The 72,089-nt window shown below is 46.7% G+C and overlaps 1 protein-coding gene across 1 annotated transcript; it reads right to left on the reverse strand.

Moving 5' to 3' along the window:
- Nucleotides 1-6,956: 6,956 nt before the first annotated feature.
- Nucleotides 6,957-49,739, reverse strand: PRAG1 (PEAK1 related, kinase-activating pseudokinase 1; the record flags this gene model as incomplete). Its single annotated transcript, XM_082680302.1, has 5 exons — nt 6,957-8,222; nt 14,970-15,709; nt 26,368-26,525; nt 45,557-47,388; nt 49,410-49,739. 5 exons carry the CDS (start codon nt 49,737-49,739, stop codon nt 7,056-7,058), a joined length of 4,227 nt encoding a protein of 1,408 aa, XP_082536428.1. The 3' UTR covers nt 6,957-7,055.
- Nucleotides 49,740-72,089: the final 22,350 nt, after the last annotated feature.

Genomic DNA, 72,089 nt, shown 5'->3' on the forward strand with positions numbered 1-72,089 from the left:
AAATGTTCTACGGAGGTAAAATGATATTTCAAACACCAGGACTTGAAGTCTTTTGGAACAGAGAAATCAGGTAAACAAGGAGACTATTATTATGTCATTCATAGTTTTCCAATATTTTCATTAGACACCAAACTGGAAACTTCTGTTTATACAACCCGGGGAGTTCACGAATGAAACGTTGCCCAGATGAAGCCATTCCTTTCTCGGTGCTCAGACCACAGGGGTGTGTGAGTGAAAGCTGGACAAAGAACCTGGATTACATGGCCGGTTTCTGTTCACTAAACATCGGGGTGTCCACTTACAGACAGACACACTGACAGCAAACAGAGTCCTGCAGTAGCATTCCCAGGGCTTGTGACATGCTCTTAACAGAATCATTCCAGGGATATTAAGTGTCTCTCTCCGACAGCCTTTCTTTCCCTTCATGGTAACGTTAGAGGTACCACAGAGGAGAAGTTCCAGACCTTCCAGGGTTTGTGCCCTGGAAGGCGATAATCCTGACTCTTCAGCAAACTGCTCCCAGAGAGGAGCTCCCAGAGAAAGCTCCTTTGTAGGAGCACTTGTGAGCTGGGCATTGCTCAGCAACGGTTATCCTACCCAAAGGACATCAATCCCCATGTCACAGTGCCCTTGGTTTTCTTCATTCCAATGCTTTCTCCGATGGGCTGCTGTCTTCCCAGAGTTGAAACAAAGGGGGCTGCCCAACGATCAGGCAGGGCCCGGCAGCTGGCTCGGGGCTGTCAGCAGGCTGAGGGCTGCAGTCAAATGTGTGATTCATAGCTGGGAGGAGGCTGCCAGCTCCAGCTGCAGGGGTAGAGTCGGCACTGGCCGAGAAGGCCCTGTCTGCTCTGTGCCCTTGTGTGCCTTCTGCGCCGGAAGCATGGCCTGCACACTCACCCCCCACTTCTCTCCCCCAGTCCCTGTTTCCATGTGGAGCTGTTCCACTGGACAGAACAGCCAGCGAGCCCCTTCATTCTGTCCATAGTCAATCAGGTACTCGAAACAGCACATGACTCATGCTGAACTCGGCCAAGACCAACAGCATCAGGCTCCTTTTGTTGAAGAGTTAACTCTAAGTTCCATAAACAATTTCCATCAGTGGAGTTCTTGCTGCTTACACGGCACTGTCTACAGTCAGGGAAAAGCCACAGAAAAGCCAAGCCGCAGAGTAGCACAGTCTTTTCCCTCCTTGAACGCTCTTTCTGGAAGATCATTGTGGAAATGTTTTCCTCTGCGACCTGGCCATGGTCAGCAGGTTGAGTTGGTGGTGCGGGCTCAATGCAGAGCTTATCAGAGAAGTGCTGGGTTTCAAGTGCAAGAACCAGCAGTGCCACTCCAGAGAGGAGTGAAGGTCAAGGATAAAATTCATCATTAAACTCAGGGGTCTGCTGTCAATGCTGACTGAGGTTTGCGGCAAACCTCAGGATTTCTATCTGGGAGGAAAAACAGTCCATACCTCTCCATGGCAATGAAATGTGTTGTCCTAAGAACTGAGGAGCTATAGCACTAAGGGATCTTTAAAACTCTGGTGGATGAATACTCTTCAAGCTGTGCAAATAATGTTTTTAATACCTGGGTTGAAGGCGATGAAACCTTGTCAATTCTCTGAATCAAGTGAGAGGTCAAGTTGCCTCCTCGCTTTAAGAAAGCTTCTGTTGACACACTGCTAAGAGAGAAAAGCAAAGTGCTCTTGTATCTCCAGTCTACTAACTTTTGTGTGAGACAAAAGAAATATATTTGCCGCTGCCCATTTGGTTCATGGCACACAGGAAGGAAAAAGAAGAAATCAGTGAGGATGGGTGGGAGCAGGGTGGAAACGATGGAGGGATGGCGACAGGAGATGGGGGGGTGATACCTCTCTGAGTATATATTTTTTGAATAGTTTGGGCTTTTATTGCCATGTTATGTTTTATATTCTCAAAATAAATAAAGCCAGTAAGACTGAGGGGTAGGGGAGAGGCGATCTCTGTCATTCCTTTAGGAAAACCGAAAATTGTTTCCATCATCATGGTGATGGGAATGGTCAGTCAAAAAAGGACATAAATAAAGGGCACAATTTTTAAAAATAAATTTATTTATTTATACTTATTTATTATTTTTGGCTGTGTTGGGTCTTCATTGCTGTGTGCAGGCTTTCTCTAGTTACGGCGAGCAGGGGCTACTCTTCATTGCGGTGAGCTGGCTTCTCTTGTTGTGGAGCACAGGCTCTAGAGCACGTGGGCTTCAGTAGATGTAGCACGTGGGCTCAGTAGTTGTGGCTCGCAGGCTCTAGAGCGCAGGCTCAGTAGTTGTGGTACACGGACTTAGTTGCTGCGCGGCATGCGGGATCTTCCCAGAGCAGGGATGGAACCCGTGTCCCCTGCATTGGCAGGTGGATTCTTAACCACTGCGCCACCAGGGAAGTCCCAAGTCTTTCTAACTTCTAAAGGAAACTGCTATAAACTTGGAAATTGAAATCTACACAATCTAGAGTTCTATAGTTTCCACATGGCTGGAGCTCTTTGAGAACAGAATAGTGTCCATATGATCCCAGTGAGGGTCTTGACAAGAGTGATGCTGTGGACTGAATGTTTGTGTACCCCCCTCTCCCCTCAAAATTCATACATTGAAACTCAATTCCCAATGTGATGGTAGTAGGTGGTGGGGCCTTTGGGTGGTGATAAGATCATGAGGTTGGGGCCTTCATGAATGGCATTAGTGGTCTTACAAAAGAGACCCCAGAGAACTCCCTTGCCCTTTCTGCCACGTGATGATACAGTGAAAATATGGCCATCTATGGACTAGGGAGTGTGGTATTACCAGAACTGAATCTGCTGGACTAGGGAGTGTGGGAGTGTGGTATTAGGACTAGGAAGTGTGGTATGGACTAGGGAGTGTGGTATTACCAGAACTGAACCTGCTGGCACCTTGATCTTGGACTTACCAGCTTCTAGAACTATGAGAAATAAATTTCTGTTGTCATAAGCCACCCTTTATGGCATTTTGTTACAGCAGCCCTACTGGACTAAGACAAAAGAATACCTTTTTGGGACTTGTGGGAAGTCCTCAGGGCTGGCTCCAGGCAAGTGATAAAACAGGTGGTTTGTCTCTGAATCTTGTCTTCTCATTTCCTGCCTTCTCTTCCACCCTTAGATGAAGAGTTCAGTTGCCATGCTCAGTTCCCTCAACCTGTCTCCATGCCTGATTAGCTCTGACAGGGCATCAAGTCAGGAGCCTGAAGAATGACCTTTAGGTCTTAAGACCATACATAAATGTTCTGGTAGTCTAGCCACATCCGGTGTTCAGGACAGTGTTTTTGTAGGAAATAGCTGTAATCACTTCTGGTAAAAGATCTGGAAAGATCTGAATCCAGCATTCAGAATATGTGCTAAGTGTACATGTTCAAGTCCGACTGGGATAGCCCAATACCAAGTTGGCTTGCTGGCATGCAGAAAAACCCCAAGTAAACTTGACTTTGCTTCCGCCACTCCAGAAAGTTGGGATGGATGTAGTCAAGTCCCAGGAGGAAACATGCAGATCAGAGAAGACTGAATACCCAGGATCCAGTAAGGTTCCAAACTGACCATGGAAGTTCTGGCCCATCCCCGGTTCCCCCTCAATCAATGGTATTGTGTTCGGGTTAACTTGGACTCCTGTCCTTAAGGCGACCTCCTTTCCAGGGCACAGGTCCTCCAAAGACATCTCTTGCCTGGAGTAGGTTTCCTTGACTGTCATTAACCACATACTTAGCATTGGAAAAGAGACGGAAAGAGTAATTTGTCGACTTTTGTCCCATAGAACTTACCCTAGATGTTTTATTCTTGTCTTTTATTTTTAGCAATGACAGCAGTTGGTTTAAGTTTTGGTTTCTAATAAATCAATTCCATTTACCTCACCCTCTATTAAATATGCCAAGCAGATTTTACGTTATAAATCTACTATTTTAATGAGATTTAATGAGCTTATCCTTAGATCTTCAAAGATTTATAGACATTCATCAGAGTGGGAAAGGGCTGCTTCCTCTATTGGCTGTATATTTAAAGAACACATTTCAGAGAAGTCATTAAAGTGACGTGTGTCTTCCCTCTTCAGAATCTTCATAACTGTTCTGTGTACATGTGTGCATCACAAAAGAGCTTTTTCCAGCCCCAAGCCTTTGAAAACCAGGACGTGTGACACAGTGATAACTACAGCTCCCCAGAGCCCTGTCTTTTTAGATCTGAGCCATGTGTTTTGATAAATAAATCATCTCTGAAGTGCTTATCTTGCTTCTGGCAAGGATATAATAATTTAGATGCCTGCTTCGTAACGCCTACAGGAAAGAGAACGATTCCACATCTTGGCATGAGAAAGGGAAAGGCCCGTTAACAACCCAAATTACAATGTGGAAAGGATATGGGGGCGACTTGACTCAGAGTTGGAGGGAAAAAAACCTGGAGATTTAAATACCAGTAGTTGGGTCTAAAGCCAAGAAAAAAAGGAGATGAACTCACAGATAACAGAACTATGAAATAGCCAGATGTTACAGGACTGTCATCATATAAAGGTCCCTGCTTATTTCTGAACCTCAGTCCGTGGAAGAAACTTTTGTTACTGGACTTAATCCATTCGGTGCTTGAAACTTCTGTGAGGTAAAGCCATGCATCCCAGGTGTATTTTGGGGTAACAAAAAAACAGTTACATCGAGTCCCTGAATTTTGTGTGAATGAAGCTGTTTGCCAAAGCTAATATTTGTAGCCACGTGACTTACCGTTCACGGAAGAGGTGGACCAATGGGAATGAGTGGGTGGCCAGTGCCCTGCAGAACCACCTTGATGAAACGAGGCCTGAACACTCCACACTTGGATTTCACCAACTGTGGATAGAAGAAATTGCCCCATCTAGAAAAATGTTATTTTGTTTACGTGCTATTGGGAACATTATTCGATGCCTTCAAACAAGGAAATCCTTGGCAAAGTCCCTTCAAAACCAAGCACCGGGATAAGGTTTGTTCCTCCCGATGAACAGTTTCCTAAAATTATACGAATTCTGCAACCGGTTGTTTTCCACTTTTCTAGGTTGGTGGACAGCTCAGAAGTAAGTTTTATCGCTATCATTCCTCTCAATTAGAATGTATTGCTATAGTTCCTTTCCTTTCCACCTTAATTTTGGGTTCATTTTGGTTCCTAAAATCTTTTCTACCATCTGTTTTTTTTTTCCTGAAGTGGGTGGCATATAAAAAAGGTGCAATTAATTCAGAGGTTTAAAATGTGCCTCTTGAGACGTTTATTTCCAAATAGCGCCTTATTCCCCGGCAGAATATTTGTTTCCTCCCTCTCCATTGTTTATTTATTTGAAGTAAGAAAGAACAAGAAAGCAAAAGACAGCAAATCAAAGGCAGAGGGTTTGCCTGGAAAATTCCCAGGAAGAAGCAACGGACAAAATAATACCCCCTGAAACAGACAGGTCCTACGGAGAATTATGATTTCCATGTTCAAAACTCTTTCTCTTGTACAAACATAGTTGGAAGCTGGTTTTAGCCACTTCTTCCCTCAATGCTCAAGTGAGAGTTGAAATGACAAATGTGCCCCGAAGCCCCAGGTTTCACGTCAGGTGCTTGCAAGTGTAGGTGTGTTTACCTGGAGTCCCAGGATGGAAGGCTTGTAAAAGGAGTGAAATTAATACGCAGAAGGTGACCTGGGAGATTTCCCCATCCTGGTTGCTAGCCACATTCCTAGATTTCTAGGACATTCATTAAGATCTTTGCATTTGTTTTAAAATTGTCCATAGTTATTAACAAGGTTTGAGAAATTAGTTCACAAGTTGGAAGATTACTCTTTAGGTAGAAATACAAGGGCCTTGGGCTGTTTCTCTTCAAATGAGTATTTAGTGACTTCTTGTGAGTCTAGTTTTGAGGAGGAAAGATCTGCTGCTTCCTAATTTTCTTTGAGTATTTTTAAAGTATTTTGAATGAGTTTTTGAAAATGGAAACCCAAAAGAGCTTAGAACAGCAGGGGGACTAGCGATCTGAAAGTGGGAACACTGGAGTTCGATTCTTGCCCTGTCCTTATCTAGGACAGCAGTACCAGTGGGCTGTTTTCCACCTAGCCCTCTATCCATCCTTCTCAACCCTGCCCAGGGAGGCCAATCCTGCAGACTGTATCACCCAGGTCCCCTTGCTGTCTGGCATCTCACTGGTCTTGGCCTAGGGATGACAGGTGGGAAACAGGTTGAGTGAATCCTCCCCATTCCTGCCCTTGCTTTTGCCTCATCGTCCTTTGCTTTTCTCTAACCCTGCCTACAACTCTCTAAGTGGTCCCCTGTTAAGGTCTTGTCATTTGAACCATCTGGGGTGGCTTCTGCTTTGAGCCAGGCTTCTGATACAAATGACAACCAGCTTTAGCAAACTGGAAATGGATTTCAAGCAGTGGGATTAAATTCTGAAATTCTGGGATCACACCAGCTGTGTCTGAATTCTTCCTAAGAGACTTGTTAGGTGGGGAGAGAAGCGGGGAAGATTAACTGGTCTCCGCATGCCTGGGGCCCTTGCGGCCTTTTGCTCTATCTTACGAGAAGTGTAAGACAGAGGACAGTTCAGGTGGTCTTGAAGCCACTGCTCCAGGGGCTTAAAAACAATTTTACCCGCCAAAGGTATTAACGCACTTGGGCACTTGAGGATAAAAGAGCTTTCTTTACTCATGAGTCAACCGAAAATTTTAATTAAAAATGGAGGGTTTTTTGGTTTTTTTTTAAATAGCCACTTGACAAGAGGGTAAAGAGAGCCCATAATGGGGTAGTGAGACCAGAGTCCAGGCTTCACGCTGCTGGCCACACTGTCCTCAGGACCTTGCAATAAGCTAGAAATGTACACAATTGTAGGCGAAAACTTCGAGGCTAGGGGAGGAGAGGAGGCCAGACCAGGGTGGGCAGTGACATCCTCAGTCTTTTGTATTTATATCTTACACACACACACACACACACACATATATATATAACATCCAAGTACAACAGTCATTTGTACCATTTCCCAGGAGACACAGATGTTTCCAAGGCAAGGCAGGGCGGGGCTGGGGGCAGCACGCGGGACGGGGGCTGCCTCACAGAAGCTGCAGGAGCTTCAGCGATTGTAAGAGAGCTCCGGGCTCCGCCGACGCCAAATACTGGCAGCAGAGCCAGTCCTCCAGCTCCACCCCGCGCCGGCGGTCCACCGCCTTCTCGGCGAACTTCATCATCATCAGGGCCCGCTTCATGTCGATCCAGTTGCTGAGCGTGGCGCAGAGCGCCTCCTCCGAGGTGCCCGGCTGCTCCACCAGCTCCCGCCGGGGTCCCCACAGAAGGCACTGCAGCACGCGCTTGGCCTCGCCGATGCGGATGCGCTTGATGGGGTCGGCCTGCAGCAGCAGGTGCGCAAGCCGCTGCAGGCCCGGCGAGTAGAGGGACAGCGCGGGCAGTGGGGGCAGGTCCTCCTGCCGGTAGTCCTGCTCCCGCAGCTGCGCCCGCACCTCAAACGGGTTGGGCTGGTGGAGCAGCTCGTAAATGAGGATGCCCGTTTGGAACTCGTCGAACTTGCGGTACTGGGAGGCAGACACAATCTCTGGGGCCAGGCGGGCCTGGCTCTTTTTCTGCTGCAGGTTGGTGGAACCGCCCGGCTTCTGCTTGGCCTTCAGGAAGTTGCTGATGATGAGTCGGGGCAAGTGCTTCTCGCCGGGCCCTCCCTGACAGGCGGGGCCAGCCGGAGGGGTGGGCGTGACGCCGGCCGGCAGGGCGGCAGAGGGGCAAGAGGAAGGGGTAGCTGCAGGGGCAGGGGGTATGGTGGTGGGAGGGGCCCAGGAGGTGGCGGAGGAGGGGTCCGGGGAGGCCTGCGGGGCGCAGTGCACCAGCAGCAGGTTCTCCAGGCATAGGTCCCGGTGGATGATGCCGTGCTCCTTCAGGTGCTCCAGCCCGTTGCAGAGCTGCAGAAGCAGGAAGCACACGCGCCGCTCGTAAACCTCGGGCTCAGACTGGTGGCTGGTGGCTGAGTCTTGCACAAAGTCCGAGGCGGTCTGGTGGGGTACCTCTCGGGTGATGACCACCACGCAGTCCTGCTCCTGGGCGGGGGGATGTGAAGGCAGGGCAGACAGGGGGTCCTTGGGCGCATCGGGAGAGGTGAGCATGCTGGAGGGCACCGAGGCGACAAAGTGGCCGCAGTCCTGCTGGATGTTGAAGTGCACGGGCACGGAAGGGCTGCAGTATGAGGCTGCTTTGGGCTCAGGGGTTTTGCAGATCTGTGGGGGAAAGGGGCAGTGAGGTCAAAGGGCCAGAGCCAGCATTCGGTTCAGCAGCTGGGGTTGGGACATTTAGCTATCCACATGCAAAACGGTGAACTTACACCCATATCTCACACCGTACACACAATTTAACTCCAAATGGATCCCAGAGACCTAGGTCATAATGGAGAGACTTAGATGTGAGAGCCAAAACGTACGCACTTTTGAAGAAAACACAGGACAGAATCTTTGAGACCTTAGGCTGAGCCAAGGAGTTCTCAGATACTACACCAAAAGCATGGTCCATGAGAGAAAAAATGGCACCAAAAGCATGGTCCACGAGAGAAAAAAATGGACAAGCTTGACCTTACCGAAACTCAAAACTTGTATGCTTCGAAGGATACTAAGAAAATGCAAAGACAAGTAATAGAGTGGGAGGAAATATCTGCAAAACACATATCCAGTAAAATGATTTCTATCCAGAATTTACCAAAAATTCTTGCAATGCAGTAATAAGATAAATTACCCAATCAAAAAGTGGGCAAAAGATCAACAGGCATTTCACCAAAGAAATATATAATTGGCCATAAACACATGAAAAGATGTTCAACATCATGAATCATAAGGGAAATGCAAGTCAAAACCACAATGAGAGACCAGGTGAGGCCCACCAGAACGGCTATAATAAAATGATAACAGCAAGTGTCTATGAGGATGTGGAGAAATGGGAACTCTCATTTATAGCTGGTGGAATGTAAAATGGTACCACCACTCTGGAATACGGTTTCGCAATTTCTTAACAAGTTAAACCTAAAATTATCACACAACCCAGCAAGAGTGAGTTCCCTTGGTAGGAAGACGTCCCCATGCCCACAGTGTAGGCTGGACAAATTCTCAGGAAGCCAGATAAGAGCTTACACAGGCAGTCAGCCTCACTCCCCAGCCCTTGCACCTGAATTGGCAGCTACCTTATAACAGATGTGTTCGACCCCTGGGATGTTCCCTTCTTGGGGAATCTCGGGGGCAGATGCAGGCCCTAAATCTCTAGAACTTGGTCAAATTCTCTTAGGCTGCCCTAGTTTCTAGATCCAGGTACATATGCCATGCCTACCGGTTGGCACAACCTGTGGGGCTGATTTCAGTGGAGCCGCTAAGTGGAAGCCATGAGCTTTTCCTCCAAGGGTGAGTCAGAGCAGTTGAAAGAAAACAGAAAGCTCTCCAGAGAATAGGGAACCCAGAGGGCCCGAAGGCACCCTCTGAACCAGAGGTGGGAATAAACAGACGGATGATCTCAAGCTCCTTTGGGGAATTCCCAGTATCTTTCCCACCTCTTCTACATCTTCTTGTACTAACGACAGCGACTGCCAACTAAGGATCCTGAGCAACAGGAACCCTCATCTGGTGGCCACACAACTGAAGAGTCTTGAGCCAGACACAGTGGCCCCCTGTCAGGCCTCAATTTCCCTCTAATTACACTGAAAGGGTCGGTATATGGTCTGTGGGTGCCCCTCTCAAAAGGAGATGATGCAACCCCAGCCGTACTTTGTAGAAAGGTAAGGATCAGTGCGTAATCCTGAGAAGAAAGGCATTTCGCCTCCATCTATAAAATATCATCCTGCAAACAATCCAAAAATAACCCTTTGGGGTGCTGCACGGCTGCACTCAGATGAGTACAGCAGTGTTTATGGAGCACCACAATGCTTACAGGTGACGTTTTTAGAAGTTCTGTTGCAAGTACCTTTTCAAAGAGATTTATTTATATTGCAGTTCTACAAAGCTCAGCATAAAACCTGGCATAAAAGAGCTCCGCTTCTGAGAAAACTTTTTAAAAGATAATTGGAGGGCTTGGGGGAGAGAACACATTAATTTATTGATCCCTCTATTAGAGAAGTAGAATAGAAATAAAAGGAAAGTACATTTTATCCCAGACAGTGCTTCCTATTACTAACAAAAGTGATTTCAGAATGCATGCCTAAAAGGCACTGCTGCAGGCTCTTTCTTATCCAAGCACACCCAGCTATATTCAGTTTTTATTTTTGGCTGTGTTGGGTCCCCATTGCTGCACATGGGCTCTCTCTAGTCGAGGCAAGCAGGGGCTACTCTTCGTTGCGGTGCGCGGGCCTCTCTTGTTGCACAGCACAGGCTCCAGAGCGCAGGCTCAGTAGTTGTGGCGCACGGGCTTAGTTGCTCCGCGGCATGTGGGACCTTCCCGGGCCAGGGGTCGAACCCGTGTCCACTGCACTGGCAGGCGGATTCTTAACCACTGCGCCACCGGGGAAGCCCTGTATTCAATTTTTAAATGGCAATCTTCTGGAACACTATTACACTAAAGGAAATTTGGGAGGGGTCCTCAAAAAACAGTCTTGCATATAAATACCAACCCCTGTGTATGGACCCGTCTGCTGTGCCATCCATGGATACTGACGTCATCCCCTCCAGTGAGGGCTTCTCAACTACAACATATACCTACCGAACTCTTGCACCATGCCTACAAGCATTTTGTCATGTAATGTCTCGTTAAATCTCATTGAACAACTCAATGAGGTAGATGCTACTACAGAGGAGGAAACTGAGACTTCAAGAGGTTAAATTATTTGCCCTAGATTATACAGCTAAGAAGTGTTCTGGAGGTGAAAAGTATGGGCTTTGGAGTGAAAAGGACCTTAGTTTAAATATAAACTCTGTAGACATTGGCAACTTTCCCTTGATTCTTGTTATTTGTAGTAGTTATGTTCTATTAAGTAGCCACAAACACTGAATGCATGAATGCTGAACCACTGCTCCTGGGGAAATACAATGTGAAGTTCTTGCAAGCCTCTGGTCACAAGATGTTCACCAACTTCTCAATATGTAACCTTGTTGTATACTGTGTGTGTTTCTGTTTAAAGACGCCTTATTCATAGATACTGCTGATGCACTAACACTGACTCACAGCCAACAGCAGTGTAACTCATGCCTGAACTAAGCCGATCTAACACCCTCTCAAAGGTGCATCACAGCCTTCCTGACCTTAGGAACACGAGACAGGACTTCAGCGCTCAGCGTGGCCATTTTAAAGCGAAATCGCCAACGAAAAGCACAGAAGTGTGACGATGAGGCACTCAATAGACACAAAAAGCACACCTGTGTACAGTATGAGAGCTGAAACAAGAAGGCGGAGGGTCCCTTTGTACCACCTCAGCTGAAGACGTGCAAGTCAGATGACCCGGATTTCCGCCTCTGCCCACTGTGTGCCAGTTCAGGAATGAACCCCAAAGCCCTCCAAGTATTGACGTGGGGTTACAAGTAAGTTTCAGCATCGAATTCACAAACGCAGAATCCACGAATACTGAAGATCAATGGTATTTATCTCCAAGTATGTTTCTCCTCTGTATCTCAGGGGCAGTGTCCCTCTTCACAGGGCCACTGGGAGCATTAAAGGACACAGCACAGGTGTGGCTTTCATCACAATGCCCAGGCGAGCACCCACCGGGAGAGGTTGCTATGGTGACTGCCCTTGCGGGTCCGGCTGTAGCCATGTGGTGGTGCTGGGCAATTCCAGAGCTGGCTGGCTGTACAAACCCAGAGGGTTCAGCTGCCGGGGCCTGGGCTGTGTTTCCAAGGATCCCCTTTCTCCAGGGTATCAAAGGCCTGGGCCCGGCAAACACTCTCCTTGGGAGCTCCAGGCACTTCGCACAGAGGTGTAAATGAAAGAGGAGAGTAAATGACAAGTGGCCTGGATGCATTTCAGAATCAGTGAGCTGGTCCCTCTGGCAAGACCTGCAGCTTCCTCACTGCCTCGAACAAAAGACAGAGCGCGTGTTATCCAGAGGGGCAGCCCTGGGCCACCGCCAAGATCATTCTACAGTGTCAAATTAGAGGTGAGGGGAGAGGAGGGGGCGGAGGGAGGGGACGGCTTCTTTTCCACCCCATCTCCCCTCACCGCCCCCCAAGTTCATTTTCAGGGAGTCTGTGCTTGGGTTCTGGCTCAAGACCTTCACACAGACCTTTGGTTCAGCTCAAATTTCAAACGTTTCACTGAGCCAAGTCTCACTTTAAACTTTGGTGCCACGGCCTGATTCGTGGTTGAAAATCTGGGCTAAGTCACGTCTGTTAAATAAAAAAGGCCCAGCCCGCTTAGCGCAGGTCCCTAATTACCGGAGTTCTGGCTGACTGAGGCATGAAACGGCTTCGAAAGCACACACAGCTAAGGCTTTTTTTCCCTCCTCATACTCGTGGAGCTGGGCTGCATGAGCTGGCTTCACCTCCTCGTGGCTACAGGGCGTCAAGCCCACAAACGGAGGGACCAGCGTCAGCCCGAGCAGGTGGGAGGCTGCAACTGAAGCTCCCGCTTCCCAGGCACGGATGAAATGAGCTCAGCCACAGCCAGGCGGTGCGGGAAGGAGCCCCCTCCCCACTCCTGGGGATTCAGCCGATTTAGATGACTGTATTCCATCTAGGATCAGCACTAATGAAGTGGAACAGCAGTGTGGAAGGATGCTCCGTGCCCCGCCCCCTCCCCTCCCCCTCCCCTCCCCCCCCAGACCAGGCCCATTTGCAAATTGATATTGTTGTTTCCCAGACTCTGAATACTGGAAGCTCTTCTCCAGATTTTCTTTTCACGCATTACGGAGATAGTCCCTGAGCTGCCAAGGCTCCAGCAAAATCAAAGAGGAGACCCCGGGGACTCTCTTCCTTAAGAGGACCAAGGTCTATCGCTGGCTTCCTTATGGTTTAGATTTCGAATGCAATGAACGATGCTGCCTTTTAACATCCTCTGGAAATGCTGAATTTTCTGCACTGTTCTTCGGAGAACTGGCTAATTCTACATTGTTACAGGAGGTCCTAGAATCCAAGTTGCACGTCACCATCATGGATATAAAAAACAAACCCCTTTGCCCGGAGGTTCTGATCCAGCGGCAGATCTTGCGCCACGTGGCCCCCTGGGCCATATCACTTTCCACCCCATGGGCAAGAGGGATTAAGTCTGTCCCACCAGGCTCTTTCCTCCTCAAAATGGAGAAGTCAGCTGTCTCTTGACAGTGAAGGAGCCGCCCAGGTCCAGCCCAAGTAGGAGGGGGAGAGTAACACATGCACTTGAACACAGGAAATGTTCAGGGTGGAAGCAGAGACATTATTCACAAATCCCTTTCTCAGGTCCACTAGGTTGGCAGAAGCAAAGAACTTCCTAAAGGCACCTCCATCCCCTTGACTTTCAAGGAGCTCAAACTTACATCCCTTTCAGTGCATGGATACAGGCCCCTGGCTCTGGGCCACCAGCGATGACCAGGCTGACCATGTCCAGCTCTCTGGAGGGTCTACTCACTCTTCCTTTACTGGATACAGCACCCTGCTAATAGGAAGGGAAACGCTGGGGTTGTTTCTTTTTCTTTTAATTGTGGTTGGGGGGGTGACCAGGAAGGGTAGCTCAACAAGAGAGTACTGCCGAGTTCAGATATAAAGAGGCAATGAAGTTCAAAAATCTATCTAGTCTTTTGGGGCCTTGATTTCTGACAATGAACTGGATCCTCCTAATAGCTACCTTCCTGCCTAGTTTTTTTGCAAGAAGGCAGCGAGTAATTATACAGAGCCCCTTGAACAAATAAATCAGGGGTTCCCAATCTATATTTTATGGTGGTGTCACCAATTTTTTAAAAGAAAAATCTCACAGTAAAATTCACTGCAATTTTCCTTGGCTAATAATCATAGTATTAAAAAAAATCTTACTGGTAAGAAGGAAGCCACCCCGTCAAGATCGTTTCATGTTAGTTCACCGTTTGCATTTTTTCTAATTAGAAATAAAAGAATGTCTTGGGGCAGGTGATGGCAGAAAAGAGTTCAGGGTTCCCTTCTCACTCCTCACAAAAGCCTGCATTTATAGAAGGACCACAGACCACCAGGTACTCAAGGGACACCAAAAGAAGATGAGAAAAGGGGCCACCAGGGGGCCCAGATGGATACAGACAGCTCCACCAGCTTACTCAGAGCTGTGCCCCAAAAGAGCAGTGGGGCGTGCTAGCAACAGCCCTGATCCAGGGCCAACGATTAAACAGCTGTGTTACTTTGGGCTCGTCACTTAGCTTCCCTGAACTTCATTTTTCTTAACTGAAAGGGTGGTAGCATAGGCTTCGAGACAAGACAAAGAAGACTTCAAATCCATCTTAGCCACCTGCCAGCTGTGGGCAGATTACGTAATCATTGTGAGCCTCAGATTTCCCACCTGTAACACCTACCTCCCCTGTGAGGATTTGAGGTCGTGTAGTTAACACACCCATCCAAGAGTCTAGTTGTATACCGACTGCTCTATCAATAATATTACTGTTGTGGTTCAAGATGATGTTTGGGTCTAACTCTCCTTCCGGCTCTATTTTAAGAACTATATCTGAATTGCCTACCTCCCGTATTAGATTATAAGCTCCACAGGAACCATACGTTCACCTCTATATACTCAGATCTTTACAAAATACCTGGCTCATAGGAGGCATTCAATAGAAACCTGCTGAATAAATGAATGAATTCTCCATCACATTAAAAGGCAACTGTCTTAATCCAACTCGATCACGTAGGTTAGTTCCTGAAAGCACAGAATGAACCTTGTATTCATTGTACAAATCACACTGCACCACGTCCTGGGCCAGGCAGAGAGTGAGATCACCGAGCATTTTTTGGAATCTACCCTCCTTCGGGAGCTGGCTGAGGGGAAATGACTTCCCCAGCCATAGCGCTGCCCCCCCAGCCAGGACCGGCTGGCGGCACTGTGGAATGGGAGGAGGGGTTGGTACCTACTTTCACAGCGTAGGTGCTGCCGGGGTCCTCGGAGCAGGTGGCACAGTAATAAATGGCATCCCCCGAGTCGCAGCAGGGCTTGTTACAGGCCAGCTTGAACAGGGACCAGTTATTCTCGCTGAAGTGCAGCCCCTTTTTCTGGCCGCCCATGAAGAGGTCCTCACACCTGGCCACGAGGCGGACCAAGGACTGGGCGTAGAGCCCTCCCAGCTTGGTGTAGGTGCCCTCCTTGCTGCTGATGCTGCTCAGGAGGCTGTGCAGCTGCAGCTGGGCACTGCCCGCCGAGGCCTGGCTGGACACGCTCAGCTGGGAGGCCGCGGCCGAGGAGACCCCTTTGCCCTGCAGGCTCTGGCTGCCCGCCAGCCCTGGCGCTGGGCCCCAGGGGCCATTGTCTTTGAATGTTTTCTCCAGAGGCTCGGAAGCAGAGAAGGTGTGCTGGAGGCGGCTGCCGGGGCCTGAGGAGTAGCTGAAGTGGGACTCGTCATGGACACAGACGTTGGTTTCCGAGTGGCTGAGGTTCAGCTTGGGACCTGCTGTTCTTGGCTTGGGGGAGCCTTGGGTCCAGAAGAAGCCATCCGGAGAAGAGGCCGCCCGGCTCACTAGCTTCTTCTGGGGGAGAGGTGGGGGCTGCAGGGGGCCACTGGGGGACACATCCTCAGTGGAGCCCGAAGGGAAGGGGACAGGGCTGAAGAGCTCCTTCCCGCTGCTGGTGGGCGAGTGAGTCAGCTCAGATGATGGACCTGAAAAAGAGAAACAGAAACCATCAGACCGGGGGCCCAGGGTTCAGTTCCAGGATCCCGTGGGCCTTTTTTTTTCTTTCCATCAAAGCAATCTATTTTATTTTGTTTTTATCTATTTCTTGAAGAGACAACATATGCACAATGAACACAACTCAAAATGCAAAAAAGGTGTACAATGCCAATGAAGTCTTCCTCCTACCCTGTTCCTTAGCACCCAGTCCCTCTCTTCAGAGGAAACATGGCTGGCAATTTCCCACACATCCTTCTGGAGATCTGCCAAACAACCCAAACACACACACACACACACACACACACATTTACACAAAGGAGAGCAAACGGTGCCCACTGATTGCAGTATTCCTTTTCTTCACTTGCCACTATGGCTTGGAGATATTCCACATCAGATGATGTTCAGGTCTATCTAATTCTTTTTAAAAGCTATCCCATACTGTATCATCATATGCAAGTACCAAAATTTATTTAACTGGTCCCCCGTGGATGGACACTTAGGTTGCTTCTAATATTTTGCAAACAATGTTGCAACAGCACCAACAAACTTGAACATGTATGGCTTGGCTGGATTTTTTCAAAATGTCAGTTTATAGAGGGTACAATTTAGCTACAGTATAATTCCTCCTTTTTAGGGTATAATTCTCTGAGTTTTGACAAATGCCCTGATGGCCTGGGGGACAGTGCAGGCCCACAGACATTTCAGAAGACAGAGAATGTGATTTCATAAGAAGAAACAGATTTCAAGGGAAAGCGAGTGGTTCCCAGGCCCCACAGTTCCCAGAGGTGCACGTGGATATTGATGTGATTTGGGGAAAGTTCCATCACTGCCTCAGGCCTCCGCAGAGCATGGGGACCTTCAGAAATGTCACAGACAGTGAGATAAGAGCGAAGACTGGACTTACTCTTTATATCAATGTATGAAATGGAGAGTTCACAATGAAACAAGAGCTCAGGTAAAAAATACATAAGAAAAGGTACTGACATCAGAGACAAGAAAGGGCCAATTGAAAATAATACTCATTTCTTTCATTCTAAGAACTGACTCAAAGATATACCCAATATTTTAATAACAGTTTTTAAGGGGATTAAAAAAAACCCAAAACATTAACTGTATCCATACATTATAAAATACATCCTATTATCCTGAAGGTTAAAATGTGAAAGAAATATGGGTCTCAGATTCAAGGAAATAGGCAGTTATGATGTGCGCCCCTCATTTAGTTGACTGTGCATGTAGCCTAAGGGTGGGGCACATAGTGCCTCTCTGGACGCCCTCCCACCTTAGCAGGACGACCAAGATGCAAGACGCACAACAAACACAGAGGCCAGAGGCAGTAGAAAGGCCGCAAAGGAAGCAAACTGTCTGTTAGTTTTGTGTCACTTCACTCAGAGGCACATGGCCTTCACAGGGCTGCTTCTGAACAGGTAACAGCTGTCTCTGCTTGAGTCCCTCTCTGATTTCTCCAGCCAAAGGGGGACAGAATGGGCTGGCACCAAGCCTCTCCCATCAACACGGGGGCCTCCTTACATGGGGGTGCTCCACAGGCAGGAGGGAGCCAGGTGGATGACCATGTCCTCAGGCGCCGATGTCCGTGCCTCAGCCCCATTGACCAGCATCAGTAAGTGACAGCAGGGGCCTCCTGCACAGTACAAGCTCCAGCGCAAAGCCCCCAGGAGGACAGAGTTGGTAAACGCAGCTAGTTGAACACAGGAGCTGGGAACCAGGTTTGTGCAAAGAGATGCATTATCAACACGCAGAAGATAAGGGTTGGGGAGGCGGCAGGCAGAGCGTGATCAGAATCCCGGTCAACGCTTTACTCAGTGCCTCCAGTCTCCCTGTCCAGACAGGGACAGCCTGCCTATGGTCAGGACACCTGGGTCCCCCGTCCAACCAGCCGGGGAGCTTTTTGACAAATCAGTTTCATGGCTAGTCCCCTCCTTAAGCCTTATGCTTATTCCCACCCCTTTCTTTGGTTTGTCTTCCTGGGCTTCCCCCTACAGCTCTCCTTGACGCTTTCAACACATTCCTTTCTGCCTCTGGTCTGATCTGAGGGCGCATAGTGGGATGAACCCTGATGTAAGCTGTCAATCTTACTCGGCTGAATTTCCTCATTTAAAAACTGACCGGGGGGCTTCCCTGGTGGCGCAGTGGTTGAGGGTCCGTCTGCCGATGCAGGGGACACAGGTTCGTGCCCCGGTCTGGGAGGATCCCACATGCCGCGGAGCGGCTGGGCCCGTGAGCCATGGCCGCTGAGCCTGTGCTCCGCGACAGGAGAGGCCACAGCAGTGAGAGGCCCGCGTACCGCAAAAAAACAAAAACTGACCGGATTGCATCGCTGCGAAGGCTCCTTCCAGCACTAACAGTCTATAATTTCAGCCATTCTCTCCATTTTCAACAACTCCTCATGTGCATTTTGTCTCAAAGCTGCCCCTGAAATAAAATACCTCTAGGCAGATGGTTATCTTGCTTCCACTGTTCCTCTATCTCTAGTTCCCACAAGCTGCTGCTGGAAAACTTTTCAATCTTTAAGCATAGCAGGAATCTTAAAATATATATATATATATATATATCGGTAACACTTCTCATTCCCTAGATTACCAAAGCAAACCAAGAGGTTGTGCTTTAGCACAGAAAATAACGCGTGTGTTCAGGCGTTGGAAGGAAGTGATTTTCTCCTTTGCCCTGTGTGTGTTCTCTTGCTTTCTTGTGGGAACTGTGAGTGCGTGGCTTTGATCAGATCTATATCCCATAACCACTTAGCTAAGTAGGGGCAGGAGTACTGGGTATTAGAAGGAGGTGCGGCTTCAGGGATTAGCATGTGGACTGGTTCATTTTTCTTTATTTTTTAGATGTTAGGTGTTTCTCACCCAACAATCACTGCCTAAAGCACACGGTAATCAGAGGACGGCACTGCACAGGAAGGCTCCTAGCCATGCACTTCCCCAGAGGTTGTAAAGGACTGCATTACACAGACCTCATCTGGTGAAGTGAGGCTCATCTGAAATGTGCACTTCCTCTGTATGACTGGGCATTACATACACATATTGTGATTTTTGCATTTAAAAAAAATCTCCTACTTGGGTAACAGGTACACCATCTTCTGACCATTCTCCAGATGTGGACCCGCACCAGGCAAAAAGACCATAATTCACTCTGATCGCCCCCAGGCACCCCAGGACCATATAACATCTCAGCTGTTAATATTCTTGGCTGTTAATATTTGGAGGGAGATGTCTACGTGTAGCCCTTCTCGATAAAACCGATTTCTCCAGCATGAGACAAGCAGTTAGCTGTCTTCTGCGGGACCAGAGAGCCCCCCAGAAGACCCGCTCTGGTTCTGTCGTGTTGTTGGCTCTCGCATGGGGCACCTCCTCACAGACACAGCTTATCCCGGTTCTATGCCGGTGTTAGATCACCCTGTTTCCAAATTCTGGCTTACAATTAAGGGTGTAAAAAGGATATGAATGGAAAATTCATATCAAAGGATATGAATGAAAAATACTTTGCTGGGAAGTCTGCCTACATCATAGTTACATAATTAGTGGTTTTTTGTTTTTTTTTTAAATGACTTTGAGTCCTAATTGGGCCAGAGAGCTACAAATCCCATTTCCTAAGTTTTCCTTCCAATTTCCAATTCTGCATGTCAAGCCTGCAGCCGGCTATAGAGCAGAACACCTCTGCATCTCCTTAGTGCCTGTGCTTCAGAGAAGAGAAAAAAGTTTTCTAGAGAACTTCCTAGAGAAGTTTTCTAGGAAAAAACTACACATCACATTTGGTGCACTGGGTGGGATCTTAAAACGATGGAGAGGAAAGTATACCAGTTTGGTGCCATTATATTTATAAAGCAGAGAAGGGAAATCAGGATTTCAACGGTGGGGGAAAAAAAGGCTCAACTCCTATGCAGAAATGCAGGCCAAAAGTTCAAACCCAGCACTGTGAGGTTTTCTGATTATAGAGTCCTCTCTTCTGGCTGGGTTTTAATAGGTACTTTCACTGTTCTCTATAGCCAAAGGGAGAGCTGGGCTTCAGGAGGAAGTGGTCAGTCCAGTTTTGAACCGTATAAATGAGCCCGTGTGGCTTGCTTGGAGCCCGGCTCTGCCTCCTGACGGCAGCTGGGCCAGAACAAATGTGGGGACAAAGGGCAGGGTCCCAGCTAAGAGTCCCCCAGCTCCAAACTTCAGCTTTGGTGTCTGACGAGTCTCCAACTTAAAGTAAAGGAAAGCAAATTGCATTTTCTTTTGTTCGAAACACTGAGTGTTCTGTGGATTGTTTTTAAAAATGAGGATAAGAGATTTGGCTGGAAACGGCTGTATAGATGAATCCATGCATTCACTCAGCATTTCTTGAGCACCTACAAAATGCAAGGCAGAGGGAACAAAGCAGATGGAGAAAACCTCACCCACACCCTGTGGCCTGGTTCAATCCCTTCATGTTCAAGGTGAGAAAACTAAAGCCATCTGTGTAGGCCAGGGTCACACAGGAAGTGGCAGTCTTACAGGTTTTGGCCAAAACCCCTCTTCCCACCCCCAGAAGACGTGAAGAGTGGTGGCAGAGGGGATGTTCTAGCCTCACAGAGAGTAATTTTTTCCTCCAAAGGAAAATTTGGTCAGAATAAACTCTAATTTTTTTTTTAAAGGAAGGCACATAGCATTCCTTCAAGAGGAACCCTTGCTTTTTCAAGAAGGTAAAGGTGGTCTGAAAATGGAAGCATAGTATTAGCATTTTACAATTGGATGGAAAATGTGGCATTTGTGAGAAGTCTCTCCAGACCAGTTAATCATCCCAAGAAACAGTGATCCAGATGGGTAGGCAATTGACATGCAAAACAGGAGAAGCACCGTCTCAGTTTGGAAAACAGGCTCGTGGAAAATATTGCGTGTCTACAGCCCATGTGTGGTTCCATGATCTTTCCCCTGTTGTAACAAAATCATCATGGGTTTTCTTCCAAATGAACAGTAAAATTAAAAGTTAGTTCAAGGCACTTTCACATGCTGTTGACAGAAGCATAAACTGACATTTTTAGAGGTTAATTTGGTAACATCTGTTTAAAAATGCATATACATTTTGACATACCGATTCTACTTCTAGTAATTTATCTTACAGATATGCTCACCAAATTATCTTGGTGTACGTCACAGGATCTTCCTGCAGACTTGTAATGAAAGTAACCTAAACGTGCATTGACAAGAGAAGGGTTTAACCAATTTATACAATGAAAAAAATATACAGCATGAAAAAAAATGAGGTAGACCTAGAGGTTCTGATTTGAAGGACTTCAAGATACATTAAGTACAAAAATGTGTAGAACTGAAGTTTATATTTAAAATATGGATACGAATTTCTGGGATGATATAGAAAAAAATGTTCCAAATGGGGGGTGGAGCTGGGAGTCTGAAGACTCTGACTTTTCACTTTATATCTTTCTCCATTGTTTGGATTTTTATCATAGACATGTATTGACTTCATTGAAGTAATAATATATTTTTAAAAATTCAGTTTAAAGGGAATAGCTCAAACTAAAACGAAGCTTCACTTTAGAGATACTGTGAGGGCTCAGGTCACAGACAATCTTAAAAACGCGTATTTTTTCCTTTAGGATAACTTCTCCATCCTTCAGTAACACATCTCCCAGAATAGAACCGGTGACTCAGTCTGTCTCCGTGGGGGATGGGAGGGTATACTGTGTTAGAGCAAAACATCAGTGTAATATATTAGACTGAACCCATCAATTTAGGATCAAGTGCTCTAACAAGCCTGCTTAATTGTCAGAAAGCACGCTATTTTTGGCTAGAGAGTTTTAGATGCCTTTTTCAGGACCACCTTTCTTTTTTCTTTTTTTTTTTGGCTGCTACGTGCGGCTTGTGGAATCTCAGTCCCCTGACCAGGGATTGAACCTGGGCCACGGCAATGAAAGCCTGGAATCCTAACCACTAGGCCACCAGGGAACTCCCAGGACCACCTTTTTAAAAATACTATTTCTTCTTCTTTTTTTTTTTAACATCTTTATTGGAGTATAATTGCTGTACAATGGTGTGTTAGTTTCTGCTTTATAACAAAGTGAATCAGCTACACATACACCTACATCCCCATATCTCCTCGCTCTTGTGTTCTCCCTCCCACCCTCCCTATCCCACCCCTCTAGGTGGTCACAAAGCACGGAGCTGATCTCCCTGTGTTATGCGGCTGCTTCCCATTAGCTAACTATTTTACATTTGGTAGTGTATATATGTCCATGCCACTCTCTCACTTCGTCCCAGCTTATCCTCCCCCCTCCCCATGTCCTCAAGTCCATTCACTACGTCTGCATTCCTGTCCTGCCCTTAAGTTCTTCAGAACCTTTTTTTTTTTTTAGATTCCATATATATATGTGTTAGCATACGGTATTTGTTTTTCTCTTTCTGACTTACTTTAATCTGTATGACAGACTCTAGGTCCATCCACCTCACTACAAATAACTCAATTTCGTTTCTTTTCATGGCTGAGTAATATTCCATTGTATATATGTGCCACATCTTCTTTATCCATTCATCTGTCGATGGACACTTAGGTTGCTTCCATGTCCTGGCTATTGTAAATAGAGCTGCAGTGAACATTGTGGTACATGACTCTTTTAAAAATACTATTTCTTCTTAGAGTCTCAGGTAACAGCCTGAGTGGGTGAGCAAGGGCTCAGTGAGGGTCAGGCTGTCACTCATTCTGACTGACGTCTTTGTGGACTTACTATCTCCCCACCCTTCCCTGGCCCCTTCCTGGCTGACTTTTCCCCATAGCACTTACTGCCATCTGACACACTGGCTACTTTAGTCCCTTATCTTCCTCATTGCCCATCTCTCCCCACTAGAATGTGAGCTCCACGAAAGGAAGGGACAGGGCATTTTTTGGTCACTGCTGTATCTTCAGCATCTAAAACTGTATCCAGCCCATAGTTTGTATTCAACAAATATCTATCAAACCAATGACTGAATTAATGTCTATATTTCAAAAATCTTCTTGGCATTATTGTTGAGAAACACAAGCTGACTACTGTCAAGATATTTAATTAACTTCCTGTGTTTCTGGTTGGCAGTTACAAAAAAATCAGAACACAAACACTGCCTTGGTGCATAGCTTCATGGGAGTTTATAAGTATATTCACTACTGTATAGTTATTTAGACCTCTCATCTATCACTTCTGCCCATATTTTCAGTTCAACACAGCACTCATCTCCTTTGGGAAGAGGGGAACCTGGCATCTATGATGTTCGTTTAACTGTGGAACTGAGTTGTAATGTTATCCTAAATCAAAAGGGAAAATGATCTTAATGCAATTATGAGGTCTGCGTATTTAAAAGTAACCATTTAAAAGCACAAGAGTCTTCTGGTGACCATTTCTGCTGATCATTCCCCCCACGCCCATCCATCCATCCACTACAGAGGACCTTCCCCTTGGCAGCGTTCGTGGATCTGTCCTAATACATGCAGTTTGTCCCTCCCCAACCAAGCATAAACCCGACAACTGCTTAGATGGATTTTTCCTTTCACCAAGTTGACCTACTGTTCAATGAAACTGCCCACATGGACAAATGGGATAACAGATGTGCTTGGAGAAGTATGGAATGTGATACAAGCACAAAGAGCTGACATTAACACTGATATAAAATATTTTGTCAACGAAAAGTTTAGACACACTCGTTTTTAAAATGCAACCAAGTTATAGCTTTCGATTATGTTTATTTTACTTAGAAAATTTAAAACTATATTTTGGGGGACCACAAAACCTGAATGGTAGAAAACTAATTTTCACCATTAACCCTGATGAGCTTCCAAGAAGTTTACACAGACTACTACTATGCTATGCCCCGGAATGACTTTGTCCTTAACTCCCCCAGGCCCACCCATACCACAGAGGCACAAAGTCCACGAAATGCATTGTTTTCGTTACTGAATTCTTACTGACAAAAATCAATGTATAGTTGAATGGTCTCTTTTGACTTAATATATAATATTAAAGAGGTGGACGCTACATTCTTGACCTAACTCCACCTCTCCCGTTTGGATTCCCTCTCTCAGCTTTGGCGCTAGATGCCGAATAGTAACAAAAGGCACGATGGGTCAGTATTTCAGCTACGAGGTAAAAGTGAGTGAGGATTCACAGGATGGAAAGCTAATTGTTCAGTAATAGATTAAAGCCAGCTGTCTTGGCTACCGACGAGCGGTTGAATGAAGGGTTTCCTACATTTTAGGACCTGCGGTTCTGGACATTCTCCAGCTTAATGTTTAAGAGACACAGAAAAGGAAAAAAAGAGAGAGAGAGAATGCCTGTGGTCTCTTGCCAGTTTCAAAGCATGGTTCTGGGTACAGAGCCATAAGCAGGAGCAGCAGATAGAAACTGCTTTGCTCTGAGAAGCCAGAGTCCGGTAAGAAGGTATATATACCTTTTTGTTGATCTTCTAGGAATCTAAATTTCGAGGTGCATTTCCACTGAATAACTCGTTCGTGATAAAGGACTAACCATGAACATATATTCTTTTTTAAAAACTGAAGTACAGTTGATTTACAATGTGATTTCAGTGTCAGGCGTACAAGAAAATATATTCATTTTAATTCGAAAATGACTGAGTTAGGTGTCACCATTGTACTCATAAACCCTCAAATGGCTCCCTATTTCCGAACTCCACAAACTGGTTTTGAGAGTTTTGTACAATCCAGCCCCCAGCCTCCCACCACCTCATGTCCCACTGCCCCTCATTTGCTTCCACTGAAGTGCGTTGGGCTGGTCTGACCCTTTCCCCATGTGCACTGCTAACCCTGTGCCTTCTATCCTCTTGAATTGTTTCCTTAACCTGCAAAGACCCCTCCTCCTCCCTCTACCGTCTCAATTTTAACCACTCTGGAGACAAGAGCTGAAGTCCCATGCCCTCAAAAAGCCTTCTGGGGACTTGCTTGGCAGTGGAGTGGTTAAGACTCCACGCTTCCACTGCAGGGGACGCGCGTTCAATCCCTGGTCAGGGAACTAAGATCCCGCATGTCTCAGGCGCGGCCCAAAAGAAAAAAAAAAAAAAGCCTTCCCTGAACCCTACATCAGCACTCATTGATTTCTCTCTCTCTGGAAGCTTTCATAAGCACTCCTGTTCTGAGCAGCCCAATTTCCTAGCTTAACCCATCCACCCACATGTCACGTATTTTAATCTTACCTTCCTGGCTAGACCGTGTAAGAGCCCTGAGAGCAAACATCATGATCTGCTGGTTCTGAGAAGCAAAGTGCTGGGGCAATTAAGTCCAGTTCTCACTAACACCAGCTGGCAAGTGGAGGATGAAAGACCCCTCCCTCAGAATTGCTCACAATCCCAAGACAGCAGGTCAGGGCTGACCAGCACAGGGACTAACGGTTCACGTGCCCAGCCCAGCCTTCGATGGCATAAGGTGCCTTGTAGAATTTCTGCACAATGGAATGGGAAAAGGAAAAAGATAGAAACCCAGGAAAATCTGCAGAGAAAGAAAATCCTTTTTTGCCACGTCCCACCCAAATCAAGGCTAAGATATTTCCTGTTTTGAAGTCAGAGCTGTCAGAAGTTTCCCATCAGATCACACCACAGGCTGACGTACAACATATGCTTTTGTCTTAGCAGCGCTAATCTTTTAGATAGAAAAATGTTGGTGACAGTAAATTCACAATGGAACCCTCTACTCCAAAAATGCCTACTGAGAGGAAATACTTCCTTAGGACTGAGAAAGACAGTCATGCTAGCACACGTCCAAACCTAACATGCTAGGGCAAGTCAATGAGAAAAGCAGGAGAGGACACACACACACAAGTGTTAAAGGGTGAAGGTTTTAATAGTACCCATCACAACTACAGGAAAGCAAGAGTTCTTTTTTTTAGGAATACAGTCGTCCTTCATTATGTGCGGGGAATTGGTTCCAGGAATCGCCTCAGCTACCAAAATCCGTGGATGCTCAAGTCCCTTATATAAAATGGCGGAGTACCGTCGGCCCTCTGAACCCGAACCAACAGAGGTTGGAAGGTCTTTGAATCTGCGAATTTGGAGCCCGAGAATACCAAGGGCCGACTGTACACCCAGTCAGGACTTAGCCACATATTACGCCTTAGAGCTTAATCCAGAAAGTGGGGTGGATGGTGGTCTAATGAAGCCGGCATGCTTTAATTCAACACACACTTATGTAAACGCCTGCTGTGTGTCCAAGGAAGTGTGTGCATATGTGTGCATGTGTGTGTGTGTGTGTGTGTGCCCATGAAAGAATGAGAGAGACAGAGGGTGGAGGAGGGGGAATTTGTGGTTGGCATGCACCCAATCCCCTGTAAACTAATCCTGAGGACAGAAATGGAACGCAGACCTATACACAGATGTCTCATTACCCAAGGAATCAGGAGTCTTTCGATATGCTTCCGACTTCAGCCTCCTCCCACCTTGCTGCCATGCGGATGCGCTGTGTGTAACTGGAGAGGGAGATATGGGATGAGGCGCCTTGTCATAAACTCAATAGGGAATAAATGTCAGCTGCTCCTTGGTAGAGTCTACTTCACAGGGAAAGTGGGACCAAGACAGTAGGTCTAGCTCGGCCCTTCCGAATCTAGGCAATTAACCCAGGCTGGCCTTCCAGACTCAGGGAATCTAAGCCTCTCCATCAAGGTCAAGTCTGTTACCTCCATCACTGCAGGTCCTGGAGTCAGAGGCCAGGCTGTCCGTGGAGCCCGTGGTGAAGCTGACGTGGACGCCCCTGAAGGATGGGCTGAGGCTCTCAGCAGAGCCCTGGCTCACCTTCTCCAAATCAGAGCTGCTCTTGTTCATTTTTAAAAGGTGCCTGGAAAATGTAGAAACAAATGATAAAAGTAATTAATTTGGTTTCTATTCAAAAACCAGCTGATGGATTATGAACCTACTATGCTCCTGAAGCCTGATCAGTGCCAGTAAGTTTTAAAAAAACAATTCAGGGAAGAGAGAACAGGGACTCTTCTGAAACCTTACGCACGTGAATGGCAGGAGATTTCTCAAGCATGGTTAAGGAGAAGTGAGTCTATTAAATTTAGAAAAGCACCAAAATCATGATTTGGGAGGAACTGCCTTCATATTCTGGCCCCGTCTGCCAAAACATTTACGTCATCTACTACATTCTATGTAACATCTCTACAAAGAAAAACTGAACATTATCATACAAGCCAATGTATAGAGATACACAGAGATTGGGTAGGTTTTGCAAGATCACAGGACAAGGGAATTGCAAATTCAGACCAAAAACAAGAGATTTCTTTTGTGCCTGATACCCTCTTGACATAGCTTCAAAGGGTCTAGCTTATTCCTTGGACTTAAGGTCAATTTTAACCAGACATCTAGTGCAATGTTTAGATGGAACCATGTTAACATAACCCTTATTCCAGAACTATGGAATGAATCTGCCCTTAGGCTTTCTATGAAATCTTTGATTGCATCTCTAAGATAGCACGACCGATACATCAGGGACAGGAATACCAAGTTCAAGAGAAAAGAACTCGCCTTGGAGAAAAGAGTTCCATTATTAAGTGGAAGGTTTAGCTTATTGATTTCTCTTTCCCTCTTTCCAAGGACTACATGAATATTCACTCTGACCTGACATTTCCCCCACGCAGCCGGACAGACCACAATCAATCCAGCCCTTTCCCTGTTGGTGGTAACCCAGATTTGTCTGAACTGATATTTCCTGATTACATGCCTGCTCCCACTACGGCAGATCTATATCTCAATATCTGCTGTAGGAAATACACAATACAGTATTGATTTGGCATCAGAACTGCCTCATTTAACGCACATGACCTTACAGGCAAGAATGTATCGATCATTCTCTGTGTTCAATATTGCACAGCCCTGTACTGGTCCTCACAGGCACTGGAATCCCTTGTTCATTAACAGAAAAGTTTAGAGAAAGTTCGCTCCCATGAAATGTGCTCCCTAGAAACATGTCTGTCTCCCCACCTCCAACACTTAGAACCAGATTAAAAGACGTTTTAAAGCTGTTACACCTAAGTGTGACAGTGATGGCAATGTTACAACTAATAGTATTCTTTATATTTCAATGTCACTGTAGGGACCGTGGGGATGTCAAATCTTTTGGAAGTGCTACGGCAGTATATTATCTTTATTTTACCCTCTGGCAAAATATAATCATAGAAAGTTTCATGAAATATTTTTATCCTCATCAAATCCATCAATAATGGCTTTTGCAGATGAAGCCAAGATATGAAGCTGTGAATAACGACAAGTCCTCAGTCTAGGAAAAAAGCCAGATCTATGGCAATCCAACTACGCTGCCCTCTTCAAAGTGGCCCCTGGAGTCTCTTGGTTTTCAGGCTCAGAAAGCTGCCAAGGGAGAAATTCCAGCACCATAGCTGCTGAGCTGGTGCAGAAAAACACTAGATGAAATGTATATAAATAGATGAAACTAAGAAATACATAAATGTGTGTATGTATGAGTATATACAGATACACATATGCACACATACACATAATTATTTAGTGTAACAGTGAAGCATTAAAAGAAAGAAAAATGCTCAGTGCCAGATGCAAAGGGAACAATGATTTTCAAATGACTAGTAGTGAATGAATGGCCAGGTCAATTTCATGAGCCAAGGCAGTTTACCAACTAGCAGTTTACTTTAATAAGAACAGACGAGAAAAAAATATGAAAATATAGAGTGAGGATTTGTGAAACTTTGTTTTGTGGAATTTTTGTTTCGTGTGTGTATGTGTGTTGGATCACAATATTAAATATATTTCTTTAAAATATATTTTAAAAACCTGGTTCAAAAAAGGTTAAATAGGGATAGACAAACTTTTCCTTAAAGGCCAGATGGTAAATATTTTAGGCTCACAGATCATATAGTCTCTGTTGCAAGTATCAACTCCGCTGTTGTAGCAGGAAAGCAGCCATTATATGTCAACAAATGGGTACGTTTTCTAGTAATACTTTATTCACAGACATAGATGGCTGGCCTGTGGGTGGTGGATTACTGACTCCTGATCTATTGATAGAACAGCCTTATTCAACAGAAGTATAATGCAAGTCATATATCTATACATGTATATATATATAAAATTTAAAAAATTTTAGTAGCCAAATTATAGATGAAATTAATTTTAATAATGTATTTTATTTCACAAAATGCATAAAAATATTGTCATTTCAACATGCAATGAATATAACATTATTAATGAGATATTTTATTTATTTTTTTCATTCTAAGTCTTCAAAATCTGGTATGTATTTTATATTTACAGCACATTTCAATTTAGGCTCACCACATTTTAACTAGTGGCTATTGCACTGTACAGTGCAGATCTAGAGAAACTCATGCATGGACAAGACTGTTCACAGTGTTACTAACAGCAAAAACAAAATCATAAACAGTCCAATGTCCATCAATAGAGGAGGAGTGGATACACTGTGGTATAGTCTTGTAATGGAATACCACATAGCATTCAAAAATAAATAAACTTGATTTTAAGGTACCAGTATGAAAATTATTCTTAAAATGTTGAATATTAAAAGTAGATTGCAAAAGGCTCATGTAAAGTGTGATACCATTTATATACAATTTAAAAACACATAATGATGCTCTGTATTCTTTATATATTACATATATGTGGTAAAATGGAAATAACTTCATCAACTTCAAGATAGTGATGACTCTGGGTAGCAAGGGGAAATTGAAATGGAAATTGGATGGACAGGGATCTTCCACTGTACCTGCAATATTTTATTTAAAAAAAAAATCCAAAACAGGTAACAAAATGTTAATATTTGAAAAATCTTAGGGGGACACATGAAAGTGAGTTAAATTATTCTTTGAACTTCATCGTATGCTTGAAATACTTGATAAGTTGAAAATGAACATAGAAATGTTCATTTCTAGAAAGAAGGAAAGAAAATCACTAGGGCCTGAATGAGTCCAGGATGGCCATTCCTGTTGACCTGTTGCTGAGCCTCTGAAAGGCAAGGAACACAGAGATGACCCAGTGAGATTTCCATCAGTCCCCATGGGACAGACAGGCTCTATGAGGATTGGTTCCGCCACAGAATAGCCTCATGGATGGAAAAAGTTATTTCTCAGTCCTAACAACTCGCCTGAGGCTGTGGGTGTTAATTTTTCTGCATCTAGTCACTATGAGAAGTCATAGCTGTGAAGCCCACCAAGTGAATGCAGACAAAACCAGATTATTCCTGTGGTTGCAGGATAAATTCTCCGTGTGTGCGTGTGTGTGTGTGTGTGTGTGTAGGGAAGTGGGAAGCCTCCAAATGCAGACTTTGGTCAATCTTAGTACAAGCCACAAGTGGAATTTTCATGTTTCCATGGCTTCTGGGGATATTACTACTGTTTCTCTACCAAAAAAGCTCAGGAAGCCCAGGTTCCCGCTCAGTAACAAAAACCCAATAGGCAGTTGGGATGCTTAGATGTAAATAAGGAGGAAAGGGGTGTCCCCTTCTCTTAAATCTGTCATATGAACTGCATCAAATATCTTCCACCTTGGAAACCTGTATGATCTGCTGTCTTAGAGAATTGTCACTTTAATTATTGAATGAACAAAAACACACCAGATTTGAAAATGAAAGGGGAAGCTGGCCATCAAAGCAGACTGACAATCACATTGTTTTTGTATCTCCAGCCTGCGTGTGCAGTAGATTTCTTAAGAATCCCTGCAAAAGGCTTAACATTCCGAAGGTGACTTTTCTGAGCCCTAATGGATTGTTCTGTCAGATGCAAGGCCAAGGTCAATCCGAATGTACTCAGCAACGCATAACAAGACTATACTTATTCTTTTTTACAGGCACTTTTCCCTCATTAATGATAGTTTGATTTGCCTTTCATAAAACCAGTGCAAACCATCTATAAGATGAACTGATGTCATGTGATTTAAGGAAGTGGCTTCATGGGCCCAAAACCACATCTAGTCTTTCCTCTCTGGGTGGCAAATAACTCTTATCAGCTGCAGCGAGAGAGCCCGGCCCGCACAGATGTCTTTGCTCCGCGCTGTGATAAATGACTTGCTCTTGCTCAGACTTCCTTCCCTGCCTCCCCACGTTGATTAGACACAGTCACAGGAGAGCAGCGTGAAATACACAGCCAGTGGCACAGCGTCCTTAGAGACCTGAGCCCTGCAGCTGCTGCCCGGTGTTTGCAGAATGGCTTTTCCCCCCATTGTCCTTGGAGAAAGAAGCCTTGCCAGAGTTTTCTCCATACTGTATTAGTAGAAAGCGGCAAAAAATAATAATAATCCAGCCGGAAGAGCCATCTGCCAGACTTCCTCATCTGTAGGAAAAAAGCCGAGTCTAAAAATACCCCCTGAGTTTTCAGAATGTCCAAAATTTTTAACGGATACTGGACCCCAGTGTGGGTCAGAGATTGTATCTCGAACTTCACGTGGCTGCTAGAATCCTCATACGGCAGCACAACTTAAAGTGTGACAGAGGCACATTTTCATTCTCACGGCCGACTTTGGTTTAGTTCACATCCATTTGGTTGAAAACTTTTTGCTTCTGGAGCAGAAGATATGAAAAGTCACATAATGCCCGCACGCAGTTTTAGACTAGCTCTCCAGACCCTGGTACACAATTACACCACCCAGTCTTTGGATTGGGCAAGTTCACTGCTAAGTTTAGCCTTTTGGAGAAGCCCTTGCGGGTAGCTCTGAAAGCACAAACACGTTAGAAAACTCTATATACCTTGTTTACATTACCAAGAAGTGAAAACAGACTGGTTTAGATGCGAATAAATCAAGTCATGCCTAAATCAAAGAATGAGAGCCTCTTACCATCCCGGACTCCAGCCTGCGGTGCTGTGATCATCCGCATGGCCCCCCAGAGCCTGGGGATGGGCCGTGCCAGTGACCGTGGGGTCCCGTGGAGCAGCCCTGAGGATGAAGGGTCAGCTTCAGAGGCGGCTGAGAGTGCCCTGTCAGACCGCTGTGAATTCACCAGCTCAGAGCTCTCCGTTTCCCCTCAGTTCCTCTCTGACTTTTCTATAAAATGCACTTCCTGCAAAAGCACAGGAAAATAGGGACGGCTTTGCCTCTGTGACCTGCAGCTTTCAATCTCCAATTGTCCTGTTGGGCTGCATCATTAGAAGCAATTCAAATACCCTCTCAAATACACTCAGTTTCACCCCATTCATTCTCTACTATTTGGCCACATCCTAAAGTCAAAATCATTCAGTGATTTGAGCTAAAACACGAGGTTTGCTTGGTGAATAAGAGCACCCCATTTTTATTTATCTTATGCCTGTAGGACCTGCAGTGCATCCCCCATCCTGTCTCTTCTGACTCTCAGATTTTCCAACGAATAAATATTGACTGCCTGCTGCGTGCCGGGCACTGTGTCAGGTCTTGTGCATACAATAGTGAGTAGAGGTGACACTGTCCCTGCTTCAACAATCCTTCCCTGGTGGCACAGTGGTTAAGAATCCGCCTGCCAATGCAGGGGACACGGGTTCGAGCCCTGGTCCGGGAAGATCCCACATGCCACGGAGCAACTAAGCCCATGCGCCACAACTACTGAGCCCGCACGCCTAGAGACCATGCTCCGCAACAAGAGAAGCCACCACAACGAGAAGCCCACGTACCACAACGAAGAGTAGCCCCTGCTCGCTACAACCAGAGAAAAGCCCGCGGGCAGCAACGAACACCCAATGCGGCCCAAAATAAATAAATAAATAAATAAATTAAAAAACATATTTATCTACAACCTGGTAGATAAATATTGATCAATCTCCTTTCAAAAAGTATATACAGGGTTCAAGCCACATCTTCCAAAAAGATCTGCAGCCTTGGGGCAGATCATCCTGACTCAAAATCTTTCCAAAATTCTACTCTCATAATGATGACCAACCCTGAAGAGCCCTACACGGAGCTCTTGTAAGTATTCTTGACCTTGGCAGCCATACTAGATCAGCTCTGGTCCTCTATGGTGACAGAAACACACACCCTGGATTTTCTTTGACACTCCCTATTTCAAATATTTCCCCACACGGTCTGTACATTAGAATATATGCCTAGTTTTTAGTTTGGAAAAAAATTATCACCATTTTGGTTAATCAATACCTATTACTTATGCTCATATATACTTTGCTCTAATGGGGCTAGTCTCCCACTGTCCGCAAAGCACCCTCCATTCCTGTCCTTTCCCCACCTTGGCACAGAGGAAAACATTCTCTCTCCCCTTCAAACCTTTTCCATCCCCAAGACCTAGCAGCAGGATCACTCACCTAAAAACCCTTCCTAAACCATCTCAATCTTCTCTGACTGGTCTGTCCCCTCTGGAACTCACACCAAACAGTCTGATTCACATCACTAAGCATTTGGTTATAATCCTGGTTAGATTACTCTGTTTCATGTGAAATAGGCTTGTTGCCACCACAATTATAAACTGTTTGAGGAGCTGTGTCATAGTCAGGACATGCTGGAACACAGAGTAATTATTAAATACTTCTTGATTAAGTTTATCTGCCTCTGTTTCAATAACTGGGAGGCATCTAGGAGGATAAATGTTTCCTTTAAGAAAAGAATTACACTTGCCCAGCAAAACTTGCAAAAGGGGCAAAACTTGCAAGAGGCAGGGACACTGAGTAAACAACAGCCCTCAGCAAAGCTGGACCTTTCTCATATCTACAAAATATAACAGTCCCAAAATATCCTGAATTTACACAATCTTGCAGTTAAAAAAATTTTTTTTTCAAGAGATGGGATGAGAAAGGCAGATAGCTGCGCCAGAAAGGTTCTTATTGTTTTTATCTTTAGTGCTCTTTGATGAAGATGCTATGGGAGTTATTTTGCAAGTGTCTAAGTGCCAAATGAAGGAACTAAAGGATCCAGTCTGCTCTGGGGCAGGTTTCCCCGCTGATTTATTAGCATGTATAAAGATAGGAAATCAGTTTCATTTTGGGTCAGATGACCTTTACGGTCCCCACGGTGCAGACTTGTTAATTTGCATTTGCAGTTAATGCACTGGTGACTGCTGGGGCTCTTCAAGCTGAAAAAGCCTTTGGTTCAACCCAAAAATGAATGTGCTTTGCATTCAGTGGAAACCATTTAAAAATAGAAATAAAGCCTTTTTTTTTTTTTTTTTTCTTGCGGTACGCGGGCCTCTCACTGTTGTGGTCTCTCCCGTTGCGGAGCACAGGCTCCGGACGCGCAGGCTCAGCGGCCATGGCTTATGGGCCCAGCCGCTCCGCGGTATGTGGGATCTTCCCAGACCGGGGTACGAACCCGTGTCCCACTGCATCGGCAGGCGGACTCTCAACCACTGTGCCACCAGGGAAGCCCAAGCCACGCTTATTTTTAAAGATAGTGGTAAGCGTGCCTGTGCACGCACGCACGCACGCCTGCACCTACACACACATCTTTAGGTTACTAGTTAGCTAGTATAAAAATGGATAAAAATGCTTAAATTGGTCAAATGGAAATTTGGAGCCATTTGCCCTGACTATACACAGATATACTTTGGTGTTGAGAGACACAAATGGTTTTAAAAGATGACCTTTCCTGTCTTGGAAAATCAGTCTCTTATTTGTGGCCGCAAGTCTGCGTGGCTGTGTCCTTCCCCAAGGAGGTTCTGGTGCAGGAGTGAGAAGGGCAGATGTTTGCAACCACCAAGCGTGGGGAGGTTTCAGCTAAGGCTGAGGATGGGGATACCAGCTGTTGAGAGCAAGTAAGAGAGTACGGAAGAACACAGCGGCTGGACTCCATCACCTGGTCCGCTACGCTTACACCTCCAATCCCATCACCTGAGAACAATAAGTCTTCAACTCCTGGCCTGTTAAGCCAAGGTGGAAGCTCTTACATCTGTTCACACAGGGGCAGATGGGAAAGAAGACGATGAATAACCACTGGAAGTAAAGACTGAACAACTGCAATCCACAGAGGGGCCCCTCCCACCAGCTGCCCTGCCCACAGGCCAGCATAGCGTGGAAGGACCCTCTGGAGCCTTTGGGAACAACAGCAATGTAAGCATTTGAATAGCTTCCCAGACAGATTTCAGAGTCACCCAGGAAGGCCACTGATGTAGTTAAGAGCATGAACACTGGGGCTCCGCTGCCTGGGTTTGGGGTCCTTGCTCCACTGCTTACTGGCTGGGTGTCTTGGAAAAGACGCTTAATCTCTCTGTGCTATAGCTTCCCATCCATAAAATGGAGATAACAATACTACTTACCTCATTGTGGGGAAGGAGAGTGGTTAGGAAGATTCAATGAGTTAATATTTAAAAAGCGCTAAAAGCAGCACCAGGTACATAGAAGGTACTGGTCATACAGAAAGATGGGTGGATGGATGGATAGATGGGGAGAGAGACAGAGAGAAGACTTCAGCAGTCTCCAGCAAACCCAGTAATTCTTTCTGCTACCTGGATAGAAGCAGAAAATGGATGGGCTAGAGATTTCACTCTCTTGGTACTTTGAAGAGACCCAAAAAAGAAAGTTCATCAGGGTGATTCTTTGAGGACATGCATTATTCTAAAATAACTAGGAAGAGTTGACTTGTCTGTCATCCAGACCTCAGTTTGAATCTACACATTCAAGAGCTTGATAAACGGTAGTGTAGCTCCAGGTTCAGGGGCTGACGTAGTCTTCAGATGACCAGGTAGCTTAGCTCCATTACACAAAAATTTAAAAACAGAAGAACCTCTTTTATTATATTAGCCTGCCTCCCCGCTGTAAAAAAAGAACCTCCCACGATTCCTTCCCCCTTCACACCACCTCCCCACCCTCTAGCACACAGAAGACTTCCAGTGATGGACTGAACTAAAACTGTACTGAGTTGTTGCTCACCAACCTGGGAATCGCCGCTGTTCTAGTCCTGACCTATTCCTGTTGGAATCAATCCACCACAATGATCTCTGCCTGGCCAGAATCTTTTTGTTTCTAGACTACTGATTTCGGCAACCCTGCTTTCAGAATGATCTTTCCCTCCTTCTCTTGACTCAGCAAATGCTTCAAGTCCACTTTGTTGGCCCAGCTTCTGAGCCCAGCTATTGGGCTTAAGAAATCTGTATGTATTTATGTTAGATTTCATTCCTACTCTCCTGACTCGGGAGATTCGGGCTATTTGTAACTGAGCTCCTAGGATGATCTACTTCTCTACTCTCCACTTTGGTCCAGCCTGTTGCCTAATAAGGATAAGGTTCCCCTCCTACTCCTGGGTCAGTTTGTCAGCACCCTCTTACCTGCTCCCCAACAGCTTCATCTCCTGTCCACAGACTTAGCTGAACCCTCCCCACCCCAGGTAAGGGTTCTGGTCACCCAATTCCAACATGGGATGGTGTGCTCCCCACGCCATCAATTCTCGGACGCCAGCTGGGTGTTCTACCATTCAACTCAATTCTGACACTATCTACCCAGAGACAGCATCAGGTTCCACAAGGTTAAGGGCTCAGTCCCACAAGACCGCCCTCTGTTGCAGATGACCGGCTAGGGTTAGACAGGTTGGAGGTTCCAAACTGGCTGCAGAAGCTCACAGAGAAACATTTTACTTAAAATTAAAAGCACATGACTCAGGAAGAGCCAGATGGAAGAGATGCCTCGGGCAAGGTATAGGGAAAGGGCAGGGAGCTGCCACGCCCTCTCCCAGTGCCCCACAGGCCACCTGTGCCACTTGCTTCACCAACCTGGAAGCTCTCTGAAGCCTGTCCTTTTGGGTTTTTATGGAGGCTTCATTACATTACGTATGCATGACTGATTAAATAATTTAAATCATCGGCCACTGGAGACAGATTCAACCACCAGTCCCTCTCCCCTCCCTGGAGGTGGTAGTGGGGGGTAAGACTGAAATACCAACCCTAATTACATGATTGGTTCCCCTGGCAACCGGCTTCATCCTTAGGTGGGGTCCAAAAGTCAGCTCATTAACATAATAAAAGACACCTTTATGGCTTTCAGCACTTAGGAAATTCCAAGGGTTTTAGGAGCTCTGTGCCAGCAATGGGGAGGAAGACCAAATGTAGATTTCTTATTATAAATCAAAATATCAAACTAGGTAACTCCAAACATCCTCACTCTTCACTAGGCAGCCCAGTGCTTCTCTAGGAAAGCCCAAAACCGTGCAGACTGGGACCACAATTAACGCATGCTTCCTGACCAGCTAGCTCTTGCGGCTCCCTGGCCATCCTTTCACTGGACCTCCCATTCTCCAAAGCAAGACTGCTGTTAAGTATTTCGTCGCACACACATTTTACTTTTCTGTTTCCGTAGAGGTGAATACCTGGGTTTGCTCCAACTCCCTGCTACTGTAAGCAATGTTGTAAAGATCTTCACTGGGGCTTCCCTGGTGGCGCAGCGGCTGAGAATCTGCCTGCCAATGCAGGGGACACGAGTTCGAGCCCTGGTCTGGGAAGATCCCACATGCCGCGGAGCAACTAGGCCCGTGAGCCACAACTACTGAGGCTGCGCGTCTGGAGCCTGTGCTCCACAACAAGAGAGGCCGCGACAGTGAGAGGCCCGTGCACTGCGATGAAGAGTGGCCCCCACTCACCGCAACTAGAGAAAGCCCTCGCACAGAAACGAAGACCCAACACAGCCAAAGATAAATAAATAAACAAAATTTTTTAAAAAAATTAGAAAATTAAAAAAAAAAAGATCTTCACTGTATATGCCCCTAATTGGTCTGTGTGTGTTACCCTAAGGCATGGCTCAGGAATGAAGACCATGGGGACACAGTGTGGTCTCATACTTAATTGTCCAGAGTAATTCGTTTTAGCTCCACTTACACCAAGTCCTCAATACTGGGTGATTGAATGACTATCAACACCAAGAAAGTCTCAGACTCTGTACTGTTGGAAGAGTCTTTCATTAGCTTTCCCTGCTTTCACAGGAAGCGCAGACCAGTATTTAAGGTAGGCCAAGAAGCTGGATCAAGGGGCTGGATTTAGGATTTACTGCACAGACAATTCCCTGTTTCAAGAGAACACAAATATAGAGAAGGCATTTTGAGAGATTTGAAGGCAGGTCACCAAGTAAACATAACAGATCAGTGAATATTCCTGTCCTGGTTTTCTTCTACTTTCTTACCTAGGAAGATGCGTTTTGTCCTCACGTTGAACATTTTTATTAAAAAGATGGCTTTGGGCTTCCCTGGTGGCGTAGTGGTTAAGAATCCGCCTGCTAACGCAGGGACACGGGTTCAAGCCCTGGTCTGGGAAGACCCCACATGCCACGGAGCAACTAAGCCCGTGCACCACAACTACTGAGCCTGTGCTCTAGAGCCCGTGAGCCACAGCTACTGAGCCCGCATGCCACAACTACTGAAGCCCACGCACCTAGAGCCCGTGCTCCGCAAGAAAAGAAGCCACCGCAATGAAGAGTAGCCCCCGCTCGCTGCAACTAGGGAGAAGCCCATGCACAGCAACGAAGACCGACGCAGCCAAAAAGAAATAAATAAAAGAAATAAATTTATTAAAAAAAAAAAAAGATGGCCTAACTTGCCACCAGTCAAAAAGACTTGGAAAAATTATATGTAATATTAATTATGAAAACAATAATTTGTCTTCAATTTCCAAAATTTAAATTTATATTATAATATTTAATTTCCAATTACAAAAACTATTCCTCCAAAAGATTCTGACATACCTCCTAACCCTTACCCCTCAATCTGGGACACAGAAAGTCAGTGCTATAAGTCAAAGAGGGTGAGGCTAAGTGAAAATTCATTGTTTAATGAGATTTAAGGACCGAAAATGTAAATTTAAGGTCTATAAGGAGAAATAATACTTTAAATATTGGATACTAGACTTAACGGTAACTGTTTTTTACTAAAATAGAGTTCCCAAAATGCATGGAATATTCATAATCACTCATTAAACTTCACAGAATATTCACAGTCACTCATTAAGAGAAAACCAAACATTTTGGCACAATAGTCTGAAATTGAGGCTGTAATCAGAAAGGAAGACCATCTTCTGCAAACTCTTTGCTTTGGGCCATGTGGGCTGGACAGACCACACACTCCTCCCAGGTATGAACTTTTAAATTAGTATAGGAAACAGTTATTGACCACCAATGATTTTGCATCACCGATGGTAAACTTTAGATTCTGAAGCTGGATTGGCAAGCAGCTGGCACACATGTCTGCACTCCCCCCTCGTATAACGTGCAGACAGTACTAATGGATGATGGCAAGCTCTCCTGCAGGGTGGGCACGTGGCCTCACTGTTTTCCATGAAGAGCTGCAGACTGGTACTCCAACTGATTGCAGCTGGTGTGGAGGATGCAACCTAACTTGTGGTGCGAGAATATGCAGTCACAAAACCCTCCTTTTGATCTGCACACATTCGTAAGGATTATTTTAAGTGACCTCCTCACTATGACTGATTTTAACATTCCAAGGACTCTCCTTCCCTTTCTTCCTGATCTTCAAGGTCTTATTACTAATTCATGTGTCTATTTATCTCAACCATTCATGGTTTTATCCAAGGTGGCTGCATTTTCATTCATTTTGACTGTCTACAGAGCTCCTGAAGTCAGGAGCCATTCTGGAGGGTTTCTACAACTCAGGGACATATGGTGCACACACCGCCAATCATGGGCCTAAAACACAAGTTTTAAACTCTAGGGAAAATTTTTATAGCACGTGCATAAGTGGGCACGAAACGGCTAAAAACCAAACCGACAGGAAGTCAGGGGGATCATTTGATAGTGACAGATACTAAAATTAACTGGAGAGTAAAATATCTGAGTAAAAAGGGAAGGATTTTTTTAAAGTAGTCTTTAATCTGGAACTTCCCCTTTGCCCCCAATGGAGAACACTTGTTTATATAAGTCTGCCTGTTAAAAAACTACAGAGGATAAACTGTCCAGGGCATCAGACAAAAGTGGAAGCAGGGGATTTTACAGAGCTGTATGGGAACAGCACGAACACCCTTAATACCCAGCATTTTTAGGGATCTGCTCAAAAGCCAATAGAAAGAAATAATGAGCGATTTTAGCACAGAGGATGAAGACTCTCATCTTAAACTCTGAAAAGTATTAGCTGCAGAAATGGCTGCTGAGGAGTCTCTGTAGTTGGTCTAGCTACCCTGATAGAGGGAAACGCAAGCCTTTTCATGATCGCCAAACAACAAATTTCTTGCACTACAAATAGAGAATAGAGGTGTGAGTTCCACACCTCAAAGGTAGGCTGGCTATTCTAGGAACAAAGTCCCTTTGATCACTTGATGGGCAGAGGGGGCTTGATCATATGGCCCATGCTTGTGTTTCCCAACCCACCTCGGAAAGCACGGAAAATCTATTCTCAGAGAAATTAAACCACACCCTAGAATTCCTTGCAATTCATGGGTGGGGAAAAAATGTCCTTAGGTGATTACTGCCTGAAAGGAACATTCTTGTGGCAAGAGAGGGCTGGGCTCCACACACCTGCTCAGCTTTAAAAAAAAGAGCAAATGTACAATCGTTGGAGAGTAATTAATCCATGAAAGGATGCATTGTGCCCTCATGGTGTTTGCCCACCTTGAAGCATTAATAATTATTAACTTCAGTTTCTTTAACTCAAGGCGACAATGTTCTATTGAGCAAGGCTGGCCACAGAATTATAATGGGGTGTCCAGTAAAAAATAAGGCCAAGATCTGTAGTTCCCTCTGGCCTTTCTTCCCCCTAATTCAATAATCTTTTATTGAATACCTACTATGTCCCAAGGTATCCTATGGGAAAGTCAAAGGAAAATGTATAAAACGTGGTTCCTGTACTCCCAAGAGTTTACAAGCTTTCAGAGAGATATGAATATGAATCCAGTTTAGTTCAAGACACTGCATTAGCTGCCAAAACAGAGGCAAGAAAAGAGCACTGGGGCCACCCGAAACCTGGGTGTCAGAAAGATACTTTGATACAAGTATTTAATGATGCTACTTGTTCCTTTTCCAATATTTCTTCATGCGCAAAACATAAAGTTAGGTGCTTTGGGCCATAATGAAATAAACAGGGTATGGCCTCTGCCTACTACTGTCTATTGGATAAAAATTTCTTGAGCATCTACACGTGCCCGGCATCAAACAGGATATTTTGGGATGACAGATGGTTAAGCCTGCTTTTCACCTTCAAGGAGCATCTGGATTTTTTTTTTTTTTTAATAAATGGTTATGTATATGCTGTACTATGTGTGATCTTGTATCAGGTCAAAGGACCTTAAAGGAAGGACTATTTTTTCATTACTCCTGGACACCAAGCCGAGCTTACCTTGGCCTTACTGAATAGAACAAGGAATCTGGTGAGAGGCCAGATGCTATGGTAAACAGTCTCATCAAAAGCAATCAAAGCAGCAGTGAACCTTTCGTGGTCATTTTGCACATCTGCCGATTTCATTCATACCAACTCAACCCTCAGGGGCCTTAAGGGGCAGAACCCCAGTCACTGGCTTTTTAGCACCTTGCACAAAGTGTAACAGAAAGTAGGCAATTAGTAGATATCTGATGAATAAAATAAAGAATCTCTAATCCCTAACCTTCACCATGGATGCCTGCTCAAAAATGGAGAGAATATTGTAAATATTTCATATATATGAAAATCAGTGATTTTTAAAAAAATTACAGAATAGGAAGATAGGAATCAATTTGATTTCTCCCTGCTTCAGCATCACTAGATGTCCCATGTCAGGTTCTACCCACAAACTCATGGGAAGAGGCCAACTAGTAATTTCCCTCTGGCATGGAGCAGGGTATAAACTTGTATTGTTGATACACGTGCTTTGTTCTGTTTGCCAAACTTTGTGTGTGTGTTGAGGGGGGCGGGGTGTGGAAGGCAATTTCTCCCCCTGAAGTATGCCCAGTATTCAGTCTCCCCTGGACCGACTCGACCTCCAGCTGACTTAGTTTTGTCAAAAAGGCTAAACATAGAGAAGATTCTTGAAGCACATACAGTGCTTTCCAATACAAACTGTGATCTTCAGAATGCCACCCAGAAAAACCTGTTGTACATGAAGAGTGTGGGATTTCTTAGTAAATTGTTGCCATCCCATTGTAATCCACTACAGTAGAAAGGGCTTCAGGAATAAAGCATTTGGAGGTTTCATCAGATTGGATATGGGGTCTGGAGACAATGACCCATCTCAGTCATCTGACTCCCATCCTCAAGGTCATGCTAAGAGATCATGTGATTGAGAGACCACACAATGAAGTCGTTTTGGTTCCTCTGGATAGCAACGTGGCCACTTCTGTGTGCAGAAAAGACCTCTATCTTTGACACCATCACCACCTATCTGCTGAGAAGCCACGTGGAAGGGAGGGAGGGAGGGAAATTAGGAATGAACGAAAGTCCAGGACAGACTCAGTCTCTGCCCCCAGAATCCCTGCAGAGGAGGAGGAGAACTTAGTACTATTGGGTTAAAATTACAATAAGCATGAGTGATAACTTGAAAACAAAGTCATCCCTCGCTTTCTTGGGGAAACGTTTCTTTCTTTTGATTAGTCTCACCTGGGGCCAGACCATTTGGAAACTAAAACCCTATAAACCTGTCTTATTTCTCAGTCACCTGTTGTCCTCTAATTCCACCTCTGAGTTCAGGTCTACCAGCCTAATTTGGGGTTTCTTTGTGAAATGCCTGCTCTGCACTAATCAGATGATTTTCCCTCAACTGACCTTGTCATTCAAAAGCCATAAGTCATTTAAAACGCAGTTTGCATCCACAAGGAAATAAAAGGCAGAAATAAATTTGATTTTTTCGCATCTTAATTACTCCCCCAGGCACTGGCTGCTCTCATTAAACTGCCTTAAGTCTTGAACGTGACATTTAAACTAAGAAGTCCGCACTTCCTTCCTGCAGGTTTTCATTTTCTAACCAGCAATATTTGTTGACCCTCACCTTCCAACTCTGCTCTAAAGTGGAGCAGGGGTGACCCAGACTCAGTGGGGTCAGTCAGGCTGAGTAGGTGTGAGCTTGTACAGGTAGGAGGCTGCCTGGGCAGCAGCAGGTAAAGAAGGACCCAGGACCCTTACCTGCCCGGGAGGAGGGGTGGGCATATACTTAAACACCTCTAAATGGCTTTCAGGCATTAAATGAGTATTGAGAGCCTTCGTCCTACATGGCATTACAGCAAGAGTTTCCTCAGGAACCCTAATGGGAGTTTACAGAGGATGATATCTCAAAACAGACAGATAAGCTACTGCCAACCATTCAAAACAAGACCACAGGAAAGCCAAGCCACTCTCGACATCTATTTTTTTTTTCCCGCCAAGTGAGTCAGTTTTGTAAAACAGGACCGTAGGAGCATGATTCTTTCTTCTTCCATAATGGCCCAAGAAAGTAGGTGGATCTGCTTAAGTAAGTGTTAGTAAAGAGTAACACCACCTTGCATCCAGCAGCCCCCTTCTCTAGAGCTGTGAGTGTACATAATACACATCGTGACAGCAGGTATCGTTGTTCACAGGTGAGCTTGATCCTTAGAAACAGGACCCACTGAACAGATGACCCATGTGAAGAAATTAAGTTAACCTGGGATGTCGCTCAAAGACCTTCCAGCATTTCTCCATCTTGGAAAACTGACATCAGCCTGCAACAGTCACCAATGTGGTGCTGGTATCGGTCCTGGATCAACTGTGGGCTGCATTCTCATCAATACTCTGATGTGCCACCACACGGCTAGGTTTGAAGGCTGTGGGTTCCTGACACCCTCCTCAAAGGAATTCAGTACGTACAGTACCGAGTTCCAGAAACAAAAGTCAATTTATGGTCCTGAGCCTGCCCTCTTATCTCCTCATGGGAAAGATGTGATGATTCAAAAGAGAATGTTGGTAATGCTTGAAAAATCTTCCTCAAATGAATATATATATACTAGTTTGATTTATTTTAAATGGTACCAGATGCTCTTTTCTTTTTTCTGTGTTCCCTTACGCTAATTTTATTTCCTAGATTTTTCTCCCCAAAGTTCTGAAAATAAAAACTTTTTTTTAAGAGCTGGCACCTAGAACCTCTGAGATTCCCACCTGGTTTATGTTTTATATAATCCAGTGGTTTTGTCATAAAAAACTGGCCCCCAAACTTGATCGCAATCAACCCAGATGCTAATGAACATTCTACCTGAGTCACATTGTTACAGTGGGTGACCGGGGTTTCTCCAAACATTATGATTCTCACCAGGAAAGTTTTAGTTCCTTCCCCAAGGCTCAGGTGGTGTTCCTGGGATCGGGCCAGGCCCATTCCTACAGGGTGTGTGTGTCCCTGCCACTGTCAACAGCTTGGGGCGGCTTTTGCCTACATAACTAATCTCTGCATTGGATTCTGCTCATCTCACTCGAGAGCCTTTCAACAACGGGGTGCTGCAAATGTATTGTTATTATTAGCCCATTTTGGACAATGACTTGGAGTGGAGTTCACAGCGAGCGGCTTGCGTAAGATCACTTCACCTGCAGGTGAGACAGGCACAGCATGAACTCGATTTTCTGACTCCAAAGCCAGTGCTTTCCACCAGCCTTCCCAGGCCTGAGGCAGACAGATACAATGCCCACGTTTTACTCGCATGCCCTGCCTGCTCCCTAAGCCGGCTGATGTGCCCTAGGTGTTTGGAAGCATAGACTTTGGAAGCAGACTGCCACGTATGGCCGTGTGACCTTGGCAGGTTACTCAGCTCTTCCTATCTCTGTTTCGTCATCTGTAGATGGTAATTCCTCCTTCCTAGAGCTATTCTGAGCATCAAATGAGTTAATACGTCTAAGTCTCTTAGCTCCCTGCCTGGCCCATAGTAAATGCCATATAAATGGGAGCTCTTCTGAGCTGCCTCATTCATTTAGGGAGTGAAAACTGTAGCCCAAGAGCCTGCGGTCGCCCTACGATCTGGAGGATGGCTGTCTACTCCGCATAGCAGGCGCCCAACTCGATACCAGAATAAAGTAGCGGTGCCAGAAAAAGCCCACGTTAGAACGCATCACAGCCCGTGATGCTTTGATGTTCAAAGTCAAGTGTCACAGCCGCTTCCCCCTGCGGTCAGTTCCCCGCTTCTGACATCAACCTGGAGGCACATGAGCTAAAACAGAACCAACAGAGATGACCCGACTGAAGGAAAGTCTGTTCGGAAAGGCTGTCAGCTTTTGAAAAACAGCAGGTTGCTCCTTTCCCTGATAGGAATCAGTTCTGCTCTAATAGAGGGCCATTTTTACCCCCCAGAATTTGAACTCCATGCACAACTCAATACCTTAAAAAAGGCATTTGTTTTTCTTGGGCCTTTGAGAGGGACTTTAAACCGGACTTTAAACTCGGGCCTTTGAGAGCAGTGAAGCAGTGGAGAGAGCTTTCAGTTTCAGCATGCTACCATGAAACTACATATATATTTTTTTCTTTAAAAACCCACATCTGAGGGTTCCAAACCATGTGCAGCACCTCCTGCTACTCTGCTTTTGGCTCCAAAGCCTAGTCGCCATCATGGTCCCAATTCAGGAGCCCTTGCTCCTTGGCCTCCCCATCTCTTTGCCTCTTGAGATTCTGTAGCATAGCCTCCTGGAGCCTTCTTTTCCACGTTTAAATAAACGGGGAATTTCAGGATTTGGAGGGAAAAGCCTGCTGAAGACACTTCAGAGGGACGGAGAGAAAAAAGAGTACCAGATTATAAGAGGACGGGCACCAGGAAAGAGCGCCAGCTTGGCATTGCTTCTGGGAAAGACGCCTTCCGAACAGCCAATCCCAAGCAGGGCACTGCTTGTAGGCTTGTGTGCTGAGCACCAAGTCACAGAAATTTACACAAAGGCACGAGGGCCTTTGGGCCGACACTGGTGCCCGGAGGTAGGGCTCTGAGCCTGGGCCTGATGGCTTCGGTACAGGTGGCAAAGACCAAGGTTTCTGGAAGAGGCCTCGGTCCTGCCAGACGAGCCCCGGAGTCGCACGCGCACACACACAACCGTACTCACCGTGACTTCGGAGGCGGCGGAGGAGGCGAGAATGCCTCGATCCCACTTTTGTCCTTGGGGAACTCAAAGGCAAACGAGGCCGATTTGCTCATCCCGGTCCCGGCTTTGCTCTTCGGCCCAGAGGCGCCGTCTGTGGGGCGGGGTCGGAGCCAGGTGGAGGAGCTGCATGGGCCCGTGGGGCCACCGTCCACCCCTCTCCCCCAGCTTTGGCTCAGCAAGTCCTGCTCCACCTCCTCCTCTTCCTCTATCCGGCACTGGCGGCTCCAGGCGCCGGTCTGGTACCGGGGCCGCCTCTGGTCCGAGGCTGACGTGGCAGTGGCGGGCGGGGGGCCCCTGGCAGAGTCGCTGGCAGGGACACCGTTGGCCCGGCAGGAGGAAGCAGGGTCAGCGGGGCCCCTGGATGGAGGCTGGGGCCCAGTGACACCCGAGTTGCCTTCGCTGAGGCTGGGCTGGGGGGAGGCCGATGGGGACACCGGGGACCCTGCGGGGCTACTCTTGGACAGTTTGGGAGGGATGGCAGGCCTCCCCTTGGGCGTGCTCTCACTGGCACCGTGATGGCGGCTCTCCCTCGAGCTGAGCCCCTGCCCAGCCGAAGGCTCCCCTTCGCCTGCCTCAGGGGCCTGGCTCAGGGGCCCGCGAGGCCACTGCACCCCCACCGAGGAGTCAGGGCTGCTCAGGTAGATTGTCCGGTGGTCTTCTTCTGGGTGGGCCGCCATGACTGTGATGGTTGCCGCCACCTGGGGGGCCACCTCTGGGCCTTCCCTGTCCTGGCCCCAGCCAGACGTTGTTTTCTGAGCCCAGGTGTTAGCCATCCTCACCTGGCCCTGGCCCTGGGCAGCTGCCGCCTGTTCTGCCTTGGCCTGTGGCCTGGAAGGCACTGGAACAGCCTTCTTCCTCTTGGTGCTCTCAGCATAGATGGGTTCAGGCTGTGCAGTCTCACCGGGGTGGGATGGGGCCTGGGGCTCCCCAGTCAGCCCCAGGCACCTGCTGGAGGCCACCCCGTGGCAGCCAGAGTCCTGCTGCTTCCCCGGCCCAGGTGCCTTCATGAGGGAGCAGGAATCACTCTCGTGCTGGGGGACCAAGGGGCTGCTGGCGCGGCTACTGGCACTCCCGCAGGAGAGGCCATCCGAGGAGCTGGCAGCCTCCGAGGTGAGGGACTGCTTCTTGGGGCCCAGGCGGGGTGGGTTCTCTGTCGGGCCCTGGCTGCGGCACTCCCTGGGGAAGCTCAAAGCCCGCCTCTCCTCCTCGGTTGGCTTCGAGCACATCCCCTGCTCCCAGCAGGCCGGCGAGCAGTCCCTGCAGCCCTGCCTGCGCCCGGAGTCCTCAGCCTGTGAGGCGTCCTGACCACCTGGGCTCCCAGGGCAGCAGTCCAGGATGGAGCAGTATTCTCCCCCTTCGCTGTCCCCTGAGGGCGAGCACCTTTGATCGCTGTCATCCTCCGAGGGCAGGGATTCCCGCAGGGGCTGTGCAGAGGGGTAGGGCCTGGGGCCCTTGTGGCAGCCAGAGGTCATCTCAGCAAAGGCAGCCAGTTTCTGGCGGAAGCTCTCCTGAGGGGAGGTCAGCTCTTGGTAGGGAATGGTGGGTTTATCTTCTCGTCCAAGCTTCTCATCGGGGAGGCTCACTGGGTGGAAGGCGACACTCCGTTCCCCCCGGGGCTCTAGGCTGTGCAGGCCGACCATGGCATAGGCAGGCGGGCAGCGAGGGTGCCCCCCGTCTGCCGGGGCCAAGGGCCCAGCAGGCTTCTGGACGCCTCGGAAGCTGCCCAGGTAAACTACTGGCACATCTTCCTGCTTCGGGAGGGGGAGCTTGCCGGGGGCTCGTCTCCAGATGACCTACACAGCCCCAAGGTTAAAAGACTTACATTAGACCTTGTCAGAGAAAAAAGGAAGAGAGAGAAAGTGAGAGGGCAGGGCCATGACACTGTAAACTGTCTTCCGAGCCACCATGAAGCAGGCGGGCAGCGTGCCTACCCTCTAACCTCCCCACAGCCTTCTTGTCATCACTGGGGGCCCGTGGAGCCCCTGGGCTTCCCGTAACCTGCACTCCTCACCCCTGTCTGTAATTCTTTTGGCTTAGGTCTGTGAGGTGGGGGGGGGGGGAAATGCCAAAGAATAATGTTTTGCCTTCTCCCTCAAAACTGCTGGACGAGGTAAGTTCTCCCAAGGGCTTCGAAATAGAGTTTGGGGTTTTGTTTAATTTTTGCTTTGTGTTCATTAGTGTTTTGATAACATTGTCACAGCACAAAGAAAACAAAGCCATAAAGCTTTTAAAAACACTTTGGGGGGCTTCCCTAGTGGCGCAGTCGTTGAGAGTCCGCCTGCCGATGCAGGGGACACGGGTTCATGCCCCGGTCTGGGAAGATCCCACATGCCACGGAGCGGCTGGGCCCATGAGCCATGGCCGCAGAGCCTGTGCGGCTAGAGCCTGTGCTCCACTACGGGAGAGGCCACAACTGTGAGAGGCCCACGTACAGCAAAAAAACCCCAAAAAACCAAAAAAAACCCCAAAAGACACTTTGGGTGGGTGGTGGTGGGGTCGGAGGGCAGCAGGGTGAGGGCCGCTCTCCGAGCTGGGTCCCAGCTCCCTTGCTTCGCTCTGAGCTGTGCTCTTTCTCCCAGTTACAGGCAGTGACCTCAGCCGAGGCTGCATAAGTGGCTGGACTAGTCAAGCTAGAGACAGCGATGTGGGGTGGTCATTCCCATCACTGAAATCACTGTCCCCTCCTCCTTCCCCTCTAGTCTCCCCTATCCCCAGTTTTAAAGCAGTCTCAAGGCAGGGTCGGCCTCTGGCTCCTTTCCAAGATGATTCAGAACAGAAAGAGTCCCTGGTTTACATCTGTGAAGGTCAAAGGTATTGAGAAAGGCCTGGGGAATGGGTGTGACCAGCTTCTGCAAAATGGAGCGGCTTTGAAGGGGACAGGAAGCTGAATGCAGCCCCAGGAGATGGCTCACCTTAGTCAAGCCTCCCTTGATTTAAAACTGACCTCTGATCTCACAGACGCTCACACACCCTTCCTGACCCCTCACCATGATATTTTAAGGAAAACTAGTTAAGTTCTTAGAATATGCCCTAGAAATGCAGATTCCCAGAAGACATGTCTAGAGGCAGCAGGCTCCATGTGCCCTTTAAATAATTACACCTTGGTCAGGGTCACCTGGGGGATGAGCGGAATGGTCTAATCTCTAAGGATGTAATTGTCTTTAGTAATCCTAGATCAGAGCTGGAAAAACCCAAGCTCCCAAATTGGAAATATGAACACTGTCTGGGAGTTGGATGACATTATGGAATTACTGCTGACATTTTTAAGTGTGATAATGATATTTTTGTATAAAGACTTTATGTTTTAAAGACGTACGGACATGATGCAGTATGTGGGGTTTGCTTTAAAACCCCAGGTGGGGAAGGGAGGGTCGGGGCAGGGGTAGAGATGGAACAAGATTGGTCATGAGTTGATGATTGTTCAACCTCACGCGGCAGGGTGGTGGATGCATGGGATTCGTTAAGCAATTCTTGCTACTTTTGTATATATTTAAAATGATCCATTAAATAAAAAAAATTTTTTTAACTTTTTAGAAAAAGCTTCATTCTGGTGTGCCCTGATACAGTCTTCAAATGAACTTGGGGGGACTGCACTGATGGTTCTCAGCCTAAAGGGACAGAGAGAAAGGAGGGCAGAGAGAAAAGAGAGGGCGGTAGTTGGGAAGGAGCAGTTTTGGGGTGAGCCAACAGGAAGCCACCCTGCAGGAGTCCTGCTGGGACAGCCCTCCTTGGCCGCCCGCCAGTCACCGGTGTTACAACAGGAGCAGCCTCGTAAAAATACCACAAAAATACCACAGGGCTGAGTCAGCCTCACCTGCGCAACGTCGGCACTCACACCAGCCTCTGTCCACCCATCGGAGGCGTCGGAGCTCATCATGGTGGGCTTCACGGCAATGGTGGGCTTGGAGTAGGGCGAGCTGCTCAGGCCTTCATCTTCCGGGCGGCCGCTCTCGGGCCTGGGGGGCAGGCGAGGCGGAGGGGGCAGGCTGCCAGCTCGGGGCTGGGGGCGGCCAGGTGCCGGCTGGTGGTCGGTGCGCAGGCAGAAGCAGTTTTTGCAGGACCCGGGCTTCCAGATGTGCTCCACAAAGTCGCTGCACGCAGACATTTTCGGGCTCTCGGGGTTCACTGGGATGGTCTGGTGCATCTTGAGCAGCAGGCGGGGTGCTGGTTCATCTTGCGCCTGGCTCCCTGCCGTGGTCTCAGGGGAGGCGGATGGGGCTCACAGGGTGGCTTCCTGGAAAGGCAGAACACTTGCCTCATCAGAGATCTCCCCTGCCAGAGGACGGGGGCATGATCAATTCGGGTCTGACGATGTGACTGGGGAGCAGAGCGGGGAGCAGGGGGAAAGGAGGAGAAAGAGGTAAAGATGAATATTCTATTTATTCTGAGACCCTCACCCATTTGTCATGAGGCTCTTAGTCCCTTTCTAGTGGTGCGGCCTTAGAAAAGCCGTAAAAGCTAAACACAGCTCTGTTGCATGAGTAGAGCGCGTAAAAGACACTTCAGTCCCCTAAACTCCTGAGTGCTTGGAGGTTTGGGGCAGTTAACGGGAAGAAACCGCACAGGGCTGGCGATGAGAAGCTTGTGGCTGACCCATGCCTCCCCTGCTGCTAGGGGTCTCGAGCCTGGGACTCTGCCCCAGAGAAACAAGAACTACCAAGTAGGACAGCAGATAAAAATCGTGGCTTCTGGAAGACAAGCCACAATTTTTAACCAAGAACGATGTGTGTGGGGAGGCAGGCCTGGGCTCTGAAATCAGCACTGTAACCCATACTTGTGAGGATATGGAGACAGAAGTGGTGAGCAAGGGGGGAGGTGGGGTGCCGGCTGCCCCCCAGGGACCTTTGTCGGGAGGTCTGGCATCTTGGGAATTCGCCCTCCCCGGCCCCCCTTTCTTAGTATGCCTCATTCAATCCAGGGCTCAGTGAGATCAATACAGCCAGAGCTGCAGGGCCAGGGGGAAACCGAAAGAGAGATTCATGGTCACAACAGCCCTGTGGTCTAGGGCTGGTTAGGCTACAACAGAAGGAAGAGATGATCACAGTTATTTTCCCTACGAGGCCCCTGAAGGGGAGGCAGTGAGCTTGCTGAAAGAGTTTGTTGCCTCTGACAGTAAAAACTGAAGGCTGAGAGTTTGCACCATAGAATTCACTCAGTAAATTCACCATTGAGGGGGAACTCGAAGGGTTGCAGATTTTAACCAGTTAACCTGAATAACATCCATCAGGTAGCTGTCATCCCCATTTTACAGATGGCAAAAGAACGGCAGCGACATCAACTAAGACTTGGCCACAGACACAGAGAGTTCGGGCGTTCTAGAAAAAGAAGCCAACTTTGCTGGCAGCTCCTCATTATCACCTCACTCATCACCTCATTCTTTATACTGAGGCTGCCATTATCTGTTTGCTGCTTTTGCTCTTCTTTGAGGAAAGAAGAGCAAATGAACTGACTTCCTCAAAAGGAGAGCGTTCAGGAGAAAATCGTCCTGAAGAATCTACAGTGAACATACTCTCATTAAACAGGGAGGGTTTGGCCCTGGGATCTGCTTTCCACTTTCCTCCCGTGAGACCTGGCTCTGAGGTTGATGCTCTCCATACCGTCAACAGGACTAACCAGGTGGAATGAGCCAGGAGCCCCAAAGATCATTCCAGAATCTCTGTGGGAAGAGCTCTCTTTCTGGTCTCCCACACTCACAGAGAGGGGTGCCTATTCAACAAGAGCTGAAGCTATATTGGCCTCTTTTCCCTCCAAAGTTAACCAGGAAGCCCACCGCATCATCTTTAAGCTAAATGAACTCTCTGAAATAAAAGACAAGTATTTGTCTTTTAGTTTGTGACCATTGTTAGGATTCACGCATCAAGATGATTGCAAGTTGGGTTCTCCTCCTGCTACACCCAAGTTGCAGGTTCATTCCCTGCCAAGTTCCCAGAAGAGGTCACTAAGCTTCAACAGGCAGAGGAGAGCAGGGATTTTTCTTTCTTCTACAATCCCAGGCCACGGAGAGCTCTAGGCTCTGCTGCTAGACTGTGGAAAGAGGAAAAAGTGGAGGAGGTGCTCTGGTGTTCAGTAAGGCAAATCTCCATACCCCTGCCCCGAGGCGAGGAGAAAGTCCTTTCCTGGGGTTCCTGGCCCCCCTCTTCTACTGCAGGCAGAGGCTCCCACGCCCCAGGTGGGATGGAAGGAGAGAGCTTGGGAATCGGTTCTGTGTGGGCTCAGCTCCTTCCTGCAGCTCCTCACAGGGCTGGGCTATCTGAGGACGGGGTGGCGGGGGGCGGGCATCCTACAGATTAGCAAAGCAGCCGCTTGGGGTAGCCACGCCTCATCTCCTGCTCAACAGGCAACTGACCCACGCTTGTCATGGTTACTTGGTGCCGGAGGTTCCCCTCCTGTGCCACAGATGGCCCACTCCAGCCCTGGGACTTTTGGTAGGCTCTGGATTACCAACGTTCGGGAAGCTTCCAGAACCCCTCCCCAGTTCATGAGCACTCTCCTTGCTCCCATCCTCAGCTCTGAAATTCTCTGACGGTGAGTACAACTTCTACCACAGACTGGAGAGGTTTTTCAGGAAAAAAGAATGAAGATGAGAACAGAATAAAGCCCTGAGCTCCTCTCCATCGCTGACTCATTACACATCCTGTTAAAACTGGTTTCTCAGTCACAGCAAACAGAATCTATCACTACATCAAGCCAGAAAGGATTCTCTCTGTCTAGAGAGGTTCTGTGCTTGGAATCATATCCGATTTGTTTTAAGTAAAAGACGGTGGAAAACTCAAGTGGCACTCACAAAGCAGGAGCCCTGCCTGCCTGCCAGTGCCAGCTCTCCACAGCCCGGGAATGGCACCTTTCCAGCCCACATTCCTTGCCTCCGAGGAGAGGTAGCCCCCAGAATTATGCAAATTCCTCCATTTCAGTGGGAGGCAGCGGTGTAAGATTAGAAAAAGATCTCAGCATTCTTTCTGATCCAAGTCATGATAAAATATCTTTGCCTCTGCAAACTTCTGCACCAGATTTGTGGCTAAAGTGTGCAAGATCGAAGCTGTCAGACACACACCCACCCCACTGGAAAAAGAATCCGAAGAATGGTGACCAGATCCATAAAATGAAATCTCTGGGCTCCAAGTGCCCCTCATACTTGCATGGAAAGTTGCTCACACCTTACCCTGAAGTGACAGAACTCCAGAAAATACTCATCTAAAAAAATTATCTATATTACAGTTAGACGAATGCAACACCGGAAGAGAGAACTATTTATGAAAGTGTTTGTCTGGATTTCAACACTCCATTGACAGAGGTTGCCCCGGCAGAAAGGAGAAAGTGACAGCCTTACCTCACACACAGAGGGTAAGTCATGATATTCACTCAATTTTTAATTTTCTTTTTTCCTTCTCCAGGGCAATGTAATCTAATCTCAGCAGTAGGAATGTGGTTTCTGTGGGTTAGACCCATTAGTCTAAACCAGTAAGGAAGATACCCGCGTTCCACAAGACCCCATGATAGCGAAATAACCGCACAGTTTCCCAGTGCTTCCTGTCAAATTTCCGGCTCAAAAAGGGAAGGGGTTGTTAAGGACAGGTCAGGCCAATGGTCCATAGGGCCTTCCCAACCTGACTCGGGGCTGGACCCCTTGCAAAACTCCTCCCTCCTAGACCTTTGGGCTTTGCTATCGGCTCTGCAAAGCCATGTGCTTGCTGGCTGAGCTTCACCTGAGAGAAACATACAGAGCCGGCCCTGCCTCCATTCTCAGTGGAGAGGTTCTGTTTTCTAAGAGAGAGAGAGAGAGAGAGAGAGAGAGAGAGAGAGAGAGAGAGAGAGAGAGGGAGAGGGAGAGAGAGAGAGAGAGAGAGAGAGAGTGTGTGTGTGTGTGTGTGTGTGTGTGTGTGTGTGTGTGTGTGTGGCTGGGGAAGCGGCAGCACAAGCAAAGGTTAACAACGTGCCCACAGTAGCCTTTCAGAGGGCTCTGCCACGGCTCAAGAAGAAGGCATCGTCTCGTTCCCCTTGGAGACCCCCAGGCTGGCATCCAACTCGGGGCTGCCTAAGAGGCAACTACTAACTTGGGGTCCCAAAGCATCACCCCCGGGGTCCTGGTCCGAGGCGCGCGGGCGGTCTCTCCCTCTCTGCTCCTTTGACAATCCTGCGGCCGCGGAAAGGCAGACTCCACAATAGCAATCCCCAAAGCGCTCCGGTCTCCTGCCCCAAACCCAGCAGCCAGACCAGCGAGACCAGCAGAACAGTCGGTTCCCTTGCCGGAACTCGGAGGAAAGTTTCCCCGTTCGAAAGAGCGCGATTCTCGAATGAATCGAAAACACCCCTCCGGCTCCCCGGTCCTCCGGGATCGGCGCCTCCACCTCGGGCGCAACCCGGGGCGCACGCGGTCCGGACGCTCCACCCTCCCCCAGCGGCCGCCTGTCACTCCGGGGGACGCCGACTGGGGTCGCCCGCTCGGTAACCGCCGCGCTCCCCCGGAGCTTCCCTCTGCGCCCACGTTTGCCAAACAAAAAGAGGCAGGCTTTGGAGAAGGCGCCGCGGGCTCACCTCGGGGCCGCGCTCCCCCGGCCTCGCCGCTGGTCTCCGAGCCGCCAGCCGCCCCGCCGAGCGCCTCGGAGCATTGTTTGGAGAGTGTGTGCGCGCGGTCCGTGCCCGGCCGCGGGCGGTGTCGTCTGCCTGGGCCCGGCGGCCGGGTGGCAGCTGCGAGCGCGGCTCCGCCCCCTCCGCCTGCGGTGGCGCCGCCCGCCCAGCCTCAGCCGCACCTCCGGAGTCCCTGCCGCCGCCCCGCGCCCCCCGCCGGCGGGCGCGCTCCCTGGCCCCTGATTCCTCCCGGAGATCCACGCCCCGCCCCTCCCTCACGCTCCCGACGGAGGCTCCGCCCCCAGCCCGAGACTTGGAGGCGTCCGACCCCCGAGCGAGCGCCGTTTTCCACCCCTCTCCAAGGAGGGCCCGAGGGGTTCTGCAGGGGCGAGTTTCGGTTGTCTAAAGCCTTCCTTTTCCCATGATGTGCGCATAGGTATGTAGTTGTCTTGCGTCCCTTCATCCTGCCTGCTCTGAGAGACCCTGAGAGGACCAGAGAGGCGTGGAGTGTACAGCCCCAGAGCTGGAGGGGCGGGCGGGTGGGGAAGGAAAGCGAGGGGTCCGGAAGGGAATGATGAGGTCAGGACCGAGACGCGTTCCGAAAGCTGCGTGGGCACCGAGATTGTCATGACTTTTGCAGGTAGGAGGAGGCTGACGCACGACCCAGCCGGACTGGGAGTCCTGACAGCGGATTCTGGGTCCTGCTCAGTCCCTCGACTGAGGCCTCAGGCAAATGGCTTAACCCCCTTGAACTTTAGTTTTCTGAAAGAGGAATACAACGGTTAGAGTGGAAAGAGCTGGTCTTCCTCCACACTGGGAAAGTGAGGGCTTTCGCAGGCCAGTATTACACCTGTGTTTACACCGTTTCCAGTAAGTGACTCATTCACTGAGATAGAATGAGTTCGAGATAGTCCTCCGGCTAAAAATCTTTTAACCGAGAGTATGACAGCCTACGACCCAGTCAGTGCCCTCCCTTTCTCCTGCTGCCTGCAACAAGCTTGCACCTTGACCTGGGTGTTTCCTCAAGGAGCTCGCACCAAGGTCACCACCTGGCGCTGGCCTGGTTGGGGGGAATTCGCGAAGACCCCAGAAAAACACTTGTGGCTTTCTCTCTGCTCCTTCCTCCTTCGCAGAGAGGCAGTGTATAGTAACTCCAGCGGGAGTCCTCCGCCAGGCAGCCCACCACGATGCGCCTGTGAGTCTCCACCCAGCTCAGAGCAGGAAAGCTGGTTCTCCTTGAGATTCCTGCGTTCTCTTAGCGATCCGCCGGTGACGGAGCAGGAATGGGGGGTGGGATGAGGGTGGGGAGAAGACATGTATTTGAGGTTTGGTTTCTGTGTGAGAAAAAGAGAAAGTTAGAAAGGATATTTAAAAAAATACTTCCTGTGCTCCAATGTCACTGATTTCTCCTGAGTATGAGTAGAACTGGGGAGAAGATTTAGAGGGAGGAAAGTACGTTAAATACCTACCCTGTGCCAAACAACCCCATGCGAGGGACATCATCCCCATTTCACAGAGAAGAAGACCAGGGCGCAGGGGGTCACGTCATTTGCCAGGGCCCATCAGCTGAAAAGTCGTGGTCCTGGGGTTGGAACCAAGAGCTGTCTGACTCCTCTGATGGGCAGTTCCACTCTGCCACTCTGCCCTCCGCTAGTACTGGTTGTCCAGCTCTATTTTTCTTTCTTCTCGAAGTGAAGGGAAACCATTTGAACAAACATGGAAGGAAAACTCCGTTTAGGCTCCATCATCATCCAACAAAACTGAAGGGTCAATCCCACTCATTTACAGAGAGACCAGGAGGGGAAGGTGTTGATAAGCAGGTAGGGACAAAGTGGTTGTCGCTGGAGAAATCCAAAAATGACATCAGGAGGTGCATGCAATTCAGTTACAACCGAAGAGGGCAAACCCGGGTGTTTGACAAGTTCCTAGTTCCCATGATTCAGGTGGGATATCTCCGTTCTTCCTCTGTAAAGCCTGGTGGGGCCACCCACCCCGCGGAATGGAGCATACAGGAGGCACTCGCGTTCCCACATTGTTCCTTCTCTTTACTTAATTTGTCTTTAATATATTAACAGGCTAAAGAACGTAATTATAAGAAGCAAAGGCTATAGTATAAGATTGGCGGTTCTGTGGCATGGTTCAGCAATTGAATGGTTAATTCAGTCTTGCAAAATAAACTGTTTTCAAGCGTTTTGCTACGCTCACACGAAGTAAATGCATTATACTGTAGTTGCTGACATATAAAGTGCATCTTTTAATGCAAGCGACATGGCCTTAAAACTGGCTTCATCTTGCCTAATGAAAAGAATAAAAAAATACTTCAAAAGAGTTGCTTAGATCCACACAAAATACCCATTATCTTATGCAGTGCTCCACCAGTGACTGTTAAGTATGTTATCTCCTCAGTGAAGCTACAGTAAGCTCATGCATTTTAATAAAAAATTCTTGCTTGAACTTCCAAAATTCACCCTGCAATGCAGTGCAATTAGTGTATACACAGCATTCTGCGTCTACCCGCTTATCAGTTCATTTTCACGACATTTTTAACTGCAGGGCTTGGCTTCCCAGATACAGATCAGACCTCGAAGAAGAGTGATTCTCTTCAGGGTTTTAGTCCTGGAGCACCATTCTGTACAAGAGAGCAGTTAAATTTGGGGAAATTAAGACAAAGTCTGGGGCAGGTGGTGCTTTGAGGTAAATAAGGGTAAAGTAATTTGGAATTAGAAAGGCAAAAAGGTAGGATTAAATTATACAGAGAAAATAATGCTAGCTGGGGTACTTGAGGAGTTAGCATGAAGATTGGACCAAAATAATCCAAGCCTGTATCTCCCTAGCTGGAGAAGAGACCTCAAATGATAGAGAGGTGTTCAATTTTAGTCAACAAACATTTCTCGAGTGCCTTCTCCTTATGAAGCACAGGATGAGGGAATATAGGGGGGAAAAGAAAGATGAAAAAAAGACAGAATAAAAGCTCTATGAGAGGAAGATAAGCTAGGAGCAGTGAGGATTCAAAGGAGGAAAAGATAAAACCGCAAGAAGTGGTTTCAGGGAGGAAGGGGCTTTGTAGGATGAGAAGGATTATAATTTGTGGACAGTGGGGACTTTCCAGATGGAGAGAGTGGTATCCGCAAAGGAATGGACGTGGGCGAGGCAGAAGACTTTTTGAGAGATTTCTTATCCAGTCTGGCTGGAGCATGATTATTGGAGACAAGCCTGGAAATGGCCTGGAGCACTGGGCAGGAAAGGCTTGCTTTCTAAGTGAGCCAACGGGAGAGGATTGACATTTCTCATCAGCTGGACGATGCTCTCCAAGTTAGTTTTTCATTTGCTCTGTCTGGATCTTATATCTCAGGTGGATTAGGAAGTGGGAGAAGAAATTGGAGACAAGGAGACTGGCTTAGAGTTTCTAACCCTGGTCCAGATGGGAGGTCAGGGCTTGATAAGGGACATAAGCAGGGGCAATGGAAAGGAGGGAGGGCTTTGAAAGGCATCAAGAGGGAGATGTGGGAACTGGATGCTTCCTGATCACTGTGAGCAGTGAGATCTTAACTACTCATGGCTTACAGGATGGGGTGCTTCCTCTGTGTCAGGCCCTGTGTGCTACATGCTTTACGTACTTTCACTTAAACTGCACAGGAACTCTGAGGTCAGTGCTGTTGCTGAGGGAGAGGAGGGAATCAAAGATAACCAACAGAACTTTCGCTTCGAGAGACTGGTAGAAAGATGATGTCATTAGTACAAATAAGGAAGTCAGAGGATTTCGCTTGTGGTCTCTGGAGTCTGAAGTGTATGGAGCCATCTGGTGAATGAAGTTCTCCTGCCAGAGTGGTGTCTGGAGCCAGAGGAAAAATGAAAGAGCTTGGAGGGGTGGGTGAGGAAGGAGCAAAGATGAGACGAAGAGAGGCATGGTGATCTAGAAGGCCATGCATGAAACAGAGGCGCTCTCTTCCAGACCTTGTGTAATCCGGAGCAGTGTGAAGAGAGCTCTCTTGGAGAGGATGGAGGAAGCATTGTCAAGGGAATTCCAGGTTTCTGCTAATTGCATGAGGTGGGGTGTGTTCAAGACCAGCTTAAACTCTTAGTTACTTTGCTTATATCAGCAGGTGTTTCCAGCAGACCCCACGGAAGAAGTAGATCAAATGGGAGCACAGATGGGATGGGAAAGGCCGGCTTGACAGGGATGCAAGTCGGGAAAAGGCGGATTTAGCAAGGGGAGGAGGGTGACGGCAGGTGAGAGAGGATGAAACTCCTGGAAGCCATGGGTGTGTGCCGGGCTGCCTTGGTGGCATCTGGAGTCCCAGAGCCATCATGGAGGGGATTGCCAGGGTAAGGAGAGAAGGAAAAAGGTCTTCTGAAAGTTTGCTGTGAGGAGCCCTTCTGGGTTCCCTCTGTCCTGCGAGAAGATGGTATTCTCAGCCAGCCAGTAAAGGTTCCTAGGCGTACGCGGCCCCACTCCTCTTTCTTTTTCCTTCCAAGTGATAATCAGCTCTTTAAGTTGCCAACCCTCAATTCTCTCTTCCTTCTCGAAGGTGTGGAAACTCAATCTGATCAGTTAATCCTGGTCCTGTGGTTATGGCATCACATCCTTGTGTCCCAACTTTTTTTTTTTTAAACCATTCCCAACATCCCGTTCTTCCCTGTCTTTAGTCCCAGGCAGTGCTACCCAGGATAAGCCATGTTAAATAATTTACATTATTTTATCCCAAGCACTGAATAGATTCCCCCCTCCAAACTGAAAGCTATTATTTAAATAACTGCAGATGTCAGAATCTCAACCCACATGGGACTGAAAGCCTAGGGTTCAGGATTGTTACGACGTTTCTTTGTGCCCAAGCGCCGTAGAACTCAGATGTCAGGTGTTGAAGAAGGAAAACACTTTTCTCCCCTTTTATAATATAATTACAGTGAGATGTGTATTCAGTGACAGATACCTTATTGCAAACCTCATTTTTTTCCAAAATGTTACTGTTATGGATTGACTTGTGTTCCCCTACCACCCCTCCCCCTAAAAAGATATATTGAAGTCTTAACCCCCAGTATCCCCAATAAGGTCAGATGTGACCTTATTTGGAAGTAGGGTCTTTACAGATGTAACCAAGTCTAAATAAGGTCATTAGGGTGGGTCCTAACCCAGTATGACTGGTGTCCTTATAAAAGGGGGAAATTTTGACCCAGAGACAGACACACAGAGGGAGGACAGTGTAAAGACACAACGAGAGAAAGGCCATGTGGGTAAAGTGATGCATTTACTAGCCAAGGAAGGCCGAGGATTGCCAATGCGCCCCAGGAGCTGAAAGACACAAGGAAGGATTCTTCCCTGAAGCTGTCAAAGAGAGCTTGGCCCCTGTGACACCTTGATTTGGGACCTCTAGCCTCCAGCACTGTGAGACAATAAATTGCTGTTGTTTTGAGCCACCCAGTTTTTGGTATGGCCAGCCCTCTGTTTCTAAGGCTTCAGATCCACAGCTGGTTGACTCCAAGGATATGAAACCCAAGGATACAGGAGGCTGACTGTATTCCTTGAACTACCTCATTTTATATAAGGGACTTGAGCATCTGTGGATTTGGGTATGCGGGGCACTCCTGGAACCAATCCCCCACGGATACCTAGGGACGACTGTACTTTGTTAGAGCAGCCCTAGGAAACTAATATAGTTCCTAAAATAAAAATGTTCCAATGAGTGATATACACTACAGCTTCTAGACAGATGATCGATATTTTTCAAAAATCAAGAACATGACCTACAGAGGCATGTTAATTAATGCCCACCATGAATGTAATGCCAGACAGTTCACTAGAATAAGAAAGTCAGAGTGTCCCTTCATTCAACCTGCCCGAGGAAGAAAAAGGTCATTCTTTCATCTGTAGCTCCCTCTTTCTCCAGTTTTAAGGTCCATGGTTAGGGGAAAGTCCCAGTTCCTTAATTGAGTTTGTATTTGCATGGTTGAGAAACTCTTTACCTCCACACCCAGGCAGTGTGCATTAAGTATCTCGAAGCCCATCAAGGGATTGTTCTGGGTCCACAGACACATCCAGAGATGCCCTTAATGGACCTTAGAAGTCATCTTGGCCTAATCCTTCACTGACAAATGGGGGCCCTGAGGCCCTAGATGACCAATGTGACTTGCCCAAGGTCTCATAGAACATTTCATAATACTTCTTCTGAGCTTTCGAGGTTGTTTGATTTTAATGTGAACTCAGCTGTGAGTTAAGGATGTGAAAATGAGAACTATTTGAAGAATTAATTCATCACTCCCACTGCTTGGCTTTCTGACTGAGCTGGGGTCAGAGTTGAAAAGCAGCAGAACATTTTACATTGGGAAGGTCACAAAGGAAAAACAAACCCATTTGAAAGATGTGTTTACTTACGCTCAAGCAAACCTCCTGATGGCGCAGCCACTTTGGAAGACAGTCTGACAGTTTCTTAAAAAGTTAACTGTAAACTTGTCGTATGGCCCAGTAATTCCACCCTCAGATATCTACCCAAGAGAAATGAAACTATGTCCACACAACAGCTTGCATACCAATGTTCATACAACATTATTCATAATAGTTAAAGAGGGAAACAACCCAGATGTCCATCAACTGGTCAATGGATAAGCAATATGTGATATATCTGTATAATGTAATACTATTCAGTAATAAAAAAGAATGAAATAGTGATACATGTGGCAACACAGATGGACCTCAGAAACATGCTAAGTACCAAGTGAAAGAAGCCAGACTCAAAAGACAACTTAATGTATGATTCCAGTTCTGTGAAATATCCAGGGGCTTCCTTGGTGGCCCAGTGGTTAAGCATCCACCTGCCAATGCAGGGGACACGGGTTTGAGCACTAGTCTGGGAAGATCCCATGTGCCGCGGAGCAGCTAAGCCCGTGCGCTGCAACTACTGAGCCTGCGCTGTAGAGCCTGCGAGACACAACTACTGAGCCCACGTGTCACAGCTACTGAAGCCTGCATGCCTAGAGCCCATGCTCTGCAACAAGAGAAGCCACTGCAATGAGAAGCCTGCACACCGCAACGAGGAGTGGCCCCTGCTCGCCGCAACTAGAGAAAGCCTGCGCGCAGCAACAAAGACCCAATGCAGCCTAAAAGAAAAAAAGAAATATCCAAAAAAGGCAACTTTTCAGAGACAGAAAGTAGATCAGTTGTTGCCTAGGGCTGGAGGTGGGAAAGGGGTTGGGGAGTGAGGATGAACTGTAAATGGCCATGGGGGGGATCTTATTGAGATGATGAAAATGTTCTAAAACCAGATTGTGATGATGATTGAACAACTTGACAAGTTTACTAAAAATTATTGAGTAGCACACTAAAAATTGTTGCACTTTATCGTATATAAATTATACATCAATAAAGTTGTTTATAAAAAGAGAAAGATGGAATAGTATTCAGCCTTAAAAAGGAAGGAAATTTTGACACATGCTACAACACAGATAAACCTCGAGGGCATTAGGGCAAATGAAGTCAGCCAAGAGGACAATTGCTGTTTGATTTCACCTAGGTACCTAGAGTAGTCAAAGTCATGGGGACAGAAAGGAGAATGGTGGTTGCCAGGGCTTTTGGGAAGGGGGAGTGGGGAATTATTGTTTAATGGATGCAGTTTCAGTTTGGGAAGATGGAGTTCTGGAGATGATGGTGGTGATGGTTGTACAACAATGTGAATGTCCTTAATGCCATGGCATCGCACACTTAAAAAAAGTTATAATGGTAAATTTTACGTTACGTATATTTTATCACAATTAGAGAGAGAGATCACCCATGTCTCTGTGAGAGAACTGCCTGAGTGTGAAAGATGAAGCAGGTCTGAGAAATCTCACGTATCTTTAGGTCAGTGAGCCTTAGTCATTCAGAAGGCCATCTGGTTTAAACTCCTGTAGCAGATAGATGGATCCATGATTCTCTAACATCACAGAAACTCCAGGCTGATTGCTGCCTGATAAATCAGGTCAGGGTTGAGAAAACATCACATGCTTTACTGTGGTTCAACAGTTGCTTCCCCCTCGTCTTTCCCAAGGCAGCTTCGGTTTCGGTTTTACTAGGTCAGTAGGCTTCCCGAGTGTCCTGACCTCTGTGTTGTTGTTGACTTTGACAGGAAGCCTTCTGTGTAACCTTACCTCTGAGACCTAGTTATCAGTTGCCCAAACCCAGCCATAAGGATGTCATTCCATGGAGCATATCTTAGAGGTTTTCACTTACAAAGGTAAGCCGGTGCTCTAAATCAAGTTTTCCTGAGGATTTTTTCAGTGGTAGAATAAAAGGTTTCTATTTATCTAAAAAGAACATGTCATTTGCCATCTGTTGTAAAGTTGTCTAAACCTCTTGAAAAACTGTTTCCTTTGGTTAGTCACCCTTGAAGTGAGGTGGCCTTTTCTCTTTCCCTTCTTCTTTTTTTTTTTCCTTAGCTTCTCTTTTTTTTAAATTTTTTTTTTTTTTGCGGTACGCGGGCCTCTCACTGTTGTGGCCTCTCCCGTTGCGGAGCACAGGCTCCAGACACACAGGCTCAGCGGCCATGGCTCACGGGCCCTGCCGCTCCGGGGCATGTGGGATCTTCCTGGATCGGGGCACGAACTCGTGTCCCCTGCATTGGCAGGCGGACTCCCAACCACTGCGCCACCAGGGGAAGCCCTTCTTAGCTTTTCATAGAAAATATACCACAAAAGGATCTCAAGACAATTTTTGGACACAGAGCATTTTACCAATAAACAGCCTTGGCCCTTTGCAGGAGTAAAATCCCATTTTAATACAGCACAAGGGACGCTGGAGAGAGGTCTTATTTCTCTCTGCGGTACACCACATGGTGAAACCAAAAAAAAGACTTTAACTTGCTTCCTCCTTTCAGGTTTCTGAGTGCGTGCACTCAGTCCAGAGACGTATGTTGCTTGGTTTCTGCATGGGGTGGGGTGGGGTGAGGTGACATGGGGGAGCAAATAAACCTCCCCTGTAGGACCTGCAGGTACCCTGTAGCCTCCTTCAATTTCAGGTCCACGGTACATAATTGACACAGAGTATCTATCTATGCCAACCCCTGCACCTTCTACAAACACTGACTCTTATTAGTAAATTACCTCTTCCCAAGTCATAATGTCACAGAATTAGCATTCTCATTTTGCATCTCTGTCAAGTAGTAGGGGGAGGACTTGCCTAGGCAGACCAGTTAGTAATCAAGTGTAGAAGATTGGAGGGAAAAAACCACGATTAATTCGGTCTTCCAGAGCCTCTGTATAAAACTCCCAGATAGCGTCGCATGCAGTGTCACCAGTGCGGCACTTTGTGGAGCCGGGATGATCAGCGCACTCCTGACTGGTGCTGACATATAATAATTGTGGCCGAGAGGCTCCTGGAGGGACACTTGGTGGAGTATCCAGTGACCACAGAATGTAGCCGATTCAACAAGCTTTGCAGTGACCAGTGAATGGGGAAAGGGGGGCATCATAGCTAGAAGAGAGAGCAGAGCAAAAGCTTGAGCTGATTTACTGGAAAGCCCCAGGCCTTGTTAAGGAATCTTTATGATAATAGCTCTTTTGACTGGCCGTTCTGTTTTTTCCCTTTCAGAAGTAGCAATGGTGGTTGGCTGGGAAAGATGTGGAGAGAGCAGGGTAGGAAGGGGGTCAGAAGACACGTGACAGGGCTGATTAACAAGTAGTCTTTGTGAGCATTGGCCAGGGGACACCTGCAGCTCTTCCAGACATGCCTGCCCAGTAGGGGTGGTTTGAATGAGAAAACAGCTTCCCAAAAGATGTAACACAAGAGCATAAAAGGAAAAGAAAACTGTGCATTTGTGAGATGAGGGAATTGTAGAGTTTTATCTCTGATTCTCCTTTAAATAAACCTTTTACTATCTAATACTCTCACCCGTAGGTCAGGGCTCACCAGATGACGAGAGAGAGGACTCATTACCAGGGCTCCAAGCTGGTGTTTTGCTCAAAAAGGAATTTGCTTTCAAACAGACATGTATTCACTAATCTCTTTTCTTAAAAAAAAAAAAATAAAACAAACACAAAATCTCTTCCAACTCAGCTGACTAAGTCTGAGTGGGAATGACAGCAGCATTCACTGGCGTGATCCCACAGAGCAAGTGTCCAGGATGAAAATAAATGTGACTTTTCCTATCAGGGCACAGTGGTGCTTTGTTTGTAATTCAATTAAAGAACAGGCGTTAACAATGCTCTTGTATGACAGAGGAGATAATAAAGAGATCCACATCTTTGGGGCTGAAATTCAGCTAAACCTGTGCTTGACAGTTTGGAATCAGTATCTTAAGAGAGCCAGAAGGGGACAGTCCTTGGTTTCCAAGGGACTATACTTGGGGGAGGGGGGAGAAGCAAAAGAAAAAATCCTCGTACCTTCCATGTTCAACCAGCTTAGCCCAGATGTATTCTAGGTGGTTGTTTCTCAAATTTATTGATATTTTCCATAGCTAATAGAGCCTTGATGAATATCAATTGTGTGATCATATTGTGAGATATTAATTCATCTTTCGGTCTGTCTATCTCTCTCTCTCCCCCCCTATTGAAATGCTAAGTCGCCAAATAAGGTCATCACTTAAGTTTGGTTTTAGCAGGACTTGGAAGGAATTAAGTGAGGTGTCATCACTGTCACCTTTGGAAAAGCTTTCCTGACTGTGGAAGCTGAGTTGGATGTCCCTTCTTGGCATTTTCACTGGCTTCAGTTTCCTTGTCTGTAAAACATAATTAGTGATACCTTCCTCGGGAGGTTGTTTTGAAAATTAAGTAAGCTAAGTTATGTAAAATGCCTAGTTCAGAACCTGGTGTCTTAGCCCATTCAGGCTGCTATAACAAAGTACCAGAGACCAGTGACTTATAAGCAGAAAACATTTCTCAGCGTTCTGGAATCTGAGAAGTTTGAGATCAAGACACTGGCAGATTCAGAGTCTGGTGAGAGCTCACTTCCTGGGTCATAGAAGGCTGTCTTTTTGCAGTGTCCTCACGTGGTGGAAGGGGTGAGGGAGCTCTCTGGGGTCTCTTCTATAAAGGCACTAATCCCATTCATGAGGGCTCCACCTTCATGACCTAATCATTCCCAAAGACCCCCCCATCTCCTGGTACTATCACCTTGGGGGTTGGGTTTCAATACATGAATTTGGGGGGGACCCAAACAATCAATCTGCAGCACCTGGCAGGCACTCTCAGTAATCGATGGGCATTGTTAGAGCATGCATCAGAAAGCTAAGTCCATTCATTTACTCATTTGGCGCGCTTTTTTTTTTTTTTGAGGACACACCTTGTACCAGGCGCTAAGCAAGCCCCTGATGATAACAGCAATGAGCCCAACAGATATGCTTTCTGACTTTCTGAATTGGACAGTATAATGGAGGGGAGAGGGGTAGGCAATGGGAGAGCCAAACAGGACCATGCACTTTTGATGACAAATTGTGACAGGTGCTCTGAACGGACAGTGCTTTGTAAGGTCACAGTGCAGGAGAACTCCATCATCTAGGGCATCAAAGAAGTCTTCCTTTTGAATGGACTTTGTTGCCGAGTTTGCAAGGATAAGGGTTTGACGTGGAGGGTGGGACATGAGACGGAAGCAGGATGTGAGAAAGGGTATCTGTTCTGTTGTGGTTTAATTTCATACTGTGGGAGGATCAGGAGATTTATTGATGTGAACTTAGAAGACTAAATTCCTCCAGTGCCTTTTCTGGCATGAGTTGCTGTCCTCTGGTGTCACAGGGATGTGTATGAAGGGAACACAGACAATGCAAGGGAGACGGTTTAGGGGTCTGCGGGGAAGGCACCTGGCTGGCAAATAGGAAGGAGCCAGTAGGATCGTGGAGTTAACACAAGGAGCACCGGGCTGAGAGGCAGGAGAGTTAGATCTTGTCCCCAGCTAGCAGTTGTAGGATACAGATGAGGAAACTGGGCTTCAAGAAGATTGTGTATTTACCCAGGATATACACCTGACAGGTGGTAAAACTTAAACTAAAATCCAGGCCTTCTTATTCCAGGTCCCTTGACTATACCACAAATGGAAGGATTTGAGACAATAATCGCTGAGGTCCCTTCCAGGTTTAAAGTTCAATATTATGAATGATCCCCATGGTACTTCCTCAATAGTAAAGAGAAAAAAAACGAAAGAGAAAGAAAAGGAGGAAAGGTAAGGTCAACAAGGATAGAAGGAAGGAAGGATGGAAGGAAGGAAGGATGGAAGGAAGGGAGGAAAGAAAGAAAAAGAAAGAAAGAGAGAAAAGAAATGAGATGAAGACCCACAGAGACAGACAAAAAAGAAAAAGAGAAAGGAAAAGAGAAAAGAAAAAAATCTTAAATTTTATCTATGATTTTTCTACTTTGGAATATGTCCAACTTAATCATTTATAGAGCCGTTAAAGTCCACATCAGAGCACTTGCCAACTGAGTGTTCTGTCTCCAGCCCACCGTCAGGGCATTCACTAGGATGGATGTGAGACTTCCCTGCCATATTATCATAATGTTTATTCCAGCCAATGCTTGATTATCTGTGCCAAACACAGGGCAAGCCATGGAGACACGAACCCCTGAGAGAGTTCACACGGTTCTGAGTCATTAGCTCCAGTATCCTCGCAGCTCCAAAAGCGGCCAAGCTGGAGGTTTCTGCAGAGCTTCATTGCCTTAACCTCTTCCATGCTATTGTGTTGAGCCTGTAGGTTCAGAAATGAGACATAACGCCAGGCAGAGAAACAATTTACTTTGCACCCAGGGCAGACAGCAAGTTAAGTCCCCTGGCCAAAATTAGGGTCTCGAAGGTAGGCAGTGCCTTGTCCTTTTATTTTTTACACCAAACCTCCTTTTGGCTACTCTAGGTATAAGGCAAATTTGCTTCTCCTCGAAGCCTTTTGGGCATTTCCTTTTTCCCTAAGCCATGGCGACCAGACACTGTTCTTCATGCCAATGTCTGCTTCACTGCCCTCCCCTGTCACACACACACACAATTTTTCAGTTTACGCTTTTGTAAAAAATTTAAATGTGTTGCCAGTTAAACACAATATCAAAGGCCCCAAGTTGTTTATTTCTGTTTCTCTATTAGAAGAAAGGAATCATGAAAAAAATTGTGCTTTGTGGTTCTAATGGAATTTAGATATGTTTTTAAACAAAATGTTGGTAAGAGACACCTATCTCCTCCTCACCAAAACCCCTCATTTTATAAAACAAGTTGGATCTATTTTTTTCTGTGGAATAGAAACTCAGGAGTGACATTGAAACTTGCTGTTAGTAATACATAGCAACAGCTCCCGGGCTCTCTGTGGTGTAGAAAGAGCAAGCTAATGACTAAAATTGAGATATTCTGACGTGATATAATACATAGACAAATAAATTGTCTCTAAAAACAGCGTATTAATAGCACTCTCATTTTTAACCAAAGTTACTGTAAAACAGAAGGATCTTCTCAACGCTTCTCCCAAATTCCATTATTTAAGTATTTCCAAGGGCTGGAGGAATATCTAGAAATGTACAGACCAGAAAGTACAAGAGAGTCAAGAGAGAAAATAAGGTCAGTTCTTCCTGACACACAAGCTACTTCAAAGGAAACTGGACATCTTTTAAGGAGCAAGGGACTGTCTTTTGGGGTCTAGGCCATCAGAAGACGGTTCTGTTCAGAAATGTCATCTGTGTGTCGTGGAATCCCCAGTCTAAGATTTAACTCAAGACTGGCTACACTGGGTCATGTCATTGGAGAGTAACCTATGTTACTTTAGAAAAGATGTTTGTTTTTTTTTTTGGCCACGCAGCATGTGGGATCTTACTTCCCCAACCAGGGATTGAACCCACACCCACTGCTTTGGAAGCACAGAGTCTTAACCACTGGACCACCAGGGATGTCCCAAGATATTGTGTTTTAAGAAAAGACATTATTGCCCTTTGTGATGCTAACCCTCTGTTCAGGATACAGACACATCCCTAGTTCCTCTTAATGACCTATGATGTGTGTATAAACTGTGAGTTTGTATTCACACTTCTGAATGTATATACATTTAGTCTGTATCTTTCAAGGTTATCAAGTTCAATAAGGTTTCCAACTACTTTGTAAAGTAATACTTTATTTTACTTTCTCCAAATGCTCTCATTTTCTGTCTCCAAAAGGTGATCCTACGTCCCCTTTGGGCTCCAGGGAAGCTGTTCATATTCTTTCACTACTTCTGCAAGATTTCTTTTTTTTAAATTAATTAATTTATTTAAAAATTAAAAAAAAATTATTTTAGGGCTTCCCTGGTGTTGCAGTCGTTGGGAGTCCGCCTGCTGATACAGGGGACACGGGTTCGTGCCCTGGTGTGGGAGGATCCCACATGCCGCGGAGCGGCTGGACCCCGTGGGCCATGGCCGCTAAGCCTGCGTGTCCGGAGCCTCTGCTCCACAGCGGGAGAGGCCACAACGGTGAGAGGCCCGCGTACCACAAAAAAAAAAAAAATTATTTTATTTTTGGCTGCGTTGGGTCTTCGTTGCTGCGCGCGGGCTTTCTCTAGTTGTGGCGAGCGGGGGCTACCCTTCGTTGTGGTGCGCGGGCTTCTCATCGCGGTGACTTCTCTTGTGGCAGAGCACAGGCTCTAGGCGCACAGGCTTCAGTAGTTGCAGCACATGGGCCCAGTAGTTGTGGCACTCGGACTCTAGAGCACAGGCTCAGTAGTTGTGGCGCACGGGCTTAGTTACTCTGCGGCATGTGGGATCTTCCTGGGCCAGGGCTCTAACCCGTGTCCCCTGCATTGGCAGGCGGATTCTTAACCACTGCACCAGCAGGGAAGTCCCTGCAAGTTTTTTTTTTAAATCTCTCTTGGTCTTGCCCTAAGTTTCAGTACACAAGTTCGTCCTAGACATGTCCCCTTAAATCTGTCATCATCGATGGAATGCGTTTACCCTACCAATGAGTTTTTCCTTCCATATTTTCTATTCTAATCGGTTCTAATTGTTCTACCCATAGAGTTCTTTCATACCACCCTCCCCAATCTAAATTCTGCTCATTCTCCAAAGTTCATCTTTAGGTCATTTCCCCAACTCCCCCCACCATGTCCTTTGCCTCTTAATCCAATCCACTCCAAACTCCAAACTACTCTACCATTTCTATTGGTCCCCTTCATGCCACCTCCAAGCCTCCTTTCATTGTTCTTAACCATTTTAGAGTTTTCTCTCTTGCTCTTGCCTTGACAGTGAGAGACCAAAGGCCAGATATCCCAATTTAGACTTGTTCTGTAGGAGGGAGCTTTGCATCTAGCAAGAGCCATACACTGCATTTTAGAGTCTTTAATGGTTTTTCCCTGTCAATCTTTGTCAAGAAGATTTTTAGTCTGTCCTCTTGCTAAGTTTATTCCCCACCTGGATCCCTTTTATTGCATCTGTACAAACAAGGACACACCTATTATGACTGTGGAAGCTGGTTATCTCAATATGAAGCAGCAGGAAGGGGATTCAGTGGGTAATCATGCTGACAGATGAAGACTCTGCAGTCTTTAGAGCAGCTACAGACTTCATGGAGGTGTTTGACTGAAAATTTTATGGTATCTTTGGGTAAAAGAAGGGAAATAAATTGTGCTGAATCTGAGCATATCTGGCTCCTGAAGCAGTCATTGCTCATTCTGAATTAACTCACTGGCCTTCTGGATTTTATATACTGTACAACCTCACAGGCTTGTCCTGCCACAGGCAGCATGATTGACCTTCAGGGTACTAATAAGGTCAGCATTTGCTGCCCTGGTCAAACCCACCATGCGTACTCGGTTCTCATCACCACTTTTCTGAGCCAGGGACCTCGTCTTTTCCTTATGCAGTTTCTATCGTCATAAGCTCAGGGTTAAGCCAGCAGCAAGGTGATGTGTTACCAAAAAAAGTCAGTACAATCTTAGACTCATTGCAGCTTTGGGTGATGGCATCCTGGGCAGAGCTGACGTTCTAGCAGAGCCAAGAGTCTGGACACTGTTGATAAGGAACAGTTTAAAAGGCTGGAAACTGTATCACCCAGAAAAGAGGATGAGAGCGAGCAACAGGATTCTCTTTTTATCTCTACGGGTTGGGAGGTAATGTGGAAGTGGGACTTTGTTCATATGAAAGCTAGGACTAGTGAGGTTAAATTATAGGGAAGCTCCATAAGTTTAAAAATGGAAGGGATTGCATTGTAACTGGTGAGCACTCTCCTAACACTAGTCAGATGTAAGGACCTGCGTTCAGTGGTTAATCAAGATACTATGGAAGGGATGCCTGCATTACATGAAACTAAAGAGACGCAAATCAGCTCTAACTCCAGCCTTCTTTGAATCTGTGATGGTTTCCAATTCATTTATGTCTTTCAAGAGATGTAGCACCTGAAACAAGTAAGACTCCAGATTTCGTATGGATGAAAAGATTTTATGCGAGGGCAGGATTGGGAGGGGGGAATGGGCAGGGGGAAGCTTTGTCCAATATTAATCTTGATGGCTTTGTTCTAGTAGGTCTATCTTGAAAACAGCAGTGGTCACTCACAAGGCAATACTCATTTTGTTCCCTCCTTCACAACCAGTACACAACTCAATACAGTCACCCCTTACTATTCATGGGGGATTGGTTCCAGGACCCCCACGGATACCAAAATCCACAGATGCTCAAGTCTCTTATATAAAACCCGGTAGTACCATCAGCTCCCTGTATCTGCGGGTTCCGCATCTGCGAATTCAACCAATCTTGGATTGAATTTCGACTATAAGTACACCAGGATTTCAGGCATTCTAAAACCTCTAAAACTTTGAAAAATAATGTTTGGTTGCTTTTTCATGTCAATTTACAATGACTAGGAGTACCAAATAATTAGGCTTTGGGGGAATTATTCTTTGGAGAAAAAGTACCTTTTACTGAGTTGCTTTCATACATATATCACATTCAATCTCTAAAGTAATTCTACAAGGTAAGCATTTTTATTCCAATTTTACAGTTGATGGAGTTGGGGACTGCAGGCAACTTATTCAAGTTCACGTGACCATAATGCTGCTGCGCTAGTCTTTGAATCTGGGCCTGTGTGATGCCACAGTCCTTTCACAGAATCCCATGGCTCTAATCATATATCCTGCATATTTTTGAAAGATGGAAGGCAATGTTTAGAGAAGCCTGTTACTTCTGAAAGACATGACTTGGCTTTACAAGGATGGAGGAGTATTTGCTTAGCGGGTGGGAACTCCAGCTCTGGCAATGCACTAGCATGGGTCTGAATATCAGCTCTTCCCTCTTAAGTCGCTGAGTGCCCTTCAGCAAGTTCAATAACTTGTGTAGGTCTCTATCCTTATCTGAAAAATGGGAGTGCTAACAGTATCTTCCTCATAGGGCTGTTTTTAATAGTAAATGAAATAATATATGGAAAGCACCTAACACAGTGTGGACATGGTAAGTTTTAGCCATTGTGAGGAGTATACGGTTGACCCTTGAATGATACAAGTTGGAACAACACTGGTCTACTTATATGTGAACTTTTTTCTATAAATATATTGGAAGAATTTTTGGAGATTTGCAACAACTTGAAAAAACTTGGAGATGAACCGTGTAGCCTAGAAATATCGGTAAATACAGTACAGTATTGTAAATGTATTTTCTCTTCCTTATGAGGGATTTTCTTAACATTTCAAGATATAGTAGTTCTGTCACCCCCTCAAAGTTCCCTCGTGCCCCTTTGTGGTCAACGCCATCCTGCCATTTCTGGCCCCTGGCAATCGCTGACCTAATTCCTGTCCTTATAGTGTTGCCTTTTCCAGAAAATCACACTGGTAGAATCATATAGTATGTCGCATTTTGAGTCTGCCTTCTTTCACTTAGCATAATGCTTTTGATATACATCCATGTTGTTCCATGTAGTAGTATGTTTTTTTTAATGCTGAATAGTATTCCATTATATGGATATACCACATTTGTTTACCCACTCATCAATTGACGGACATTTAATTTCTTTCTGGGTTTTGGTGATTTTGAATAAAAATTCATTTTG

This window comes from Grampus griseus (genome assembly GCF_964374135.1).
Source record: "Grampus griseus genome assembly, chromosome: 21".
In the NCBI taxonomy this organism is placed as follows: Eukaryota; Metazoa; Chordata; class Mammalia; order Artiodactyla; family Delphinidae; genus Grampus; species Grampus griseus.